This window comes from Lontra canadensis, unplaced genomic scaffold (assembly GCF_010015895.1).
Source record: "Lontra canadensis isolate GAN:19392208 unplaced genomic scaffold, GSC_riverotter_1.0 scaffold10, whole genome shotgun sequence".
NCBI classification, from domain to species: Eukaryota; Metazoa; Chordata; class Mammalia; order Carnivora; family Mustelidae; genus Lontra; species Lontra canadensis.
The window spans coordinates 25,523,458-25,595,546 of record NW_022631004.1 but is presented as its reverse complement, the minus strand read 5'-3'; the positions used below and the strand labels follow the sequence as shown (position 1 = coordinate 25,595,546).

The window sequence follows — 72,089 nt, the reverse complement described above, 5'->3', positions numbered from 1 at the left end:
AAGGTTAATAGGTAGTGAAAGGTTTTATGGCGAGGCATGTGAGTGAAGTCCAGTTGCCAATCTTCCCCCGGCTGATGACCTCGGAGCTGATGGTTAGGCCCTGGTGTGCGGATTCCTCCTTGTGAATTCACAGCCGAACAGGTTTTACAGGCCCTGTGGACAACTTCGATTACCTTAGATAAGGAAGGATGATAGAACAATGGCTGAAGAAATTGGTGGAGAGCCTTTGGGCCAATATGGAGGGATCGGTGGATGTCAGTAATTAAGGTGTGCCAGATTGCCAGGTAGGGCAATCCTGTCCTGAATGTAGATCCACCCCTTATCTCCAATCTTTCCTCCCCTTGCCTGGAGGGCTTGTGTTTCCTTTGTAGAGTAGGAAGGCTGGTGAGGGGTGTTAAGAAAGAGGATAGGAGACGCAGGGGTATTTAGGGCCATTTGTCTGGCCACTGAGCCTGCCCTGTCGTTACCTAGGGAGACCAGATCCTTGGCCATTTGGTGGCCTGGACAGTGAACAACTGCTACCTCAGCGGGCAGACTAAGGACCTCAAGCAACTTGGTGATGAGGGGTCCATTAGCTCTAGGGGTGCCCTTGGTCATTAGGAACTCCCGTTCTTGCCAAAGAGCAGAGTGTGTGTGAGTTATGAGATAGGCATATTTTGAGTCAGTGTAAATAGTGACTCGTTGTCCCTTCGACAAGTGTAATGCCCTGGTGAGGGCTACGAGTTCAGCCTTCTGGGAAGTGGTTCCGATTGGGAGGGGAGCCGTCTCTAATACCGCATCCGTGGTGACCACAGCGTAAGCAGCATCTTTGGCCATCTGAGGCCAGGAGGGAACTGCCGTCCACGAAGAGTACGCGGTCAGTGTTGGATAGTGGTTGATCAGAGAGACTGGGATAGAGAGGAGTGAGGTCCTCTATAAGTTGTAGGCAGGAATGAACGGGTTCCGGGGTGGGCGAGGGTATAGGCAATAAAGTTGCAGGGTTTAAGTGGGAGGAGGTAGAGAGAGAGATATGCGGGTTTTCTAGGAATAGCAGATGGAATAGCTGGAGACGAGAAGGAGTCAGATGGGCCAGGGATCGGTGGCTAAGGAGGTCTGTGAGTCGGTGGGGAGAGTAGACCATGATGGGCTGCCCTAAGGTCAGTTTGAGGGCCTCCTTTTAAGAGAAGCAGCTGCTGCTAGGGCCCTGAGGCAGGGCTGCCATCCCTGGGCGGTGACATCCAGTTGCTTGGACAGGTAGGCTATAGCCCTATGCATAGGCCCCACCAGTTGTGTTAGGAGGCCGATGGCCGAGCCAGAGCGCTCATCAGTGTAGGGATGGTATGGTTTAGAGAGATTGGGTAGGGCTAAGACTGGCCTGGTGGTAAGGCGGTCCCTTAGTTTAGAGAATGAGTGGCGGATCGAAATGGGATCAGTTAGGGGACCCTGGGGGTTCTCCTTAGCCACCTGGTACAGAGGACGGGCCAGGATAGAGAAATTTGGAACCCAATGTCTGAAGAACCCAACCAATCCAAGAAAAGAGAGTATTTCATCCGCTGTTTGGGGAGGTTGGAGTTCTTGGAGGAGTCGTATGCAGTCCCCAGTAAGAGACTTAGAAGTGGGAGTCAGAAGTATGCCCAGATAGGTAACTGAAGGGACACACAATTGGGCCTTAGAGGGGGTGACTCGATATCCCTTGGCCACCAGGAAGTTAAGTAGGGCGGAGGTGTCGTCCTGGGAGGCCGAGAGGGAGGGGCTACAGAGGAGGAGGTCATCCACATATTGTAGTAGAGTACTGGCCTTAAGGACGCACTGCTGTTTAAGTCTGTAGTTAAGGCCTGGCCGAGAATGTGGGGGCTGTCCCTGAACCCCTGGGGTAGGACAGTCCAAGTTAGTTGTCCAGAAGCGTGCATGTCGGGATCCTCCCAGGTGAAGGCAAAAAGAAAATAGGAATCAGGGTGCAAGGGGACGGTGAAAAAGGCGTCCTTTAGGTCCAGTACTGTAAAGTGAGAGGTGTTTGGGGGAACGTGAGACAATAGGGTGTAGGGGTTAGGAACGACTGGATGAAGGGGGACCACGGTCTCGTTGATAAGCCTAAGGTCTTGTACCAGTCGATAAGCCTCTGAGGGCTTGCGTACTGGGAGGATAGGGGTGTTACAGGGGGAACTGATGGGGATCAGGAGTCCCTGACGTTTAAACCGTTCTATGATAGGTTTCAGGCCCCGGCGGTGGGCTAAGGAAATAGGAAACTGAGCTCGAGAGGGAAACTTGGAGTTATCCTTAAGCTGTGCTTTAACCGGGGTAAGGTGGGAAGCGATGATGGGCTCCGAGGTGTCCCACACCCAAGGATCTACAGTGGGTAGGTCATCTGGAGTGGGGGTCGAGGGAGTGGAAAGGTGTAGGATGAGACGGGTTGAGGTGGAGGGAAGGGAGGAAGGGGAGAGGCAGATAGTTGCCCTCAGTTTCTGGAGAATGTCCCTCCCCAGTAGAGGGACCAGGCAGGAAGGAATCGCTAGGAATGAGTGGGAGAAGGGGAAACCATCCAGGCTACAGGTGAGGGGAAGGGTCACCCTAGGATTGGAGGAGGTCCCATCGATCCCCATAACAGTAATTGGTGAGGTTCGAGTAAGTCCCAAGTAGGAAGGCAGAACAGAGTAGGTAGCCCCCGTGTCCAGCAGAAAGGAGATGGACTTACCCGCTACCTGGAGCATAACCCTAGGCTCGGCCTGGGTGAGAGAGGTGGCTGAGTCTGGGCTTCATCAGTTGTCCTGCAATCCAAGCAGTTGAAAGGCCGGACTTACTGTCTCGGGGGGTCCCCCACATTGAGGCGCTGAAGATACCCCAAGGTTAAGGCAGTTGGATTTCCAGTGGCCCATCAAATGGCGTTGAGGGCAAGGCCGAGTTGGCGGCTTTGGATTGGGGCACTGGCGAGCCCAATGTCCCTTGGCCCCGCATTTGAAACAGGCCCCCGGGGGGATGCGATGGGTTGCCCCTCTCTGTTGGCTCCCGGAGACGGCTGGCCTCAGGCTGCTACCAAGGCTTGGGTCTGCAACTGAACCTTTTGCTGGAGTCTGGTTTGTCGTTTAAGCTCAGCCGCCTCCTCACGGGAATTAAAGACCTTAAATGCCATTTTCACCAAGTCAGAAATGGGGGTCTGAGGGCCCTCCTCAGCCTTTTTTAACTTTCTCCATATATCCGACGCCGATTGAGAGATAAAATGAGTAGCCAGTACCGTGGCCCCTGCAGGAGAGGCGGGGTCCAAGCGAGTGTACTGGGTTAAAGCCTCAGTCAATCGGTTAAGAAACATGGCGGGGTTTTTGTCAGGGGCCTGGACAATCTCCCTAATCTTGTCATAATTAACGGCCTTATTAGAGGCTGCCAGCATGCCGGCTATGAGACGTTGGACCATATGGTCGCGGCGCGGGCAGCCATCTTGGCCATTCTGATAATCCCAACCTGGTTCTACAGCTGGAACCGCCTGGGCTCCAACTGGCATGGCAGCATCAGTGAGATGGACCTGATCTGCGTGCTCCCGGGCAGCAGCCTGGATGCATTCCCTCTCCTCTGTGGTGAGGGTGGTGGTCTGGACCACATGTAAATCATGCCAGGTGAGGTCATAGGCTTTGGCCAGATATTGGAATTCTTTGATAGAGTTATCAGGATTGGCCGAAAAGGAGCCCAAACGTTTCTCAATTTGGGAAAGGTCTTGTAGAGAGAAGGGCGCATGGACTCGAACAACTCCCTCAGCTCCAGCAACCTCCCTTAGGGGGGCAGACTAAATCAGGGGAGGGTTTTCGAGCCCTAGTGCAGGTGGAGATGGGAGGGGAGGATGGAGGGGACGTGAGGGGAGGTGGGGCGCATCAGGAGCGAACTCAGGTTTTGGGGGTTGAGGGGATGAGACGGGGTCGGGGTGGAAGGGACCGAAACGGGGGTGGTTGGAGCAGGGGGGCTAGGGGGTGTAGGGAGAGAGGGACCTTGGGGTAGGGGATAGTGGTAAGGAGGAGGAGGAGGAGGAACCGGGGGCCCTCTTGTCGGTGGGTGGGTGAAGCTCTCCGGAGGTTCAGAGAGGGGAGAGAGGGAGGAGAGGTCCAGGTCTTTGGGAACAGTGGGTGGCAGGGTAGGGGGAGGGGTAGACGAGGGTGCCGGTTCAGAAATCCTGAACATAAGGGACCTTGGCCCATCTGCCTTGGTGTCTGCTGGGGTTATTTAGGTCCACGAGAATCCGATAATTAAACGTGCCTTCCAGAGTCCATTGGGACTGATTTAAGATTGGCCAACAGGCCTAAAACACCCCCGGGATGTTTTAGGGTCGAATTTGGATTGGGAGGTCCCCATGATTCGCTGCCGGGCAACCCGAGGGCTGGAAGAAGGCGTCCCCTCGTCCACCACTGGGTTGCGGAAAAACTGTGTCGACTGCCGTAGAGGTTAGGATGTCTCCCAGCCTCTCAGAGTCACGGAGGTCACCTGGTGACCGGCGGGGTCCGCCCTAAAGCGGCCGCGATTAGGGCAGGGCTTTCCGGAAGGAGGCGCGGAATCGGGGAAAACTCACCACGGCTTCAGAATTGGCGTTCGGAAAGGTGTGTCTGGGTCTGGCTAGGGAAGGGAGAGAGCCTCCCCACTGGAGTGGGGGCTCAATCTCCTTCCCGGGTTTCGGCACCAAATGTAAAGTTTTTTTCCGGCGAGGTAAACACAACACCAGGCAAAGTGGGTGCAAGGCAAGATTTATTAAAGGCATCTCCGGCGCAGTTTCAGGGCTCAGGTCTTGTGGTGGGAACTTTCACCATCTTAAGTAGCCCTTTCTGCCAGCCGAACATCTACTAGGGTAAATTGTAATTCAGTTGGTCACCTTGCATCACTGTGGAGTTTCCTGTGTGTGTTACAATCTCATTGGCCACCTGTGCATGGCCAGGCCTGACCGCATGGCCTTTGCCCTTAAAAGCTAGACTGTGAAACAGAGAAGGGTCGCCCTTCGCTTTGTATCAGTCTCGCTCCTTTAATCACGAACACATTATTGGGGCATAACAACAAACATCCCCCCTTCTAAGGATTCTCAGTAGCATGCTGCTTTACCTACTTCATATCCAATATTTTATATGGATTTCCCCCTTGCTTCCCCTATCTACATAACACTACAACATTCATGATCAAAATGCAGTTTCATTTTACCAACTATGACAGATTTTCCAAGGAATCTGTTCTGTGGAGGAAAGGGTAAATGGAGTTTGTGATAAATGAAGAAATAAGGACCAGAGTGATGCATATTTGTGAATTTCTCATACCCTTATCAGGTTTGGGTTCTCTTTGTTGCAGATTTCTCCATTGTGGTTGGAGTGCTGTTTCCTATGGCTGTCATATCGGTGGTGGTTGCTATAGTAATCTGGCACCAAAGTACCAGAAGAAAGCAGAAGGAAGTCCAGAGGTAGCCTTCTATCTTGCTTTGGGAACTTTTTGACCTCTAATTTATTTAAATTCAAGGATAGGGCCCACATTCTCAAATTTAAGTGTTTTACTTCAAATACTCAAAAATAAGTACAGATATATTTTTCTTGGACCAGAGGCTGGGTATCAGTTTTACTGAGAAATCCTTCACAGCAATACATGTATTGTTTTTATGTTAATCTCAGTATTTATAAATAATAAATAAATAATAAATAATAAAAATTATAAACTCTCAATAAAGGTTTTATACCCATTATAAGAATACACTATGTAGCATTTATTGGTCACTATCCTTATGACAAGGGCTATGCTGAGTTTTTTTACATTCATTATCTCTAATCTTCACAAGAATGCTGTGAGGTAGTAACTATTATTTCCATTTTATACATTTATTATTAATAAATGTATATTTATTAATTGTATATTAATCCTTAGAACAGTCTTATAAAATCAAGCACTTCACACTTTTTCCTAAGTGAAAACAAAGGCTCAGAGAGGTTAACAAATATGTTCCAAGTCTTATACCTAAGCTGATGGAATCTTGATTTGCACCTACATTTGTTAGTCTTTCAAACATGGTCTTGACAATACAGTATCTTTCTAACCGTTTATAAAGACTGCCTTATTCATATATAATGAGTTTCCTAAATATTGAATGAATAAAATAAATCATTAATTTAATGACATAATAGTTTAGATAAACACTGATTCAACACCATCATTATTAGGAATAATAATTAATAATAATAATAATAATGCTCTGAAGAGAATCTAGAAGAAAATTAGTGGTGGTGATTATGAATTCCAGGACAAGGAGGCCTTAAGAATGTCCTAGAGAGCAGAAGAAAGCCCAGTCAATGTCCAAAGATGACTCAATGGGCAAAGAAAATTGGCAAACTTCTTTTGAGTGTCCTCACCATGGTGAAGAAACTGTTAAGTCCATTTAAATGGTATGCTTTCACACACAGGCCACTGTCTACTACTCACAACAGGCCTCGCAGACAGAAGAGGAACCCACAGACAGTGAAGGATGTTCAGCCCCAAGAGGTGAACCATAGTTTGTCTTGTGCTTGCCTCGTGCACCAGTTTGTGATCTTGTCCTGACCACCTACCTATCTGTCATTCCTACTCAGCATTGTTTTACAAATCCAGTCCTCTAGTTAGTATGTAGCAAGAATTTGGGGCTCTCTAACTACCCATTTGGAAAATTCTCCTTTGCCTTTTTTTTTAGGTGAAAAAGAGTCTTCCTAAAATTCAGAGGCTGCTTTGTTGAGGTTCACAAATGCAGAGAAAATAAAGAGAACAGGAGAGCAGACTCCAGATGTCTTTCTCTCTTTCTCTTTCTCTCTCTCTCTCCCTCCCCAGCCCCTCCACCATCTCTTTCCCCCTCTCTGTCCCCCTCCCTCCCTCCTGTCTCTTCTCTGTTCTCTCTCTCTTTCTTTCTGACTCTAAGTGGATTTCTTTTTCCTTTTGCAAATGTCCCAATAAAGATAATAATGTGTTTATTTGTATGACAAAACATTTGATATGTATAACCCTCAAAGCCCTGGCTATGTCCTGGAAGTTTAGAAATTTTAGCAGAGGTTGGTTATTGGTAATGTCATTGGCAATGGCAATGGTTTTTTTGATGGAAATGTACCTGTCTCTGACAGCTCTGGATATAGCAGAATGCAAGAGCTGGACCACTATGATTTCCCATCCCATCTCTTGGTATGATCTCAGTTCTGATCTCCCATGTCTTGAAAGGACTGGTTATTTGGAAGTTAAACTTAGGGAACTTATCATTTCGTTTAAAAATTTTGTCTGTCTGTCTGTTTGTTTATTAGATGAGTCAGATGAAGCTCCACGCACCTGATCTGCCAGTAGAGGGCAATGAGCCTCCAGCTTCTTTTGTGAGTTAACACTTTCTCTTAAGTATTCCTTCCAATTAGAAGGTCAGAGTTAAAAAAAAAAAAAAAAAAAAAAAAACTATCACTTCCAAACTAATCTCAAGGAAATACTATTAAGAGAAATGACCCATGATGCCCAGTTATTTCCTTAGAAGAATGTTAAAATTTTTGTGAGTATTAATATAAAATATAGATTTTCCCACAAAACTTTTTGAAATGCAAAATGTGAGAAGGTTATAGTCCTATGTTTAACCCCTTAATCTGAATTACTGGGTCCACAATGCTGGTAACTTTTTTTTTTTTTTTTGCTATTTTATTTTTTTTATAATTTTTTAATTTTTTTATAAACATATAATGTATTATTACCCCCAGGGGTACAGGTCTGTGAATCGCCAGGTTTACACATTTCACAGCTCTTGCCATAGCACATACCCTCCCCAGTGTGCTGGTAACTTGTTATAAGAAGAGAACCAATCTGCTCCCTAGAGTGGCATCTTCATTATCCATCTGTTGGCACTGGCTTATTTCTGAATGGCCTTACTTCTTGAATTTCTGGGGGGGGAAAAAAAAAAAATATATATATATATATATATGTATATACCTAAATGAAAACACTTGAACTTACCGATTTAAACTATTTTCATGGGTAGGAGCATGAGTTCTCCCTTTCTGAAAATGATTTAAGCCTTTCCATTAAGCACATCTATTTTCAAGGCCCCATCTTTGAATTAACTTTATTTTACCTTTTCATTAGCTAATTACAAAGCCAGATTTTCCACCACCACCGATTCCTACATCTGTGTCAACTTCTTTCTTTGTAAGTACCAGGAAGTCACTGATGATTTTTTTAATGTCTTTTGGGCCCCATGTGGGTAGTGTCTCTAAATCTACAGATTCTTTCTCAGGAGACACACTCTCTAGGTCAACCTGAGCTACTGTAGCACACAAGTATATCTGAGAAAGCAAGGCCTACTTTCTATCTATAAATTAGTATGAATATTAGTTTTTTATTATTAAAAATAGTTCTACCGTTATCTCATCATCAAAAAATGATAAATAGTTTTGCTCTAGGAAGTAAACAGTCTCCTTTCTAGATACTTATTTTGGAGAATATAATAATAAAATTTTATATTCTCCAAAGTAAGTATCTAGAAAGGAGACTTTATTATATAAGGCTTATATTAGCCACAGTTTTGTATAGAAGTTGGGGTACAAAAACAGACCATATGTAGGCAAACCTGGAATAAAAGTTAGGCACTTAAAAAGTAAAAGGTAAAATTCATTCACTCAAGTAATTACTGAACATGTTCCTACTTGGTACTCTGTTGTCGATAAATGAGAAAGAACTAAAATTAAAGTCATTTTTTCAAGAATGTTTACATTTTTAGGGTGAAAACAAGTCATATGTGTATAGAGCGCTTAATCTTTCACATATTTTTTTGTGCCAAAGCAAGTGATAACTAATGAAAAGAATGTGGTAAAGGGGAAAATGAATGGACTCATAGTAGTTAAAGTAAGAGAAAGATCCACTGGCTAAGTGGTTGAAATCGGAACTAGAGTGATGGGGAGGTAAGAGATGACTTAAATAAGGAAATAAATATGCCTAGGATTGGGAAAGAATAACATTTCTAATGACTTACTATTATTTTTGTCTCTCATATAGCATAATGCCACGAAGGTACTTCCCTCTACTGTTTTTAAAGACAAAATAATGTCAACACCTAAGGTAAGAGATCCACAGGAAAATGTAATCTTGTCACACTCCTACTGTCAAGGAGAGAAGTTCTAATTGTGTCTTCCTAGAAAATGTTCACTAAGAAGAGTATCTATATGATCATAGGATGAGAGCTAAGACATGTCTACCTTCCTAGTGTGGTCAAAACCAAGAGGAAGAAGACGGAAAGGTTTTAGCTAGATAGAGGACATGTCCCATCGGATGATCGCCCAGTGTCTCACCACTCTTCTCTTGATCCCTCACCTTCTCCATATTACGTCCATTAGTCAGATGGATATTTGGATCCTAATGTAATTTTTCTCCCGTTCTTTCTCTGCCTTCCCATGTTTGCACTCCTTCACTGTGGTGTATCCAATAATCTGTAAAATAGGAAGTGCGACTACAAAGAATTCATTTTAATTTCCTAATAGTTCCAAGTTATAGAATATCTAACTTTTTAGAATTACGTAGATGGCTTAAGAACTTTGTCTCTTTCAGGGTTCCAATCCAAATGTCTGAAACAGCAGCTAAGCAAGGATGGGTGGGGTAATGATCAACTTGGAAGACTGGATAATCTGGGTGGAAGAGAAAGATACTTTCTCCTTATTATTAGCTCTTGATTACTTAAGGATGTTAACATTTCTTGATACATGTTGTGCTTTGAGGCGACTCAACAAAAATTTTCAAGAGAGAGAATCTGCATGAATTCACCATTTCTATCTTCCATACTCATGGGAGAGGAGAGGACTCTAAACAAACAGCTGTACATCTAAAATCTCTAATTAGGTGCCTTTCTTAACCACTCCCCCTTTTCTTATTGTGATGTTGACTAATATTTCCTCAGGTATTTTGAACATCTTGATTTGAGGGTAAGAAATAATTTACCCTCTAATTAAAGCAAACAAATGAAAAAGTCCCCAGGAAATCACAGGAAACTGGGAGGGATGGAAGAAAATTTTACGTTCATCATTAGATGACAAGCAGCATCTTGACTGTTTTAACCATAAACCTGTCAAATTAGAACTGTAAGAACAAAATTATATAAATAACCTCTGATTTAGGAGTGCCTGGGTGGCTCAGTGGGTTAAAGCCTCTGCCTTCAGCTCAGGTCATGATCCCAGGGTCCTGGGATCGAGCCCTGCATCGGACTCTCTACTCGGCAGGGAGCCTGCTTTGCTTCCTCTCTCTCTGCCTGCCTCTCTGCCTACTTGTAACCTCTGTCTATCAAATAAATAAATAAAATATTTTAAATAAAAAAAAAACCTCTGATTTAAATAACATCTTTTTCCTACATTATCTTTTGCAATCTTTATTAGCTGAGTCATTTGAAGTTTGCTACAAGTGAATAAAACTTTATTAATTAAAATTTTTACACAGAAATTTGTATAATTCAGTTACTGGCAAGCTTAAAGCAAACTTCACTTTCTAAGTAGAGAAAGTTCTAATTGCATAAACGGATAGCATAAACCAGATGTTGACAACTGGTAGCTTGCAGGACATATCTGGACTACAGATTGATTTTATTTGGCCGGGGTGATTTTGGTCATAAAGTATTTTTAAATGTTTTGAATTTAAATGTTTGTTGATTGCCAATATTTAAAAATTGGGAGATCTTGCATAAACATCCAGATTTCCAGCTTTGTAAAAGTAATCAAATGATCTGGCAGCCCTGGACTCACATCGCCCATAACAACCATTAGCTTAGTTGACTGATGTTGGAATAAACATTGTTGGTTGCCTTCCAAATAACCTTCTTCCTCCTTGTTTTCAGAACCCCAGTTTTATTCAGTTGTAGATATTTTAGAAAAGGCGATCCTGATTCCATATCCAGGATAAATCTCTATCATTTTAAGTCAATCGTAATAATCTTATTTTCCTTACTACCCCCAACCCCACCTTTCTTCTTTCTTTCTTCCTTCCTTCTTTCCCTTCTTTCCTTTTCTTTTTCTTTTCTTTCTTCTTTTTTTTTTTTGCCAATGAGACAAGAGAAGAGATATGTTGAGAAATTTTCACAAAAGATATCCTGCCCCTTCTTCTGGATGTTGGGATCTGAATAGCCTCTCTGGTAGTGTTGCAACCATGTTGTGATTATGAGGTCAAGGCTGATATACTGAATAAAATAGATCAAAGAGATAAAAAGAATAAAACCTGATCTCTTAATGATGTCATTGAATTGATAGATTAATAACTGTGGGAGTTACCCTAAACTTTGCTGGGATTTCCTATTATTTGGTCAATAAAATTTCCTTATTGTTCAAGCCATTTCGAGTTGGATTTCCTTATTTGCTACAGAAATCATCTCAACTAATAAAGTTGCTGCTTCCGTGATTAGGGCACGTGATTTCCTTGTGTGCAGTTATAGGGCCACTTCATCAGCACCATGATTTCCGTTTGTTTTTTATACTTGGCCTGCTTTACCCATTTACACCATGGACCTGGCCCACACCCCTTCCTTTCCTTGGGGAAACTCTTTTTTTTTTTTTTTCAGATTTTATTTATTTAGTTGACAAACAGAGATCACAAGTAGGCAGAGAGGCAGGCAGAGAGAGGAAGGGAAACAGACTCCCTGCTGAATAGAGAGCCTGATCCAGGACTCGATCCCAGGATCCTGGGATCATGACCTGAGCCGAAGGCAGAGGGTTTAACCCACTGAGCCACCTAGGCAACCCTCCTTGGGGAAACTTTATCCACAAGGAGTTCTTTTCCCCTTGCAGTGTGAATTTCTGTATAAACTCAATCCCTAGCACACCCAGGGTCCATCAGCCAAATCTCTCCTGTTATAGCAGTCTTTCTTTCCATGTGGGAGTTTACTCAAGAACACATTAAAAACTCTAGCTTTATCTATGAGGTTAGGTTTTGGACGACCTTGCACTAACCCAGAAATAAATCCCTATTTCCCATGAGGCCACAATTTTTCTTATCACAAACCTATAGATCTTTCCTATGTTGTCTTCTTCCTTTGTTTCATGGTTTTTGTTTTAATTCCTGTCCCTGTCAAATTTTTAATATTGGTACAATGGAAATCTTTAACCTATGAATCTTCAACTAGCCACATGACCCGAGCTAGAAATATAACATAGGCTATTAAGAAGAATGTTTCTGTAAATTTTGAAATGATGGCACTAGGTGTCTGATGTGGAGGCTGCACAGCTCCTTATAAGGACAGACAACTGGAGGACAATGATGGGGAAATGATTCTCTTATCCTAAGACTTTGAACCCAAACCCTACAGAGTTTTCTACTGAGTTGAACTGTAGAACAATTTAGACAATTTAAAGCAAAGACTTTGATTTCACAGTCCTGTTTCCAAATTAGATCTGCAACTTACCCACTTTGTAGGAATTCCACAATATGATACTTAACTACCTCAGATATGCCACCAAGCCTGCTCTTAAAATTAGTTATTTTTACTTTCTCTGCTTTAGAATAATAGATTAACTTATGGTCTTATTCAGGTACTCTATGAGTGGTATGCCATACAGTTTCTGTACATACTCCTTAACACCTCACCAAGTTACTGCTTTTTATGACATTTGAAAAGGCTTTTAACTTTGCATGAAATGACAAAGTTGTGTGAAGTCTGACTGGAAAAGAAAGCAAGTTTTAGCTGTAATCAGAAATTGTGGAAAGAGTGGGGCTATATGATTTACGTGAGTAATAATGACACCGATATGGTAAGGAATCTAGGGTGGCCTCTGGGTGACGGCCGCAGAGACCTGAGCCTCTCAGCCCGACAATACTCAAGGGACTATTTCTGCCAACAACCACTGAAAGACCTGGGAAGCAGCTTCCAACCCACTTGGGCTTTGATTGCTACTTCATGAGAGAAACTGAAGCAGAAGACTCAGCTAAGATTTGCCCAGATTCTACAAAAACAGAGAAACTATGAGAAACTAAATATATGTTTTTTTAAGCTGCTATGGTTTGGGGAAATTTGTTATGCAGCAATAGATAATGGCTACAAAGGAGTAGAGTTCAAATGTTTTGAATATTCCAGATAGGTTTAGGTAGAATTAACTACTATCTTTAACAGGAATTCCATCATTTCAAAACCTTTTTCCTTTTTCTCTCTTTATATTCTTTCTGTATCCTTTCTTTTTTAAAAAGTATCAGTTATCTGCTTGAGATTTCTGATATCCAGTCTTCTCATATATCGTGTTTTCTCTCACATCCATTTGCCTGTTTCCTTGGTCTTTTTGAAGAATTCCTGAAGTGTATCTTTTAGACTTATTTTATCTTTTATACTTCAAATGCTCCTTTTTGCTAATTTTAAGGAATTTTATAACTATTTCTCATATTTGCTTAATAAGAATCTCTTCTTTCTTATCTCACTTCTGTTTTATAAAGGCCAGCTAATGAGCTATTTTTGCCTTTGTTTCCAGAATTTTACTTTTAAAATTCAATTAGCAAAGCAACTTCTGTCTAAACTTCACCAGTGCTTCTCAAAGTAACTATTTTTCAAAAGTGCATCCTTCCTCAGCCGCTTGAACGTTATGCTTCCCATTTTTCACAGAAACAATTATTTTCATAGGTGATGCGTTGCTATCTTCTAGTTAACTCACCCTTGTGTTTTAAAAGTTGTATCCTGGGGCACCTGGGTGGCTCAGTGGGTTGAGCCTCTGCCTTCAGTTCAGGTCATGATCTCAGGGTCCTGGGATCAAGTCCCACATCGGACTTTCTGCTCAATGGGGAACCTGCTTACCACCCCCCACCTGTCTCTGCCTACTTGTGATCTCTCTCTATCAAATAAATAAATAAAATCTTTAAAAAAAGCTGTATCCTGACCTGTGATATTCTTACATTTTATATCTTTGATGAAAGAATCTATCTCTTCAGCTAAAGAGCTTCAGTACAACTAAAATTCTGAGTGTAATTTGCAAATAGCTTGTGCCATGGGTAAACCTTTAAGCATCTGACCCTTGATATGCATATTCTTCTCTGCCCAAGATTCTCTTTTCTTTTAAGCTAAAACTGTCTACCAAGGCCACATCAGGAGTGGAACACCTTGTTGGTGATACTGAGATCTACCTCATCAGGCCTTCCTGATTCATTATGCGAAGGTCTCCACCAACAAAACCTGCAACCGCCTTGGCATATCTGCTTTTGAATTTGCCTTGTCTTTTCTGTTGCTTCCAGAAAAAGATCTTCCCTTGCCAATGACAACTTTAGACACTGCTTAGCAACTAGCCCCAGGCCGTCTGCTTTGTGGCTCATCAGTAGTACAATATTACTATTATTATCATGCTAAGTAAGTAAGACTGTAATAGGAGCTAAATCCCCAAGCAGAAGACAATTATGGTATGTTATTTATTGTGAAGGCATCTTCTTGATGAAATTTAACTCTTTTCTTTCTCATACCTAATGTTGAAATCCAAACTTTTTTTTATAAATTAAAAAAAAAAGCTATTATGGTGAGATCACTTGACTTGAAACGTACCTCCTAACAGGTTTTAAAGTATAAATGCAACATTGTTACCTATAAACACAATGTTGTATAGCAGATCTCCAAAGTTTGTTTATCTTGCATAATTGAAATTTTATGTCCATTGATTAGCAACACTGCACTTCTCCTTCCTAGCTCCTGGAAACCACAGTTCTAATTCTGTGCTTTGCTTCTGTGAGTTTGCTTACTTCAGATACTTCATATAGATGGATTCATGCAATATTTGTCCTTCTGTGACTGGCTTATTTCATTTAGCAAAATGTCTTGCAAGTTCACACAAGTTGTTATGTATGACAGGATATTCCTCCTTCTTTAAGATTGAGTAACACTACATTATATGGATATACATCACATTTTTAAAAATCCATCATCCAAGGGTGCCTGGATGGTTCAGTCAGTTTAAGCATCTGACCCTTGATTTCAGTTCAGGTCACCATCCAAATGTCTTGAGATCAGCCCCACATGTGGCTCCGCACTGAGAGGAGAGCCTGCTTGAAGATTCTTTCCCTCTGTCCCCAACCCCCATGGTGCACACACACTCTCTCTCTCTCTCTCCAAAATAAATAAATCTCATAAAAAAAAAATCTTTCAAATGAAAATGACATTTACATTGTTTCTACATTTTTGGTATTGTGAATAGTCCTGCAATGTATATGGGATTACAGATAATTCTTCCAGACTCTGATTTCAATTATTTTGGATAAATATCCAGAAGTGGAATTGCTGGGTCAGATGGTAATTCAATTTTTAATTTTTGAAGAATTTCCATGCCATTTTCCATAGTGACTGTATCACGTTAAATTCCCACCAACAGAGCACAAGTGTTCCCTTTCTCAACACCGTCCCTAAACTCTTGTCATCTCTGATCTTTTTTTATAATAACCATCCTAACAGGTGTGAAGTGATATTTCATTATGGTTTTGATTTGTGTTTCCCTGATGACTAGTGAAGTTGAGCACTTTTTCATATACCAATAGGTATAGACGTTTAAATGTCTTCTTTGGAAAATATGTCTATTGAGATCCTTTACTTATTTTTAAAATCTGCTTGGGACTTCTGGGTGGCTCAGTCAGTTAAGCATCTGCCTTTGGCTCAAATTATGATCCCAGCGTCCTGGGATCGAGTCCCAGGCTAAGCTCCTTGCTCTGCGGATTCCTTGCCTCTCCCTCTGCCTGCAACTACCCCCTGCCTGTGCGTGCATTCTGTCTCTGAAAAATAAATAAATAAATATCTTTTTAAAAAATCTGGTTATTAAAAAAAATCTGGTTATTTACCAGATGGGATCGAGAGGGAGACAGATCATAAGAGACTCTTACATCTCACAAAACAAACTGAGGGTTGCTGGGGGGTGGGGATAAAATGGCTGGGTTATGGACACTGGGAAGGGTATGTGCTATGGTGAGTGCTGTGAAGTGTGTAAGCCTGATGATTCACAGACCTGTACCCTGGGGCAAATAATACATTATATCTTAATTAAAAAAAAACTAATGATGTATTTTATGGTGATCAACATAACACAATAAAAATTTAAAAAAAAGAAAAAAATCTGGTTATTTGTGAGTGTGGTGTGTTTGTGGGGGAAATATGCATAACAAAAAAACTTACATCTTAACCATTTTCAAGTTTAAAGTTCAGTGGCATTAAGTATGATCATAATGCTATACAACCATCATTACTATCCATTTTCAGAACTTGTTTATCACCCTAACCAGAAATTTTGTCCCCATTAAATATCTTTTCATTATGTCTTGCCCCAGCACCTGACAACCTCTATTTAACCTTCTGTCCATATACACTTGCTTATTCTCGGTACTTGATGTAAATGAGATCATACAATATTTTTTCTGTTATGTAATTGGCTTATTTCATATAACATACTGTTTCTAAGGTTCATCCATGTTGTAGAATGGATCAGAATTTCACTCTTTTTAGGGTTGAATAGCCTATTACCATTTTACTATATTTATTTTCTGTTTGAAACAGTTGCAGATAATACCTGGGGCTCTATATACTCATTCACATTAAGATCGCTTTTGTCCTTGCTCATTCTCCAGACAAATAATGCTTTTGACCCTTTGTTTCACTGTACTTCTTTGATGGTAAACATATTTTTAAGTTGATAATTTTATCTACTTTATTCCTAGCATTTTAGAACCTTGTTTTAAATTAGTTATTTCTATCTTCATCTTAGCAAAGAACCGTATCTGAAGTTGCTTTCTTAGCCTTATCAACCCTCTGCATCAGTTCAGTGTTGAAATCCATGGTGTTCAATCCTGCTGGGGGAAGTAACAAGGAAGTTCAGGAATATAGCTAAGTGAAAAATGTAGTGGTGACACTCTGACTGTAGATAACGGTCTCCTGATGTCCTAGTAACTCTTGAGGGAAAATGGTCTCAGCCTCTGAATTGCAAAAATTATTGTATTTTTCATAGCAAAGACTCCTGAATTACAGGCCAACTGTTGGGACTCAGCACATAGCATTTTTCCCCTGTAAGTCAATGTGTGTCACCAATTTGGCTTTCTAAACTCTGTGAAATAGCTCACAGAGATTTGTGTGTCTCTTGGGACATGTAGCTATAATTGGAATGAAGTCTACAGAAGTCAATTCTAGGCAGAGACTCCTTTAGCTCCACTTGCTAATAGTGGAACTGAACAGATCCAGTGGAGAGCTGAAGTATCAGATGGGAAACCTGGGAAATCAAGAGAAAACTCAATAGAAATGTACAGGAGAGAATAAGAAATTTTTTCTAAAATAATATTACATGAGGGAAGTAGAAAACATAAAAGGATAAAAGCAGAGACAGACCCCTAACTCTACCAATAGCTGGTTTTTAGACTTAGCAAGTAATCAACTCTTTGGAGATCTTTAAATTTCCTCATCCATGCAATGGAATTAACAATTCTTGACTTGCCGGTTTCCAAAGAGGGTTTTCTAGGAAACACGTAAAGGCAGTACGAAAATATAAAACAAAAACAACAACAAAAAGAGATACCCATTGTTTAAAAGGATGACTCTGTCCTTGGGTTTGTCAGAGGTGAGGCCCTCTCTGTGTGGGCCACTGCTTCACACAGCTTTGAGTAGGAACCTGAGAAAAATTACTCATTATTTGTATATATTTCATTGATGAGACTGCATTTTTCTTGTGTTTTTCTTGAATTTTTTATTCTTCCTCTGAAATGCGTCAGGGAGCAAGAATTCCAAAACCCTTCAAGGGTCCTTCTAGCTGGACTAAGAATCAAATTGACATGAGACAGATTAACATGAGAAAATCAAATTTAATAGCAGATGTACATGGAATCCAACACAGGAAATTGCAAAGACAGTCAGGCAAAATGAGGTATAAATTTCAGTCTGAAACAAGGAGAAAAGGATGTGAGACAGCAGAGAAAAGAATGCACTTCACAGGGTGTTAAGAAAAAGAGCAGATGTTTGGTAGCTAGATGTTTGCTCTGCCATACAAATGGGCCACTCAAATAAATTTACCTCTGCTAATAACTCTTATTCTGGGAAAGAGCCCCCACCCCCAATTAAAATTTTTCTATGTAGTTAAGGGAAAAGCATAACTTTCTCTTGAGCCTTATAAGGATTGTCAGTTGCCTTCAGCACAGAATAAACTTCATGCTAAGGTGGCCTATTTTGGGGTGGTCTTCCCTCAGCCTCTACAAGTGGTTTCAGAACTTGGCTCCATATTTCTATGAGATTTCTCCTGTTACATTAAGTCTGAATCTCAAGCAGAACTTCTGGGTTGAATCAAACACTGTCTTCGATCTGAGGCTGCCCTGTGCAATGATCCTGAATTGATGATTTGGGGAAATCAATACGCACTGAATCCACAAACCTATTAGAAACTATGAAATTACAGCCAATTGGCCATTTGATGATTTTTTAAAATGAGAATATCATAGGATAATAATAAAAGTTTACATTTGTAGCACACGATATGATTTATACAAGTGTGTGTGTGTATGTGTGTATGCATGACTTCACTTTCACTTAGCCCTTATAACAAATCCATGTGAAGAATCATCATCCTCATTTCACAGATGAGAAACCAAGACAAAAATGAAAAGAAGTGATTTTTCTCTACCTCACACGTCTGTAAGTGTTGTAATAGGGACTCAAACCCAACTATTCTGAATCCAAGTTTTTAATTCCTTCTACAAAACCATGCTGCTTGCAGAAAAACTATTTTGCACAAAAAGGCACATTAAATGTCACAGTAAGTATAGAAATTCCATTTTATTTTCAACTACAATATATTTTTGTTTGTTTTTAGTTTACTGTTTATTTTTATCATAATTTATTTGAGTATAGTTGACAATTTCTTTTATACAGTATTTCCAATGGAAACTTATCTAATGTTATAGTCAGAAAAATAGGCCCCCTGACTGCCCACTCCTTCTGAAAATCACTTTGGATTTTTATCCCCATTCTTGTGACTAGTCATTGCCATAGAGCCTAGAAAATGAAAGTCCTCAAAAAGTCTTTGTTTAACAAAGTTCTTCCATCAAAATTCTGGATTTATTCATTGTACTGTCTACACTTACCTAGTTGCTTTCTTTTGTTCTTTAATTCAAACATATACAAACCCCTCATTTACTGTGTTGCCACTGAGAATGGAAAGATTAAACTCCCTGCTCTCCAAGGACTCACAGCTTTTAAAGACTAAAATCAATAAATACCAATATAAAGTAATTGCCAAAATAGAGATGTGTTGCTAAAACACCAGCACAAGGGAGCAGAGGAAATTCTTGTCAAGGGAGGGTATGAGAAGTTTCTCAAAGAGGTGCCATTCGAATCTTAAACTATAGGTGGTTTATCAAGACTATAAAAGAGGGGCACCTGGTTGGCTCAGTGGGTTAAGCCTCTGTCTTCAGCTCAGGTCATGATCTCAGTGTCCTGGGAGGTTAAGCCTCTGTCTTCAGCTCAGGTCATGATCTCAGTGTCCTGGGATCGAGACCAGCATCCAGCTCTGTGCTCAGCAGGGAGCCTGCTTCCCCCTCTCTCTCTGCCTGCCTCTCTGCCTACTTCTGACCTCTCTCTCTGTCAAATAAGTAAATACAATCTTAAAAAAAAAAAAAAGAAAGAAAAAAAAGAAAAAGGGGACAAAGGCATTGTAGGGAGACATGAGGTTCAACAACAGCATGTATGAAGTCATGATTCTTAGGTTTATTGAGGCTAGACTGAAGTAAAGCATTTTTTTTAATGAGCCTTTTTATATGTTTATATGTACCACCTTTCATTAAACATGCACACACATGTATGCATATACAAATTGAAGAGATTTAGAAACATATTACAAAAGAAAAAGAAACAGTAAAGACCAGTAAACAGAAAAGCAAGAAAGTTCTAGAAGTTGTAAAGCCATGGGTTAGATGAGGCCAGTGAGATATAAAACTATGGTAAGTATGAGCTCCAAGCTTCGTTCCAAACTACAAACAACCAAAAAAGTAAACAAATGAGAAGTAAACAGGATTGATTCTAGATTTATAGTGTCCATAAAATAAGCACACATTTACTGTCTAAAAGGATAATAAAACCACGTAAACAGAGCAAAGCCAACCAGCCAAATAAAAGTCAGTGGCTCAGAAGGAGTACAGTTCTTCTGCTTCTGAAATCTTGAAAGTTTTCATGCCGGTATTGCTCTTAGATTAAATCTGGGAATATGTCTCTGCCTTTCTCCTGGGCTCTCACGCTGCTACTCCCAAGGTATCTCACATACCTAGACCCTTGGCTTCTTGGCCTAATCCATGCTCTGGTCATACCCAGTAAGAAACAAACCCCAGCAGGGAACAATGCATATGTTCAAATCAGGGCATCTGCCCCACTTTTTTTTCCCCCTAACTTTATCACGTGTCACGGTAATGGAGTAGTTATTTTTAAGTGAGCTGTGCATCATGAATTGAGAAACCAAGTAATAGCCCCTTCTCAAGCTAAGACCTTATATCAACACTGAACAAATAAAATAGGTATTTTCATCTGTTTTAACATTACCTAAAGGATTTTTTAAATGTACATCACAACATTTAAATTTCCTGCTGAGGAAATTTAAATGTGAAAGCAACAAAGCTTTTACACTAACTGCCATTGCTTACATTTTATATCACTGCAGAGCCATTAGTTATAAATGTTTCTATCTCAATTGATTATTTGAGAATCTGAATCTATTTTTTTTCCCAATAGAATCACTTCTAAGCTCACTGAATTGATCTTTTATGGTACATATAAATTATCACAATATTTGCTCTCTTACCCCTATAATGATTTTATTTGTAGTCAGTTCTGCTTGGAGAGAAATAATTAACAACAAAGTTATGTAGAACAATTTTTTTTTCATTTCCTAAAACTCAATAATGAGAGTTTTTTTCATATATAATTTTTATTGAATTATAATTGGCATGTTATATTACTTTTAGGTCTACAACATAGTGACTCAAAATTTTTATACCACCTGTCACAATCCAAAGTGATTATTGTTGATTATATTCCCTATGCTGCCATCAATCCCCACGACTTATTTATTTGATAAGTGGGAGTTTGTCCCTTTTAATCCCCTTTACCTCATTATTTCACCCCTCCCCAACCTCCTCTTCCCTGTGGCAACTGCCAGTTTGTTCTCTGTGTCTATGAATCTGTTTGTGTTTTGTTTTGTTTGTTCATTTGTTGTGTGTTTTAGATTCTAGACATAAGTGAAACATTCAGTATTTGTCTTTGTCTGACTTACATCTCTTGGCATACACCCTTCAGGTCACCCACGTTGACACAAATGTTAGACGGCATGCTTCTTTCTTTGAATGGCTGAGCAACATTGATGTATACCACATCTGTATCTATCCATCTACAGGTGAACAGCTAGGTTGCTTCCATATCTTGACAGCGGTAAAGAATGCTGTAATGAATATAGGGATACACATATCTTTTCAAATTTGTGTTTTCATTTCTCAGATAAATATCTTAAAGTGGAATTGCTAGGTTGTAGGATAGTTCTCTTTCTCCCTCTCTCTCTCTCTCTCTCTTTTCCAATTTATTTTATTTTATTTCTTTTCAGTGAATGAAATCAGCATTCATGGTTTATGCACCACACCCAGCGCTCCATGCAATACATGCCCTCCATACTACCCACCACCAGGCTCAACCAACCCCACACCCCCGTCCCCTCCAAAACCCTCAGTTTGTTAGTTCTCTCTTTAACTTTTTGAAGAAGCTTCCTACTGTTTCCACAGTGGCTGCACTGGTTTGCATTCCCAAAACCAGTGCACTCTTCTCCACATCCTTGCAGACCCTTGTTATTTCTTGTCTTTTTGATAATAACCATTGTGACAGCTGTAAGGTTTTATCTCATTGTCATTTTGATTTGCATTTCCCTGGAGGTCAGTGATTTTTTTTTTTTTTTGATAAAACGACAGGACCCATCCATATGTTGTCTACAAGAGACCCATTTCAAACCTAAAGATACACCCAGACTGAAAGTGATGGAGAAGAAAGGGATGGAGAAGCATCTTTCATGCCAATGGGCCTCAAAAGAAGATCGGGGTAGTGATTCTCATATCAGATAAATTAGATTTTAAACTAAAGACTGTAGTCAGAGATACAGAAGGACACTACATAATTCTTAAAGGGACTATCCACCAAGATGATCTAACAATTGTAAATATCTATGCCCCCAATATGGGAGCAGCTAATTACATAAGAAAACTATTAATCAAGATAAAGAGTCATATTGATATGAATACATTAATAGTAGGAGATCTTAACACGCCTCTCTCAGTAATAGACAGATCATCCAAGCAGAAAATCAATAAAAAAACAAGAGCATTGAATGACACATTGGACCAGATGGACCTCATAGATATATACAGAACATTCCACCCTAAAACAACAGAATACTCATTCTTCTCAAGTTCACATGGAACCTTCTCAAGAATAGACCACATACTGGGTCACAAATCAGGGCTCAACCGATACCAAAAGGTTGAGATTATTTCCTCCATATTCTCAGATCACAATGCTTTGAAACTGGAGCTCAATCACAAGGAAAAGTTCAGAAGGAACTCAAACACCTGGAAGCTAAAGACCACCTTGCTTAAGAATGCTTGAATCAACCAGGAGATCAAAGAAGAAAAACAGTTCATGGAAACCAATGAGAATGAAGACACTTTGGGATACAGCAAAGGCGGTCCTAAGGGGGAAATACATAGCCATCCAAGCCTCCCTCAAAAAAATTGAAAAATCCAGAATACACCAGCTGTCTCTACACCTTAAAGAATTGGAGAATCAACAACAAATTAAGCCAACTCCACACACAAGAAGGGAAACAATCAAGATTAGAGCAGAGATTAATGAGATAGAAACTAGAGATACAGTAGAACATATCAATGAAACTAGAAGCTGGTTTTTTGAAAGAATCAATAAGACCGATAAACCATTGGCCAACACTAATCCAAAAGAAAAGAGAGAAAGCTCAAATTAATAAAATTATGAATGAAAAGGGAGTGATCACAACTAACACCAAGGAAATAGAAACAATCATCAGAAGTTATTATCAACAGTTATATGCCAATAAGTTAAGCAACCTAGATGAAATAGATGCATTCCTGGAAAACTATAAACTCCCAAAATTGAACCAGGAAGAAATTGACAACCTGAATAGACCAATATCTAGTAACGAGATTGAAGCAGTGACCAAAAACCTCTCAAAAAACAAGAGCCCAGGACCTGACGGATTCCCTGGGGGAATTCTACCAAACTTTCAAAGAAGAAATAACACCTATTCTCCTGAAGCTGTTTCAAAAAATTGAAGCAGAAAGAAAACTTCCAGATTCTTTTTATGAAGCCAGCATTACCCTGATCCCCAGATCAGGGGATCTGATGTTTAACATCTTCTCATGAGTCTGTTGGTCATCTGTATGTTTTGTTCGAATAAGTGTCCATTCAGGTCCTCTGCCCACTTTTTAATGGAGCAGTTTGTTTTTCATTGACTTGTATGAATTCTTTAATTTTGGATATTAACTCCTTATCATTATATCATTGGCAAATATCTTCTATTCAGTGGGTGGCTTTAAAAAATACTCCTGTGTGCTCCTGGTTAAAAACCAAATGTTTAATGGAATATTTTAGCTACTCTTTGCAACCTATATCTTATGACTATTATTAATCTTGATCTTGATTTTTCATGCAAATTAGTGTCAGGAATAGTAAAAAGCAATTGGACTAAAAACTTTAAAAATATGTTTTTCAGTAATCTCAACTTCTTATCCAAAGTATTATAATTAAATTCTGAACATAGGATATTTCATTGGTGCTCTTGATAAAACCTTTGGGCTTTAACTGGAATAGAAGGAAAGCAAAGTTAAGTATTAGAAACTAAAGTTAAAGACAATATTGAAAAATCAGCTTGTAAATAATCAATTACAAGCAATATTTAGACTTGAGACTATCTTTTTCTCTCTTAATTGTCTATATATAACAAAAAATGTATAAAGATATCAATTATACACAAGAAAATGCATGCAATTAGAGGGGAAGACAAAGCATTTGGGATAGTCTGCTTAGCTGCAATGCATTCCTGTCATTCCCTTGTTTCTTTGTGGTCCATTCCCATGGTCAGAGAATACATAACTCTTTTTTTTTTATTATTTTAAATATAGTTTGTATTCTCTATAGTGGTTTTAGGTTCATAGAGAATTTGAGTACAGAAGGTACAGAGATTTCCCAAATATGGCCTCCCTTCACATGCCTAGTCTCCCCACTATCAATATCCCCCACCAGAAGTGGTACATTTGTATACTTCATGAACATACATTTTTGCACCATTATAACTCAAAGTTCAAAGTTTGTCTTAGGGTTCACTCTTAGTGTTACCCATTCTCTAGGTTGGACAAATGTGTAGTGGCATGTGCCCTCCATTATATACCATAGAGTGTATTTCACTACCTAAAAATCCTCTTTGCACCATGGATTCAGTCCTCACCTCCCCAACCCCAGCAATCGTTGATCCCTTTATTGTCTCCAAAGTTAGCCCCTTCCCAGAATGTCATGTAGTTGGAATCCTATAGTATATAACCTTTCTCATATAAGCTTTTTTTTCACTTGGTAATATGCATTTAAGGATCTTCCATATCTTTTCATGCTTGATCGTACATTTCTTTTTAGCATTAAATAAAATTCTATTTTCTATGTTTACTAGTTTATCTCTCCCCTCACTAAAGTACATCTTGTTTGCTTTGAAGTTTTGACAATTATGAATAAAACTGACATAAACACCCATGTTCCGGTTTTGGTGTGAACATAAGTTTTCACTCCTTTGGGTAAGTATCAAGGAGTACAATTGCTGGATCGTATGCTAAGAGTATGATATGTCGAATTTCCTTTCAAAGTGACTGTACCATCTTGCTTTCCCAGCATTTTGCCAGCAGTGAATGAGAGTTCCTGTTGTTCCACATCCTTGCCAACATTTGGTGCTGTCAGCATTCTGGCTATTCCTATAGGTGTAGTAGTATCTCACTATTTTAATTTGAAGTTCCTACTGATAAAGGATGTTAAACACTTTCTATACTGTTATTTGCCAGATGTAGCCTTTTGAACTGATCCAGGCACTTCTTTATTTTGTTGCAACTGGAGATAATACCACTGTAGAACTTCCATTTGGGTCCTCTAAATTCAGAAGGTGAATTTCCCATTGACTCAAATGACTTCAGATAACCCCCTGTCAGCAACTTTGTGCAACAATGTATTGCAACTAAAAGCACATGAAGGGTTTGGTTTACACCTCTGCTTTCTCCTTAAAACAGGAAATGGAAAAGCCAAGAGGAAGAAATGAAGCTAGACTGATACAAATAGGTTTTATACTAAAAAGAGGTTTTGAAGGACCCATTCAATGGAATCATCTAATTCCAAGTAAATTTAATGAAAAAAGAATACATGTATATCTTGCTTACATTAAAACAAAATCCAGTGATTTCAAACAAATTGTTGATGTGGCACAGCTGTCTTTTTCCTTAGTCCCGGAAGAACTTCAGAAAATGGGCAGGATCCCCTGGAGAATGTGCAAGTGGGGGCACGTTCTCTTTCACACTTCAGTGTGGGGCTGTTGTTTGGAACAAATAAGAGGCAATTTGGTTAGTCTGTAAGAGGGCGAAAGAGATGTGGAATGTGTTATTTTACTTCTCTGGCTCCTTGTCTCTCGAACACAGTGTTGTCAGCATAACTACAGGAAGTGGGACTAGTCCTGGTGGCCTCAGGAATAAAATCAGGACAAGAAAGAACCCCTGTACAGTGTAAAGCCAGGGAATTGAGACTAATCTCTGGCTGTGGCTATTTCATGCTCTCCACTTGAAACCCACAAAGGAAGTAGCATCTAAGAAGTTTATCTTTCTAATATAGCTTTTCTGGGGACAAAAGGTGAAGATCTGACCCGAGAGCTGTCTGTGGGTGGGGACTAACTGACTGGTTTTCTGGTATCTTCCATTTCCCACCTGGTGGAAGATTCATCAACTTCCTACCCCCTAACTTTTTCCAGCTGACAACATAGCGCTGCCCTTCTCCATACGCATTAATAGTGTAAACAATTGTGTCATGTAAAAATGAGACCAAAAACAACACATTAGGGAACACAAATATTTCCAAACAAAACCAATATACTGGATTACAGTTTCCAACCTAGGCAGAAATATTAGAAAAGAGGGGCTAAACATAATAATATTAATAGTTACAAATAAACTAATGGTATAAGGGAAGATATTCCAAATATGAAACCAGAAAAAGGAAATGTTTAAAAATAGGAACCAAGAAAATATACTAAGTATAAAAAAATGTGATAATTGAAATACAGAATAAAATATGATGAATAGTATTAAGGAACAAAAAATTTTTTAAAGATTTTATTTATTTATTTGACAAAGAGAAAGAGATAGCACAAGCATGGGGAGTGACAGGCAGAGGGTGAGGGAGAAGCAACCACTCCACTGAACAGGGAGCCCTATGCAGGGCTTGATCCCAGGACCCAGCTGAGCCAACCAGGCACCCCATGAGGAATGAATTGAAAAACAAATCCATAAATTACAAAGATCAAATAGAGAAAACTTTCCAGAAAGATTCTGAAATATCCAGTTTATATCCTTCAAAATGTATGTTAAATGTTACATTAAAGATAAAATTGAATGTAAAAAGACATACCACATAAACACTCTTTATTTAAAAAGTTAATATGGCTGTATAAATATCAGAGAAAAGTTGATTTTTTACAGTGGGATATACAGCTGGAAATAAAGAGGGATATTCATCCTGAAGACATAATCATCTCAAATGTTATACACCTAGTAATACAATTTGAAACAGAGACTGGTATACATTAAGGGAGACATAGGTAAATACACAGTCATTAATAGAATAACCAAGGAAAAGGTTAACAGTATAGTTACAGAAGATTTAACAACACTATCAACAAGACAGCTGGTGTGGCCTAATTAATAAAGAATACTATGTTCATAACCACAGAAAAGATATAATTTTTAAGAGTACTTGGATCTTTCACCAAGGTGGATAATATGCTGATCAATGTGTTTCATATATTTCAAAAGGTTGAAATATTACAAAATATTTCCCAGCACACAGGAGAAACATATTAAAATTGCATTAAAATGTGATCTCTTGGGGCAACTGCATGGCTCAGTTAAGCATCTGCCTTTAGCTTAGGGCATGATCTCAGGATCCTGGAATCTAACCCTGCATCTAGCTCCGTGCTCAGCAGGGAATCTGCTTCTCCCACTCCCTCTGCCTGCCTCTTCTGCTCGCGCTCTCACTCTCTTTCTTAAATAAATAAATAAAATCTTTAAAAAATTTAATATCTTGGAAAGCTTGAAATATTTGGACATTAAGGAACAAAATTCAAAATCTCATGAATTAATGAAAGCAGCCTTGAAATTTAGAGATATTTTTAACTGAAGGATAAATAAATATAAGAGATAAAAATTTGTTGGACAGGACTAGGAAATATACAGCTTCCCAATGCTTATGTTAGAAGTTTGAAATCAATGATGTATTTGAATAATGAAAAATTAATGATTTAAATAAAAAAATTAAATTTAAATTTGTAAATCTAAGGAAAAATGAAGTGACATATAGAAAACCCATAAAGGAATTAACAAAGCCATAATTTGATTATTTGAAAGGAAAAATTAAAATGATAAAAGTTTACCAAAATACATCAAGTATAAAAAGAAACTAGAAATTGCCAATATTAGGAATGAGAGAAATGACATCACAGCAGATCATTTGACTATTAAAAGGATAACAGTGAAGTAGTAGGAAAACATTTCAAAAAAATTCAACAGCCTTCCCAGAGTCCTGAGATGGAGCCCAGCATGGAGCTCCCTGCTGAGCAAGGGTACCTGCTTCTCCCTCTGCCTACTGCTCCCCCTGCTTGTGCTTTCTCTCTGTGTCAAATAAATAAATACAATCTTAAAAAAAAATCAATAACTTAGATAAAATAGAAAAAAAAAAAACTTTAAAAGTAATTTAATCAGGAAAATGGAATGGATGTACTTTCCCCAATTCCCCTCATGAAATACAACTAAAAACTCTATATGGAATATATATAATAAATACAATAGAAGTCTGAATGGTGGAAAGAAAACACAACTTCTAGGACCTTTAGGTGTCAATGAAGCCTGAGACTGAGTAGAGAATGTAGATTTCTGCCTGCGCTAGGAGGTAATGAGGCAATGTCCCCCTTCTGCTGTCTGGGTGGTATCAGAAGAAGCCAGCTAAAACAGAAAGCTTAAGTAATATGTCCTTTCAAAATAAGTCAAGCAGAGAAAGTCAATTATATGACTTCACTCAATTGTGCAACGTGAGGAATAACAGGGAGGACATAAGGAGAAGGAAAGGAAAAGTGAATTGGGGCAAATTGGAGAATAAGGTGAACCATGAGAGACTGTGGACTCTGAAAAACAATCTGAGGGTTTTCGAGGGGAGGAGAGTCGGGGGTTATGTGAGCCTGGTGGTGGGTATTATGGAGGGTGCCTTTTGCATGGACCACTGAGTCTGGTGCATAAACAAGGAATCTTGGAACACTGCATCAAAAACTAATGATGTATTTTATGGTAACTAACATAACACAATTAAAAAAAAAAAAAAAGAAGAAGAAAACAAACAAACAAAAAATATCCCAAAGCCCAAGTTTTAGTAAGAAATCACCTATCATACCAAGAATGAGGGATATCTTGAGCTGAGTAAACAAAACAAAACCCCCCAAGCCAAAAAACAAACAAAAACAAACCACAATATTGATGACAGCATTGAGATGACAGGGATTATAGACTTATCTGACAAATGTTTTAAAACAGTCATTATAAAGATGCATAAACAGGGGCACCTGGGTGGCTCAGTGGGTTAGGGGCCTCTGCCTTTGACTCAGGTCCTGGTCCCGGGGTCCCGGGATGGGGACCCGTGTTCAGGCTCTCTGCTGGGTGGGTGAGCCTGCTTCCTCCTCTCTCTCTCTGCCTGCCTCTCTGCCTACTTGAGATCTCTGTCTGTCAAATAAATAAATAACATCTTAAAAAAATGCATAAACAAGTAATTATTAACAAGCTTGAAACAAACAAACAAACAAACAAAAATAGATTCTTAGCAATAGAAGCAAGTCCCAGTAAAGAAATAGAAGACACAAAGAAGTAACAAATAGCAATTTTAGAACTGAAAAATATGTAACTGAAATTAAAAAAGAAAAAACAAACCTAAAAGATGAAGAGCAGAAGCTCTTTGGAAGAGCGGAATGAAGAAAACAGAGGAAAGAGCTCATACATTTGAAGACAGATCATTGAAATTATTCAGGCAAAATAATCCTGAGAAAATACACTAACACGTAGAAACTCAGCCCCTGTGGGAGTAGAACAAAAAGAGAAAAATAATAACATCCATTTCATTGGCATTCCAGAAAGTGAGGAGAGAGAGGGAAGATATGAAAAACTAACAAATAAAGAGAAAATAAAAAAAAATTATTACAATATCATTCAAAGCCAGATTTTAAAAATATATTTAATGTTGTCAAAAACTAATGATGTATTTTATGGTGACTAACATAACATAATAAAATTTTTAAAAAATAGAAAATAATAATGTTGCTGAAACAACTGCATAAACATTTAGAAAAAGCAAGAAATATTGAAAAAAGTAACTAAAATACTTAAAATAGGGTAATTTACAACAGTGCCAAGAAATTAGCAATGAATCCAAAAGATATGGGAAATATCTACAGAAAAACAGTATATCTTTTAGATATAATAAAATAATTACTAAACAAATTAAGAGATAGATGAAACCTTAGGTAGTAAAACAATATTTTAAACATATCAGTTATCTAAAAATTGATCTGTAAAGTTTCAATAAAATCCCCAGAGTTCTTTTTTAATTTCAAAATGATTCTAGAATATGTGTGGAAATATGCAGCACAATAAGAGTGATACAAAATTGTATATACTCTTTCGATCAAGAGGGAGGCCTATTTCCTTTTCTCTTGTATTTTGGTGGCCTGGCCAATGGACTGATGTTAAGCAGTTTGTAGGCCTAGCCTTTAAGAGAACTCACAGCTTTTGGGCTGGCCCCCTGGAGTTCTGAGCCACCATGATAGAAGTCTGTGCACGCTAAGTCTCCCATGCTGTGAAGAAGGAGAAACTAATGAGAGAGAGAGATTGGCAGACAGACAGATGTCACTCGATTACTTCTGGTCAGCCCCTAACCATTTGAGTTAGTTCAGCAGAAACTCCAGAGACATCAAGGGATAGAGGCCAACTGTACCCTGTCTAAATTCCTAACCTACAGAGTGCTGAGAAATAATAATAATAATAATAGTTATTATTATTATTATTATTGCTGTTTTAAACCATTAAGGTTTTAGGGTAGTTTGTTATATAACAATATGTACATAGAACCATATGAAAATACAGTAAGATTATTACAAAAAGAAAAGGTAAGTAATGATGAACACAGAATTCAAGACAAAGCTCAATTTAGTTTGGGCAGCAAGGCAGATGTGCCCAATAGTTGGATACTGGTGAGATACAGGTTATTATTAAAGGTTGTAGATTTTGTTTTGGGTGGTAGTTTTTCAGGTACTGACAAATTATTAAAAATGAATAACTAACTAAAACTTAACCTTCATTTATTTTAATTGTGTTATGTGTGGGCTAATAAGAATGTGTTATAAACCAATTATTGTAATTATTCCAGTTTTCATCCCATGATATCCAATTAAAAAAAAAACACTATCTATGGAAATAGTATAGTAGATTTTATAAAATTTCAAGTCTCAAATATTATTATGAGCTGCTAGAATTTTTAGTCTTTTTTTTTTCCTTACTCTTTCTCTTATCTTTTATTACCTTGCTTCAGGCTTAAAAGTGCTTTTCCAAGAAAAATAAAATAGGGCGCCTGGGTGGCTCAGTGGGTTAAGCCGCTGCCTTCGGCTCAGGTCATGATCTCAGGGTCCTGGGATCGAGTCCCACATCGGGCTCTCTGCTCAGCAGGGAGCCTGCTTCCCTTTCTCTCTCTCTGCCTGCCTCTCCATCTACTTGTGATCTCTCTCTGTCAAATAAATAAATAAAATCTTAAAAATAAAATAAAATAAAATACACATTTAACTTCCTTATACTGCAGTTGCAAAATGATTTATAGGAATTTCAACAGATGGAAAATGTTGACAGAATTTAATATAACTCTTTCTTGTAGTTATTATTTGTTTTATAGATATGTTAATCTTAAGGACAGGTTAAATCATTAAGTTCCTTCCAGGAATAAATCCAGATGAAGTACACAAATTTGCAGTGACATGTACTTATAATAATTTACTGTAGTGAAAACCTTTATCATAACAGACTAAATTGTGTAGTGGTTCCTAGAAGTGTTTTTCTTTTTAAAGAATGCAGATTTCATAACAGCATATTTTTCAAATGCAGCTTTTATTGTATAAAGAAGACTGCAGCAGTAACAGTTTAAAAAAATTTTAAGAAAGCTCCCAAGAAACCAACTGTTTTAAATTGTTGATATTTTTATGTATTTTTAAATACATACTTTAAAATTTTATAGCAGTATAATATGCATAAGCATATATCTCACACAATACCATCCCCAATACACATACCAAAGGCATATATCCCATACAATACCATCTCCATTAAGAAATGTAACCCTAACATTACTCTGAAAGACTCAGTCATATGTCCTTACAAATTTCTTCTTTCCAAAAGGAAACCATGATATGATATCTAAAAGCATAACTGAGTTTTGCATGTTTGGGAATGCATTTCAGTAGAATCATAGAGCCTGACTTTTTTTCAAAATATGTTGGTGATACTTTTGCATGAATCTGCATGTAGCAGATGGTACACTTTCATTGCTGTCTAGTATTTCACTGAGTGGACATATCAAACTGCAGCTTTCCACTGGCAGGCAGTTAGTATCAAGGTAGATCATCTTTGTACAATCTGGGACTAAGTCGATCAGAAGCTAGTTTTCAATCTCTGTAAAGCCCGAAGTATTTTTTGTTTGCTTCTCCTAACACAGTGCATTCTTACACAGGTCCCAACTAATACTTGGGAGTTTCCCCTCCTTCTTGGGGGACACTTAATTCCAATTTTTACCTTTAGTACTTGTGAAACTACTGAGAACACTGCTCGGCTTCTTAAAGTCAGTTGAAACCTAAGAATTGCCAAGTGCCTGGAGGAGAATGTTGAGGGAAATGCCAAGCTCCCCTCTGTGTCCTCCCTTTCTCTCTGGGATGCTGGACCTCTACTCTAGTTCTTGTTGCTTCAGCTATTCTCAAATCCCTTTAATAGATCATATTTAAATAGACAGATATGATGAAAAGAGAACAGCATCTATTATATACATATATTTGTATGTGTGCATGCTATTTGTGTATATATTAAGTGTATATACTATAATATATATATATTATTTCCATGTGTGTATATACATATAATACCCAACTCTATATTCTCCCCTTTTGCGTTGTTCCACTTAATGTTCAGAGTAATTTTCTCCACAATTCTACTAGTCAATCTCCCATCCCCTGAAAACTTGTACAAAGCCTAGAGCATAAACAATTCTAAATATTTGTTGAATAAACGGGCAAACTCTCCTGAACCCTCTCTCACTCCTTTTACTGAAATACCAAGAAACCTTTGTTCACTGCACTTACCCTCCATCTTCAATCTCTTAACCATCTATAGTAACTGAAATCTCACTCTCCATGAAATGACCTTGTTACCTTCCACTTATTTCAAGGATATGTTTCATATACTCCATGTATTTCATACATAAGTGGGAAAACTGCTAGTTCACCAAAGACGGTTTTAAAACTATTGCTTTTTTCACTTCTATTTCTTTTTACTTCATTGCTGCTCAGCTATCACCTTCTAGTCTTACTTATCTTTGATATCTAATGACTTTTGACCTAACAAACACGTTAAAGCTGCATAGCACAGTTCTTCCTCAAACCCATTTTCCTTTTGTCTGGGTCTTATAGCTAGATTCCTGTCCCAGCCTCCCTTACTGCTACATGGGACCATGTGACTGAATTTGGCCAATGGAGTTCTAAGGATGTGTGTGATGTTATCATTTCCAGTTTGGCCCCATAAATTCTCCACTGTTTCTCTTCCTCCCTCTTCCAGCAGGATGTTGGTTTCCATAGTAACACTGCAACTTAATATAGAAAATGGCAGACCCCCCTTCATCTTGTGTCTCTGAACGGCTGTGTGGAGCAGAGCCCCTTGTTGCTGACTGGATTTCAAATAAACTACAATATGTTTGTAACCTCTGAGATTTGAAATTGACATGTTACTACCCTTTGTTTTGTGTTTGTTTTTTTTCCCTCTCTAGCTTATTAAGATATCACTAGTGGAGGACTGGTCTGCTACATGCTCATCCACCAAAGCTGGAAGCATTCCTTGGCTGGTACCTAATTCCTATCCTCTCATATTTTTAGAACAGGCTTCTTCTTTGAGACAGTTGAAGCCATCATAGATTTCTCCCACAATAAAATATTTGAATTTTTTTATTTCTCATACCAAACCCTCTTCTACCTCAGTGACTTAGGGAATATATTGCAGATCCTGAAGATCATTTGAAGTAAGTCATTTAAACTCTTTGAGTCATCTGTAAAATGGGAATTACAATCTTTGAACTGACTACTTAGATCTATTATGATAGCCAAATAAAGTTCTATATATATATAACAATCTTTACTTTTTAAGGGATTATTGCAATTTTTATCCATGATGCTATACTATTTTCATTTCTAGTTAGTTGTTTCTTGTGTTGTTAATTTCAGCCATTTGGACAGGTGTCTTGTTATTTCATCATGGTTTTGATTTGTATTTCTTTGGTGATGAGCAACATTGAGCATCTTTTCATGCGTCTGTCAGCCATCTGGATCTCTTCTCTGGAAAAATGTCTATTCATGTCTTTTGTCCATTTCTTAACTAGATTATTTGTTTTTTGAGTGTGAGTTTGTTAAGTTCTTTTTTTTTCAATTTGGTTTTTTTTGAAAGATTTTATTTATTTATTTTTTTAATCATTTTTTTAATTTATTTTCAGCATAACAGTATTCTTTGTTTTTGTACCACACCCAGTGCTCCATGCAATCCATGCCCTCTCTAATACCCACCACCTGGTTCCCCCAACCTCCCACCCCCCAACTTCTTCAAACCCTTCACATTGTTTTTCAGAGTCCATAGTCTCTCATTGTTCACCTCCCCTTCCAATTTCCCCCAACTCCCTTCTCCTAACTCCCTATGTCTCCATGCTATTTGTTATGCTCCACAAATAAGTGAAACCATATGATAATTGACTCTCTCTGCTTGACTTATTTCACTCAGCATAATCTTTTCCAGTCCCATCCATGTTGCTACAAAAGTTGGGTATTCATCCTTTCTGATGGAGGCATAATACTCTATAGTGTATATGGACCACATCTTCCTTATCCATTCGTTCATCATCACTAGCCATCTGGGAGATTCAAATTAAAACCACATTGAGATATCACCTTACACCAGTTAGAGTTTGTTAAGTTCTTTATAGACTGTGAATCCTAATCCTCCATCAGATATGTCATTTGCAAATATCTTCTCCCATTGTATAAGCTGCCTTTTAGTTTTGTTGATTGTTTCCTTTCCTGTACAGAATCTTTTTATCTTAAAGAAGCCCTAATAGTTCATTTTTGCATTTGTTTCCCTTTCCTCCAGTGATGTGTCTAGTAAGAATTTGCTATGGCCAAGATCAAAGAGGTTTCAGCCTCTGTTCTCCTCTAGGATTTTGATAGTTTCCTGTCTCACATTTAGGTCTTTGATCCATTTTGAGTTTATTTTTGTATACAGTATAAGAAAGTGGTCCAGTTTCATTCTTCTGCATGTTGTCCAGTTTTCCCAACACCATTTTTTGAAGGGACTGTGTTTTTTCCCGTTGGGTATTCTTTCCTGCTTTGTTGAAGATTAGTTGACCATATTGTTGCGCACCCATTTCTGGGCTTTGTATTCTGTTCCATTGATCTATGTGTCTGTTTTTGTGGCATTACCATATTGTCTTGATGACTACAGCTTTATAATGTATCTTGAAGTCCGGAATTGTGATACCACCCACTTTGCTTTTCTTTTTGGGGGATTGCTTTCATTATTTGGGGTCTTTTGTGGTTCCACAAAAATTTTAGGACATTTTTGTTCCAACTCTGCAAAAAATGCTGTTGGTATTTTGATAGGGATTGCATAAAATGTGTAGGTTGTGTTGGGTAGTATAAACATTTCAAAATATTTGCTCTTCCAATACATGAACATAGAATTTTTTCCCATTTCTCTGCATCCCCTTCAATTTCTTTCATAACTGTTCTATAGTTTTCAGAGTATGGATCTTTTACCTCTCTGTTAGGTTTACTCCTAGGTATCTTATGGCTTTTGGTGCAATTGTAAATGGGATTGATTCCTTGATTTCTCTTTCTGCTGCTTCATTATTGGTGAATAGAAGTGTAACAGATTTCCTTACACTAGTTCTATATCCTGAAGCTTTGCTAAATTCGTGTATGAGTACTTAGTAATTTTTTGGTGGAGTCTTTTGGGATTTCTACATAGAGTATCATGTCATCTGAGAATAGAGAAAGGTTGACTTTTTCCTTGTCAATTTGAATGTTTTCTATTTCTTCTCTTTGCCTGATTGCTGAGGCTAGGACTTCCATGCTACATTAAAAAAACAGTGGTGATAATGAACATCCCTATCTTGTTTCTCACCATAGGGGAAATGTTCTCAGTTCTTCCCTACTGAGAATGAATGGTACTAGCTGTGGGTCTTTCATACATGGCACTTATGAGGTTGAAATATGTTCCATCTATCCCTACTTTATTGAGGGTTTTTATCAAGAATGGACGCTGTAGGCGTTCCTGGGTGTCTCAGCGGGTTAAGCCTCCGTCTTTGGCTCAGGTCATGATCCCAGGATCCTGGGATCGAGTCCTGCATCGGGCTCTCTGCTCAGCAGGGAGTCTGCTTCCTCCTCTCTCTCTTTGCCTGCCTCTCTGCCTACTTGTGATCTCTCTCTGTCAAATAAATAAATAAATTCTTAAAAAAAAAAAAAGAATGGATGCTGTATTTTGTCAAGTAATTTTTCTGTATCTATTGAGGGGACTATAAGGTTCTTATCCTTTCTTTTATTAATGTTGTGTATCATGTTGATTGCTTTGTGAATGTTGAACCACCCCTGCATCCCAGGAATAAATCCCATTTGATAATGATAAATAATTCCTTTAATGTACTGTTGTATTTTATTTGCTAGCATCTTCTTGAGACTTTTTGCATCCATGTTCACCAGAGATAATGACTTCTAATTCTTTTTAGTGTGGTTTTGTCTGGTTTTGGAATAGGTAATGCAGGCCTCATAGAGTGAGTTTTGTAGTTTTCCTTCCACTTATAGTTTTTGGAACAGTTTTAGAAGAATAGGTATTAGCTCTTCTTTAAATGTCTGATAGAATTTCCCTGGGAAGCCATCTCGTCCTGGACTTCAGTTTGTTGAGAGATTTTTGATTACTGATTCAATTTCTTTGCTGATTATAGGTCTGTTCAAATATTCTATTTCTTCTTGTTTCAGTTTTGGTAGTTTGCATGTTTTTAGGAATTTATCCATTTCTTCCAGGTTGCCCAGTTTGTTGACATAATTTTTCATAATATTCTCTTATAATTGTATTTCTGTGGTGTATATGGTGATTGCTCCCCTTTCATTCGTAATTTTAATTATTTGGGTCCTTTCTCTTTTCTTTTTGGTAAGGCTGGCTAGGGGGTTATCAATTTTATTAAGTCTTTCAAAGAACAAACTCCTCGTTTTGTTGATCTGTTCTATTGGTTCTTTTTTGTTTGTTTCTATATGATTTATTTCTGCTCTAATCTTTATTATTTCTCTTCTTGTGCAGGCTTTGGGCTTTATTTCCTATTACTTTTCTAGGTACTTATGGTGTAAGGTTAAGTTGTGTATTTGAAACTTTTCTTGCTTCTTCAGTAGGCCTGTATTGCAATATACTTTCCTCTTAGGACCATATTTGCTGTAGCCCAAAGATTTTGGACTGTTGTGTTTTCATTTTCATTTGTTTCTATATAAATATTTATGCCCCAAACTTGGGAGTACCCAAATATATAAATCAATTAATAACAAGCATAAAAAGCACATTGATAATAATACAATAATAGTAGGGGACTTTAACACCACTTACAGCAATGCTCAGATCATCTAAGCAGAAAATCAACAAAGAAACAATGGTTTTGAATGACAAACTAGACTGGATGGACTTAACAGATATATTCAGAAGATTTCATCTTATAGTAGTAGAATAAACATTCTTTTCAATATCTCTACTCTCCCCCAGATTAGGGAAGTTTTCCAGTATAATTTGCTCAAATAATCCTTCTGCTCCTTTTTCTTTATCTTCTTCTGGGATTTCTTTCATACAAATGTTATTATGCTTTATTGAGTTGCTGATTTCCCCAAGTCTACATTTTGTGATCCAATACCTTTCTTGACTTCGTTTTTTCAGCTTCATTATTTTCCATAATTTTGTCTTCTATACCACTGATTTGTTCTTTTGCTTCATCCATCCTCATTGTCTTTGCATCCATTTGGTTTTGCATCTTGGTTATAGCATTTTTAATTTCAGCCCAACTAGTTTTTTGTTCTTTTATCACTTCAGTAAGGGATTCTCTAGTGTCTTCTATGCTTTTCTCAAGCATAGTTAGTACACTTATAATTATTTTTTAAAATTCTGGTTCAAACATCTTACTTGTATTTGTAGTGATTAAATTCCTGGCCATAACTTCTTCCTATTCTTTATTTTGGGAGAATTCCCCCATCTTATCATTTTGTCTGGGTCACTGTTTTTGGGTGTGTGGGATTGTTAGGAAAGCCTGTTTTATTCCTGCTCCTGAGAGTAATGACTATGTTATGAAGAGGTCCAAAACAAAACAAAGCAAAACAAACAAACAAAAAAGAAGCTAGATCCTAGGTGTGTTTTGGCCTACTATTAAAAGAAGATAGACCCGGGGGGGGGGAGAATAAATTTTAAAAAACTAAAAAAAAATTCTTTCAAAAAGTATGCTAGATTCTAGGTGTGTGTTGGTCTGTTCATTAAAAGAAGTTAGATTAAAAAAAGAGGAGGGGGAGCTAGATCCTATTTCCCCTAGAGTTGAAGCTTTGTGGCACTCTATGATCAGTAGACAGTGTGTGAGGAATTTGTGCTAGCCTCCTCGGGGAGGGACCTGCTGCTCTGATTCTCAGATGAATTTGCCCTAATGAAGATGCACCTGCAGGGCATGGGGTGGGGAGAGCACGTAGGACTTCATGCAAACAGATCTGGCCTCCACTGTGTGATGCTGTTTTGCTCCCTAAGTCAATCAGTGCTGATGCGTGTAGAGAATGGCATCCATCGCCCCCCTTTCTCATCCTTAGAGCAGGGACCTCATTCAGGAAGGTCTTCAGAAAGACCTCTCAGAAGAGCAAACAATTAGCTCTCTTGTATCCCAGACTTCTGCCACATTCCTGCCTTCACCTTGCCTCTTTCTGAGCTGTCTACCTGCCAGGAGGCATACCATTTCTGTGTTTTATCTCCAGCACAAGTGGCTGGGTTTCAAAACTCCAATATTAGAGACCTACATGGTCTGGACCTATGTTGATCATTTGGGGGAGGGTCTTCTTGCACTGTTACCAGTGGCTTCTCGTCTCAGAAATCAGTTGTACAACCATGAAGCAATTCAGAATTTATGATAAAGTGCAGCTAAAAGCTGACATGAAAGTCTGCTGCCCTCAGGTGGTGTCTTTGTTCCTATGTCAGGGCACAGGGAAGCATGCTGGTGCTACTGGTTCTTTTGCCCATGGAAAGCCTGTGCCACCACTCCCAAATGTACTCCAAGGAGCTTCCCTGTGACCCAGGGGATCCTCAGACCACACTGCCCACTCCTGGGTCTCCACCCTCTTTCCCCGCTGGTGTACCACTGATTCAGCCAGGCACAACCCTGGCCATTGTGCAGACCTCCAAAACTTCAGACTCTGTGCTTTGTTTATAAAACTTACAGTATTTAGGGGTGCCTGGGTGTCTAATCCAGTTAGGCATCTGACTCTTGATTTTGAATCAGGTCATGATCTTAGGATCATGGGAACAAGCCCTGCCTTGGGCTCCATGATCTGTAGGGAGGTTACTTGGGATTCTCACCCTCTCCCTCTGCCCTCCCCCATTCATGCTCTCCTTCACTCTAAAATAAACCAATAAAACTTAAAAACAAAAACAAAAAACTTGCGGTAATTGGTTCCTCTCCTTTTCCCAGTCAATGGTTTTGTAAAAGTTTCTCTTATGCAATTCCTTCCATGTGTTTTCTCTCTCTCTCTCTCTCTCTCTCTCTCTCTTTGATAGTTCTCTGGCTGTGTTCAAGGGATGAGGCAAGCTTTGGCTCCCCTTACTCCACCATCTTAACTCCTCCTTCCTATTTGATTTCATCTAATATTATCTAGTTCTCTCTACTCACCAAATGATGGGCTTCTAAAATCTACTCCAACACAATGCACAAACTTCAGTTGTCATGTGTAGTATTTATATAAATTGTATCTGTTCATAGATTTACCTTAATTAGATTTTGTTGCAGGAATTCCTCAATAGTAAGGATAGTATCAGGGTCATCTTGGAATGCCCAGAAATGTAGTATTGACTTAGTATAAACTCAAAGTTAAGATAACTCACCTTGAAATACTGTTGGATAATTAATAAGCAAAATGAAATTCCACTTAATAGAGTGAAAGTAGAATTTTCAACTGCAACAATAGTTGCCAAAAGGTAATAAAACAGCTCCCGAATACTGAAAGACATTACTTATCACTCTGAAACTATTTCTAGCTAAACTACCACTAAAGAATAAGGTAAAATACTATCAGCAAAAATTAAAGAAAAAACATGAAAGTGCTTATCTAAGAAAAGTTTAATGAAGTGTTTATCAAAGAACACGGTTAACCCAGAACAACACAGGTTTAAATTGTACAGTTCCACTTATAACTAGATTTTTTTTTTTTTTGGAGAAAAATATAGTATAAGACTGTAGATCTATTTTCTCTTCCTTATGATTTTCTTAACACTTTCTTTTCTTTGTCTTACTTTATTTTAAGTATACAGTACATACTACATCTGATATACAAAATACCATGTGTATATGTATATCGTATTTATATGTATAAGTGTTAATTGACTTTGTTATTGGTAGGTTTCTGGTCAACAGTAGACTAAAGTCAAAAGTTTTACCCAGATTTTCAACTGCACAGAGGGTCAGCACCCTAATCACCACATTATTCAAGGGTCAACTATATGCTTCACTAGGAATTTCTAGTTTTTAAAAAATTCATTGGGAATTTCTGGTTTTTTTTTTTTTTTTTTAAAGAACTGATGTTAAAAGAACCTGTGAGCAAGGAAGGTGGTATATATGTAGTGATTTCAATTAGCCTCATCTGTATAAAACACACAACTAATGATAATGACTAACTTGGGCATGAGAATCATGATAGAAAGAAATATTTGACAGCAACATGTAAGGTGGCAAGGAGTGGGTTATGGTAAGAGTTAAACTGTGCCAAAGTCTTTATTATTTGATACTAGAGATATTTATTAATATTATATTCTGTTAAATTTTAATGGCAGCCCCTATAGAATGTTGACTTTCTGGATCAGCAAAATAAGTATAAAATTACAAAGAAAACTTAAATGATTTAAAAGAATCTAAGAGGACAGAAAACAGGCTAGACATAGAGAAGTAACTATAAAATGTACAATTATGTCCCAGTAAGTCCCCAAATATATTGGGAAAAGTAGCCTCAGCAGTTAAAGAGCATAGATTTCTAGATTGGGAGAACTATAAAGTGAAATGTAATTTGGTGATAACTCTCTGAGAAGTATTATGTCAATGTATATGAAGAATCTCACATCAATTTACCTTTTTAAACTAAGTAATACCATTTCTAGCACTTAGTAATTTATCCATAAGAGGTAATTAGAAGTGGCAATTGAAGAAATATACATATACTGAGACATGCATAAAACACAAAAATGCTTCATGCTGTGCAAAAAAATAGGTTCTCAAAACCCTCTATACAGTAAGAACTAGTTTATGAATTTTAATTTTCCTTTATTTCTTTTATTAGTAAATAAGAAAGATATAAAAATGTCATAATGTTAAAGGAAGTTCTTTCCTGCTAATGGGCTGTTGGGTAATTAACTTTTCTTCTTCAATATCCTCTTGATATTTATGACCATGAAAATGCATTATTTTTGTAATCAGAAAAATACTGTAATTTTTTTGCAGTAGTGTTCTTCAAATGTACTTCATATACAGAATAATTTGGTTGAGGCTCATACTGCCAAGAGAATTTACATTACACATTTCTTCTATAGTCTTACATGTGTATGTGTCATGCATGTGTGTGTATTATCTTGTACAAACTTTATAAAAAGCTTGAGGTAGGTGTTGTTATTACCGGTTTTTACAGATAAGGAGACTGAAGGTCAGAGAGATTATAATATGCAAGTTTTTAAGACTTTACCTAAGAGTTGTTTTGTAGATTCTGTGTTCTTTGTGCCAATTTCTCAAAATATATATGGACTACCAATGTATTTTTTTAATTTATAGATCAATTTTTATAAGATTACTGAATGGCAGTTGTGGTAGTTCATTTTGGTGAGTAGGCAAATATGTACACAGGGATCTCAGTCTCAGTTGATGTTTTCCCACCACTATAGGAACACCAGGTCCAAGCAGCTGTCCAGATATAAATTCTTTAACAAGCTGTAACCACAGATATAAACACCTCTCTTAAATAAGGAACATTCTCATGATCTTGACACTGCAATTTCCCAACATCATTAAGAAACATTCCCTAATTTCACAAAGAATGCTTGATGTTTTTCTTGTTTTTTTTGTTGGTGGTGGTGGTGTTTTTTTTTTTGTTTTTTTTTTTTGTTTTTTTTTCCTTCCAGTTTGTAAAGAGAACTAGGGGAAGATAAAACTGGACTTCTGGAGAGACGAGTTTCATGCTGTGTGGGACTTCTCAGCTATCTGCAGTAGGCAACATGTCTTTGGCACTACTTTCTGTCCTCTGGCTCATCATTCAAACTCAAGGTAAGCACTAAAATACCGACATTTTATACAAAAGTCAAATTATTTAATGCGTTTTTAAAGTAACCTTGAGAAAGTAGCATTCTTATATTACCTAAGGATCACTACAGTTTGCATTTTGATATATTTTACTCAATTTACATAAACTCCATGCTCATAGTCAAGGTGTTGTGATTGGTATAATAATTTAGTTAGGATATACCTGAAACTTTACTTCTCATTCAATAATGCTACTAGATCTATAATTGTATTTTCTAAAACACACAGACCAAATAACCCCAGAGGATTAACTTCCAGACCAGAAATCGAGAATTTCCTTGCCATCTCCAATGTTATCTTGAATAACATTGATTATTTTCTACTCCATAAGGAGAAAATCATCTATCAAGACACAGTTTGACCGAAAACTGTGCCAGGATGGATGACAAGGGACACATTTAACTAAAATTAGCATTAAATTAGACATAAATATAGTATTAAGCAAAATTAAGACTTAATTGACCAACTGAAGAGTTAAAGACTAAAATCTCCTAAAATTTATTCTAATCTCAACCCCAGCAACTCTTTCCATTAATTGGATTTATATTCTCCACTGATTAAAAGAAAAACTTACAGTAATATATTTATAAATTTCCTGTTCTCCTGTGTAATGAGTCCTTCTTGGGATAATATCATAGCAGAACTCTGGGGGCTGAGGAGGAGGTAAATTTTGGTTGATAATTTTCCTTCAGGTTCTCCACGTCAGCCAGGTATTAAACTGTTTGGTGTTCCCAAAGTCACCCTGTCTTTCAGTGGGAAATTGGCTCTAAGCACAGACATTTATCTTTGAAAATGGGAGCATTTAAAAATAAAACTGACCTTACATAAGTGATTGAACAATTAAAAGAAAAAGTAGATAAGCTGCACCTGCCATCTTCCTAGACTGGTGCTACATAATTTTACATATTTTATGTTATTCAATTTTTATAGTAACCTCCATTTTAGGTAAGTAAACTGATAGGAAAGCAAAATAACTTTTATAAGGTCATTTAGGTAGGACTTAAGACCATATCTTTTGGCTCTGATATCAGTTCTTTTCCTACTATACACAGGTAAAATACAAAATGGTCTATGTAATATCATACCAAGTATATCAAGAAAGACATTTAGCCTACTTGCTATCTAATTTTCCTACTTGCTATTCAATGCTTTGAAATTGCTCCAGCAGGGGATAACAAAACTTTGTTCATATGAAATCTGAAGTCTTGAGGCAAAGGCTAATGAAAGAAAGAACATAATGGTTTATTGTTACACTTAGAAATAAAATAGTGGTTAGTAGAGTCTTCCCTAATAATGAGGTATTACCTGCTTATGATAATTTTATTTTTGGAAGGGTTAGTCAGGGGTTACACCACAAAGACAAAAAGACATAGAGAGGAAAAACAGATCTCTGAGAACACTGAGAGAAAAATCTACAATTTTGAAGGGGACTACAGTGGAAGAGGGAAATGGACTACAGGGCAGACTCCTGGCTTCTATAATCTTCCATGCACTGAGAAATCATCTGAAGAATTATTTCATCATCTCCCTGTCTTTCCAGAATAAGTAGATAGAGCAAAAGAAAATGTCTTTGTTATCATAGCTGATAGGAAAAGGAAGAAGGAGAACCTTGCTTTTCTTTTCTTTTCTTTTCAAGATTTTATTTATTTATTTGACAGACAGAGATCACAAGTAGGCAGAGAGGCAAGCAGAGAGAGAGGGGAAAGCAGGCTCCCTGCTAAGCAGAGAGAGTCGTATGTGGGGCCCAATCCCAAGACTCTGGGATCATGAACTGAGTGAAGGCAGAGGCCTTAACCCATTGAGCCACCCAGGCACCCTAGGACCTTGCTTTTTTTAATACTTACTTTCTGGAGGAGAATTCAGTCTTCCATGCCATTTCAACAAAGCCAACCAACCAACCCAAACCAAAACAAAACCCAAGACCTTTAAATGTGTTATATTAATATTATCTCTTTTTCTCTAGCAATAGCCATAAATCAAACATCTGAATTAGAGCTCTATGAAGTAGTTCATCCTAAAAAACTACACATTTTACACAAAAGGGAAATACGGAACAACCAAACAGAGAATGGCAAAGAGGTAAGTAATGTGAATGATAGTGGGATTTCACAATGATAGAGCCAATAAAGAGTCTTTTTACTAATAGAGGTAATGCCTAACGGTTTAATTTTGAAGCCCATATCCATAGCTCCTCTTTGTCCAGGAAAGAATACAGGATTCTCGGAAACACACTTAAACAGTAGCAAGAGAGTTAACTGTTTCAATTGATCAGAAAGAATAAAGCTGCTTAGACATTTCTCCAAGTTTGGAGGCTAAGGGGAGAGCATAGGAAAGGAAGCATTTCTAGAATGTTTCTAGAAAGAAATGTTTCTTGCTAAGTTCACCAAACCATACCCTCACTTCCTGTCCCACTTCCTGTCCTTTTCCTTGGGCATTTTGTCTATAACAGAGAATTCAATATTATATCATTAATTAGCAAGATTTATAAAATTTATTAAAGATACTAACTCTCTGTTACATTGTTGTCAATATTTATAATTTTTACCTTACTTCTTAGTAGTTCTTAGTTTATTTTCTTTAGTATATTTTGTTTGGTTTTAAAGTAATAAAAATATATGCCTTATTATTATATCCTTAGTGGTCCTTTAGGAAACACAGGACAGTATATTGTATAGTTAGGCAAGTAATAAGCCCCTATCTTACACAGTAAAGTTAGTTTAATCTGTGAGTCTTTTTGCTGCATTATTGTATTTTTTGGAAATCCATCTTAATGTATGATTTGTGTTTTATTTTATATATTTTAACTATACGTGAGAACTGTTTTATACTATAGGCACTTGTAATTATTCTTCTATATATATGACAGTATCATTATATTATAATTATTTCAGATGGACTCAGAAATATGAATTGATACCAGTATATTATTAAATATTTTTAGGAAAGATATGAACCTGAACTTCAGTATCAGATAACATTAAATGGAGAAGAAGTTGTTCTTCACCTGCAAAAAAGCAAGTAAGTTGTACTTCCTGAAAGTCTAATTGCTAGATTATATTAACAAAATATAGAAAAATAAATCTTCTTGAGACTCTATTTAGTGTGATTTGAGATAGAAGACATGAAACGTTGAGTTTTAGATGTTATTAGATTGCAGTAATGTTAGCTAAGATGGTTGTTGCTTTCTAAGGAAATTATATGCAAAATATAAACAAAGAGCAACACAGATAATTTTTCTTCCTTAATACTTCTCCTAATTTATTGAAAATCTTTTCTACCCATATGAACTCAAATTTTTGACATAGCTTCCCACTATTTTTCTAAGAACATTTGTAAGGGTCATTCAGGGCATAGAGCCTTGAGATAGATCCCTGGGGATGTGGCTCCACCAAATTCTACATCTCTTAGTACACTTCTCCCTGATACAATGGTCTTTTATGCATGTTTGTAACCTAGCACCCTTCAGAGACCCTCTGGAGGCTGGGGTTTTGATGCAAAGAATCCCAGAATAACCCTTTTGAGAATAGAGAATTTGCAGCTGAAAAGTATCTGGAAGCATTTATTCCCTTGAATCTAATGGGCATAATTAATGCTTTGATTTGCTTCAGCAACAGAGTTTCAGTGTTGGAAAGGGTCAATGAGTCAGAATGTCTGTTGTTTCTCACTGTCTCAGGAACATTATCCCTTATTACCACCCTAAGTGTACCTTGCAATTTTCTGAAATTTGCAGACACATCCTGAGGCCAGACTACTCTGAAACATATTACACACCCAGAGGAGAGGAAATCACTACAGACCCTCAGAACATGGTAGGTTCTGAATGCTTTCTAGGATTCTTTCTGGGATCTGGCACTTATGTTGCAAGATGCATAGTTGTGAGGACAATTAAAAAAGAAATCAAAGGACTTGGAAAGAAAGCGCTCGTCTCTGACCAATGAGACAACAGATGAAAAGATGAAAAAAAAATCATAGTCATCTTTTTTTTAAGGTAAAGATAGGAGGCGGCTTCCAAGTATTGCATTTGTAGAAGCAACCACAAGTTCACTTCCCTCTAAATGATCTTGTCAAAAGTTAGAAATACTCTGCCCAGTAGCTTCTTGAAACATCATATAGCTATTTACTATTTTTGAATAAACATGCATATATCCTGAGGTCAGAAATGGAATATTAATCACTTAATTAATATAATTTTATATCTCATCAAACCACCATGCCATAGATAATGTCAAGGCCTAGGTGTCAGACATAGAAAATCAATGCCAAGGTAAGAACAGGAAGAGAATACAAAAAGATAATCATGGAATGTTTACCAAGCTAAGTGAATTTCTCATAGTCCTTCTCCTTAGGCACTCCCAAACATGTATATCTCTATCTCTATAAAAAGACAAAACTTCTGTCACAGAATGGCTCTTTGTTCCCTTCCCATCTAAAATTTTTCATTTCATGGATTTCTAGATTTTGCTAACATTTAAATTAACTCGTGCTGTTGTGTGAATGGTTGATGATATCTTAATTTGGTACTTTTTCCAAGCCCTCTACAAGAAAATCTTTACGATGATGAGGTTTTTTCCAAATCAAGAAAAACGTAGATGGAATTTCAGACCCTAAAACAAGTCAGTTTATTTTGAACAAGAGTTTATTCAATGGCTTGAATAAATTTATTCAATTTATTGGATCATACATAAGTATACGTAAGTGACCCCCTACTTCGTTTATATAAAGCACCAACCATGTCCAAATCTCTAGTTGTGAACAAAGTTTCTGTGGTTTTGATGCTGGTAAAGGGATTGCACTAACATACCAATTAAAACGACAAGTTGGACCAGCCCCATGAGGGGCTTAGTAGTGGTAGTGTGACTCCTTGAGAATTCTGGAATCTAGAAAAATGATTACCTCATATTATTGATATGTGATGCACAATGTCTTAGGGACTCTACTTTTACCATGAGCCCTCTTAAGTTCACACTCCTTGGACTTTTCTTTCGTGCAATCAGTGCCAGAAAGTCAATTCAACTATCAAAGATGGAATTTCCAGGGTCAATAGAGAAGAAGTTGTAAAATCTCTAAAGTTCTCACTATTTTCGTTTCTGGGAACTGGTCTGGCTGTTACCACTATTTGAAGAATCTTCCTACATACTCAAAATAACAGCTTTCACCACAGCTGTGATATGTTTATTCTTGTAGTTAAAAAATATATTTCTTTTTTCCATCTTTAGGAACATTGCTTCTATAAAGGACACATACTAAATGAAAAGGGTTCTGTTGCCAGCATCAGTACTTGTAATGGGTTGAGGTGAGTCACCTGCAAAAATGTTAAACATTAAGTACTGTTCTTTACACAGAACTGAGTCTTCCTGGACGTCATGTCTTCTTATGACCTTGGTAAAATCTTCTGCATAGATAAAATGCTGTCAAAATGAAGATTAATGTATCACCCTTGCAAGCATTTTATAATTGTGTTTAACATAATTTTTAACAGTGTATGTGTTCACAGACACATGCATGTATGTGATATTTCTGTTTACAAAAATAATTCTTGCCAATTAGGGAAAATTTGGAAAGTAAGAAGAAGTGCAAATAAGAAAATAACAACCACAGAATTGTGCTTAGGAGTGACTACTATCACTAACATTTTGTCATATTTGCAGCCCTTTTGCATATAGATATATATTTTTACATGGTTGCAATATGAAATAAAATATATATAGTTCTTCTAGATAGTTCATGCCACAGTATATCATAAGCTTATTCTTATATCATGAAATGCCTTCACAGATATAATTTTTAATGGCTAGCTATACTGTATTTGTAATCCTCCATCATATGAATTCACTTTGTATTTCTGAACTTATTTTCTTACTAAAAAGAAGAATTCTTTTTTTAATTAACATATAGCGTATTATTTGCTTCAGGGGTACAGGTCTGTGATTCGTCAGTCTTACACAATTCACAGCTGTCACCATAGCACATACCCTCCCCAATGTCCATCAAACAGCCACCTCATCCCTCCACCTCTTTCCCCTCCAGCAACCCTCAGTTTGTTTCCTGAGATTAAGAGTCTCTTATGGTTTGTCTCCCTCTCTGGTTTCATCTCATTTCATTTTTCCCTTCCTTTCCCTATGACGCTTTTGTCCTTTTTCTCAAGTTCTTCATATCAGTGAGATCATATGATTGTTGTCTTTCTCTGATTGACTTATTTCGCTTAGAATAACAGCCTCTAGTTCCATCTACATCGTTGAAAATGGCAAGCTTTCATTTTTAAAAAGAATTCTTTAAGCTACTACTAGTTCCAACCTGTTCCTCTGGCTGATTTGCTAATGATTCTTTTTCTCCCATAGGGTTCTCAGCATCTAAACACTTCTTTACTCTGTCCTCCACAATATTCCTAGGACCTGCCAAGAAATGTTTGCTAAACATATAAATAAACTATGGACAAATATTACTGAATTTATGATATAAATTCTAAATTCTTTGGGATAGCTTCATCTTAACAATTCTTGTTCAGAATTTTCTAGTAAATAATATAAACTTTATTTTACTATTGACAAGTACTGATTATAACTTAAATTAGCAAAAGTTAGATGGAAGACCTATGAATGAAAACTGCATGCATGAGTTTAGGATTTAGGGAGAGGTATGCTCTGTTCTGGTCGGTATTGTGACTCTGTGTGGCAGATAATCTTGAAATATGAGTCTCTGTATATCACAGGGGATATTTTACACATCATGACCAAAGATACATGATAAAGCCTCTGAAAAGCACAGACCAAGAAGAGCATGCTGTCCTCACGTATAACCAGGAGGAGCCAGACCTGGCTAATTATACTTGTGGTGTAAGAAGTGTTGGCAGGAAACAAGGCCATATTCGAACCTCCAGGTCACTCAATAGCCCAGAAGTAAGTGTAGATTTCCCATGTCATCATTTCTTCCGATTATCTCTGCAATGACATATGGTATACCATTGTGTTCAACAGTTACTCATATAGGCAAAACCTATGATTTATTTATTTATTCTTTAACTTAATTTCCCTCTGGGAAAAAAATCTCATTGGAATTTTTTCAATTTTTTTAAGATAAAAATGATTATTAATGATGTCATTTTACTCTTTGAAAAGGAAAAAAACTATCTTCAGGCTGAGAAATACATTGATCTCTTGTTGGTGCTGGATAATGCCTTTGTGAGTATGAAATATGTATGCTTCTTGGGTGGTTAAGTTGACTTTTAAGTTTTCTTATCAAATGGCTGAAAATGCAGACTCTGGCCACCTGTCATGTCTTTTCTACATGCCTTGCTGTTCTTATTCACTCACTGACCCTTTAATGTCCATCTGCTGCCAACATATTCAGATATTGGAAATATACTTAATATCAGATAGCTATAATAAATCAACTATAATGATAAAAAATGGGTTATTAAAATATTTTTAAAGTTCTCACTATTACAAAGTAGATGCAAAACTATATATATTTTACAAATTATATTTGTATCTACAAAAACACTATAATCTGTGATCCAAATTAGCAAATATTGATTTATAATCAAATTTTAATAATATTGAATTGGTTAGAAATATTGAAATTATTAATTTGATTTCTTTAACTTAAAAATGAAAAACACTGAATATATAAGAATGCCTACTTCTTTTCTTACCAAAAAATTCTTACCTTTAAAAAGATTTTGTTGAAACAGTGTTATATAAGTCAGACATGAATGAATAAACATTTATTTATGTTGAAATATGTAATTTTTCTTAAAATGTTAAATCCTGTACCATGTCAACTTTTTTAAAAATTATGTTTGTATTTTGTATTTTACAGTATAACATGTATAAGGGGAATCTAACTTTGATAAGAAGCTTTGTGTTTGATGTGATGAACCTACTCAATGTGGTAAGATATTTGTCCCGTAAACATGTATTTCTACATAGAAGCTTGGGGCTTCCCTATGGTTTCACCAAGTAAGGAGCTGGGAGAGTCACAAGGGATTAATGTCAGCAATTTTGGTAAATTTAGCAGGCCAGGTTCAATATCAAGGAAAAATCACATGTTACTTCTAGGATTTCTATTTTTTTTTAAGATTTTATTTATTTATTTGACAGACAGAGATCACAAGTAGGCAGAGAAAGAGAGGAGGAAGCAGGCTCCCCACTGAGCAGAGAGCCCGATGCGGGGCTCGATCCCAGGACTCTGGGATCATGATATGAGCCGAAGGCAGAGGCTTTAACCCACTGAGCCACCCAGGTGCCCCTAGGATTTCTATTTTTAAAACATGATACACCTATCCATCACTTATGTCAACAAAAGATCTAAGACAATAAAGAAACCTCAAACATTTTCATGAAGAAAAATGCTCTTCCGACAGATTTATAATACCATAGATGTTCAAGTGGCATTGGTAGGTATGGAAATCTGGTCAGATGGTGATAAGATCAAGATAGTACCCAACATCGGTGATACCTTTAACAACTTTCTGAACTGGCATCGTTCTAACCTGGGGAAAATGAAGAGACACGACCATGCACAGTTACTCAGGTGAGCTAATGCTGGCCAGGGTCGGGTGGATGTAGGCGAGAGAGGAGAGTTATCCCAAAGGGTTCTTGGCAGAGATTTCTGCTCAATTGTATCTCCCTAATCAGTTGTCAGAGCGCCTGCAGTTCTACCATTAGGAATTCACCTATAAGAATGTGAAGACCCATGTCATGTTTACTAAAATGGACTCCTGGTTGTGGTGATCATCTGTGATCATATAATGCTGTGGAAGAGCAGAAGCTTTTCTGGAGCTTAGCAAATATAAAAAGGGTGGAGCAACACGGGAAATCTAAAACATAACTGAAAAAATCTAATGGTTCCAAAGACTCAGATTGTGACAGTATACCTGTAATTTTCATGCAGTGGAATTGGCTTCAGCAATCGACGTGTAGGAATGGCAGCCTCGAATTCCTTGTGTTCCTCAGCTTCGGTTGCTGTCATTGAGGTTTGTAAACTCATAATAAGACTCTCTGTGGTCCTTTGTCCTCTGTGAAGACCAGAATGATGCCTTGTACAGAGTTATCACAAAGAACATTTGCTGAGTCAGTAAATAAAAGTAGAAATGAACCTACTGGTAAATAGTTGCACTGAAGATAGCTTGGATTATGAAACAGAATATCTCCTTACATTGGCCCTCCCAGAAGTCTTCATTCTTTATTTGGTATTAGGGAATAAGAACAGGAAGACTGGAACAGAAAGGGAACCCAGATGCCCTCTGTGGCCTGAGCCAACTTCAAATTAATGATCTTCAGTATTAACGGTGAGAGAGGTTAAAGAGGTCAGAGAAGGTGCATTTTGGTGTCATACAACCAAGTACTACCAATGTCAAGAATTATGACAATAGGTTTTGGAGGCCTTTGAATATGTAGTATGGTACTTCCTACAAAGAATATAATTACCTTAATTTACTCATCATTTACCAAGAACTCCTCATTAGCTCAGAAAATATTTATTGAGCACCGATTCAATGGTCAAATGCACAGGAGCCAGCCATTTCAAATGTTAATTCGACATTTTACAATAGCCAATGCTGGGAAAAGTAGCTAAATGACATTATTTTTCACCTGTGGAAATTTATTAAACTAGGAAATAAATGAACATAAGTAATAAATGTTCCTCTTTTTTCCAGGCTAGCAAAAAGAATAATGTGGCTCTTGTAGGAGTGATGTCTCATGAGTTGGGTCATGTCCTTGGTATGCCTGATGTTCCATATTATACCAAGTGTCCCTCAGGGAGTTGTGTGATGAATGAATATCTGAGGTGAGACCTTGTCACCCTTGAGAAAAAATATATATTTCTTAAAACTTAAAGAATTCAGATGCAGTCTATATAGTGAATGGGTATTTTTTTTTTAACAAGAGCTGTGAATCCCTTTAATTCACCCTATAGCCTCTTGATGCATAGGTTTTACCAGCTCATCAGGGCTCATTGTTTAAGATTTCCAAATATGCCAAGTTAGAGATTATGAGAATGTTAACCATGTTATTTTAACTTAAAATAATTTTAACATTAAGCAACATAGTTTTAAACAATAACCAAGATACAAAAACAACCTAAGTGTCCATCAATAAATGAATGGGTTAAGAAAATGCTACACACACACACACACACACACACACACACGAATATTACTCAGCCATAAAGAAGAATGAAATAGTGCCATTCATGTCAACATGGATGGTCCTAGAAGGTATTATGCTAAGTGAAATAAATCAAACAGAAAAAGAAATATCACATTATTTTACTTATAAAGGCAATCTAAAAGATAAAACTAATGAACAAATAAATGAACAAGCTAACAAACAGACAAAAACAGAAATATGCTCATAAATACAGAGAACTAACTGGTGGTTGACAGTGGGGTAGGAGGATGGGCAGAACAGATGAAGGGGATTAAGAAGTACAAACTTCTATTAAATAATAATATGTTTTCTAAAAATATGTATCTAATTAAGATGATGACAACTTTCTTATATATTTCCATCACTAATCACTCAATCCATTTTTATGTTAATATTAATTCACTTCTAATGCCAGTCACTTTGCAAGGACTTGGGATAGAAAAATAAAAAAGAATACTTTGCTCTTAAAGTGCTCATGAATAGGAAGAAACACATCCTAAGTCTGCAATTATTTCCTTTCACTAATTTATAATTATTATCTCTTACCTCTCAGCCCTCGATGGTAATCACAAATGGTAAGGCTCATTCATCGTTCCTGCCATGTAGGACAGTACTGAATCCACACAGGAATTTAAATTCTTCCAGTTCTACAAGCTCAGTATCTAGGGAAACAATTTTCCAACTAGTGTAGTATTTATGCTCCTTTGCACTCCACATATAACATAGTACAGTCCTAAATGGATAATGAATTTGGAATTTCCACCGAACCAGGTGATATAGTTAGCCAAGTCAGATTCTCATGTTACTCTATCACTAGATATCATGATTTTTCTTCTGTTTACAGTTCAAAATTCCCAAAGGATTTCAGTATATCCTGCCGTTCACATTTTGAGAAATACATTTTATCTCAAAAACCAAAGTGCCTCCTGCAAGCACCAACTCCTAAAAATATAATAACAAACTCAGTGTGCGGGAACAAACTTCTGGAAGCAGGAGAAGACTGTGATTGTGGTTCTCCTAAGGTATGAAAATATCCACAGTTTAAAAGTTTATTAAAGAGTTACAGCCTCATGGGAATTATGGTGTTCTCTTTTTCTTTTCCTTCTTCAAGGAATGGTTTTTGGAAATTCTTTTTAAAGACAAACATAACATCATAGCAAAAAAAAGGGGGGGGGGCTTAGACTTGTGGTTTTCTTCATTTAAAAAAAAGATTTTATTTATTTGTTATTTGTTTCTTCATTTATTTATTTATTTAGAGTGCAAACTAGGGAAGACACAGAGGGGAGGAAGTGGGTAAGGGAGAGAATCCTAAGCAGACCCCATACTGATCACAGAGCCCTATGCGGGGCTTTATCTCACAACCCTGAGATCATGACCTAAGCTGAAACCAAGAGTTGGAAGCTTAACAGATTGAACCACCCAGGTGCCCCACACTTGTGTTTTTAATACTTATTTTAGACATATTTTGAAAGACATTTCAAAAGCCAGGATACACTTATGACGTGATTGTCTAAAGTTCAATGGAAAGAAGTAAATCATTAACTATAACATGTCATTTATGATCCTTCCTAGACATATTGGTCAGAAATTCTTAAATCACCTAAAGTCACAGCTGATCATTTGTTGAGCAGAAACAATTACAGATTTAGAAGCAAGTTCTTTCCATAGAGAGAGCTGGCCTTCCCTTACCAAGCCAGTGTATAAACTAAGCCATAAATGAAACAGAGAAAGAGAGAAAGAAAAATCTCATAAACCTATGGAAAATAGGCTATTAATATAAAACATCTAAGAAAATTCCTATAATTCTGCTAATCTTTATAAAAATCTGATCCTTGCAAGGTATCAATGTACTGTAAAAAATGTCTCTGACAAATATTTGTTAGCAATCCCACACCAGTTTGTAAGAGAACATTCTGAGTTCCCAGCAATTTTCTTTTACTTTTAAGACTGAAAAAATGAGCTACTATTTGAAGAGATTTTTTATGTCAATCTGCAAAATGAATTTTTATGTACACCATATCTCCTTTATTACTCACAAAACTTCATAATGGGTTTTGTTATTATCCCAATTTAGAGAAGTGAGACTCACAAAAGTTAAGTAACTAGTTCCAAAGATCCAAAGCCAATAATGAATGAAGCCTGTCGCAACCCAAGATTAATTCATTACTTTAAGAGGCTTCATGACAAGAGGGAGGGCATATAATCTCTTTATGCTTCAGTTACTTATTCAGACATTTTAAGCTGTTGAACTACATTAGAAGATTTCATGGTGTAACAATCGTTTGTAAAGAGTATTGCAAAGATTCTTATATGTATAATGAAATAAGAAATAATGGAAATGATCTAGTACTTTATAATAAATTAGATATAAGTGTATCTCATTCCTACTTGCTTGCGTTCCCATATAGTTTCTTGGGTGGAAGACAACTACGGTTCACACTCCGGGGTACTTCTGATTTCATCAGGCCCAGGGCCTGTAGACAGTGCACACTGACAAAGAGAGACAGAGAGAATGGAACCCTGTCTATGTCATGGGTAGGGTCTAAAATTCCCTAAGTACATCAGCCAGCCCCCATATTGCTTCCATTTTGTGCTGATTTTCTTCTTAAGGAGTTGAATAAAACTAGAGTTCAGGCTTATGAACAGCTGAATTTTAAATAGATGTTTTCACACCTAAAAAGTAGTATATAAACTTTATATAGTATCTTTTAATGAATAATCCAAGTTTCCATGATCTCATATGCTATTTACTATTTTTATATACCCATTTAATTCTTTTTCCAGATCTTAAAAACCACCATTCTACCAGTCGACCTAGATATTATCACATGAGCATCACACACTATTTTAGTGATTTTGACTATGCAATGCATTTTAATATCTGCAGTGGCAAGCGTGTTCGTTTTTTGATGTGGAATTTGCATCATCATTCCTCAGTGTTCATTCTCCCACATAGCTCTTGGTATTTTTTTTATCAGTTTGCTCACAAATACAATTGAGATTCTGACTGAAGTATATTAAATTCATATTTATGAATTTAATTCATAATTTAATTAATTAAATTAATTAAAATTAATTTAATTAATTTAATATGAAAATCCTGGATTTTCATATATGATTTTGTTTTATTGTTTTATCTTTTTTTAAAGATTTCATTTATCTATTTGAGAGAGAGAGAGAGAGAGAAAGAGTGAGAGAGAGAGGGAGCAACAGAGATAGAACACAATTGGGGTAAGGGGCAGAGGGAGAAGCAGACTCCCTACTGAGCAGGGAGTCTGATGTGGGGCTTGATCCCAGGACCCAGGATCATGACCCGAGCCAAAGGCAGATGCTTAACAGACTGAGCCACCCAGGCACCCCAAAAAATTTGATTGTTTTAAAAACTAGTTGCCTTTTGAGTTTCTCAGGAAAGTTAAATATAAAGTTCTTCATATAGTTATTGCAAATGATGAAGCTTATTCTGAAGTATTTCTATTTTTCTTTTTGCTATTAGCAATCTTAGTGACTCATCCATTGTTTTTAGAGTAGATTCTCTATTTTTTCCTGATGTCAAATATTTTATTACATATGAAGGATGAAAATGTGATTTATACTTTCCAATTATTTTACTTTCATACCTTTTCTTTCTCTCATAACATTTGTCAGAGTTTTCATAAAAATATAGACTATAAATAATCCATGTCTTACTGTTTATTTTATTAGATATATTTTTCTATTTATCACACAGATTTTCTTTCTTTATAGATTATCTTTATTTTCTAATCTTTGCCATCTATCACAATAATAGTAGTTGTTTTCTACCCTCAGTCTCTTAATGTGATGGATATTACTTTATTCTGTTCTGTGGAGACACCCTGGTATTTTTGGTGGAAAAAAAATCCTGTATAGTTGTAATGGAGAGTTATTATATTAATAAACTGTTGTTTTGTTAATATTTTATTCAAGCTTTTGCATCTATATTAAAAATGAAAATTGTGTATGTATATTATGTGTATATGCATGTGTGTATGTATGTATGTGCATATGTGTGTGTGCATATGTGTGTATGTATGCATATGTGTGCAGGTGTGTGTGTGTCATTACCAGCTCTCATTATACGAATTATACAGGCTTAGCAAAATGAATTGAGAATTTTAAATTTTTTTCCCTACCTTCAAATAGTTTGAATAGTATAGAAATATTCTCCCTTGAAGTTTTAAATTAATTTACATGTAATATCATCTAGGCCAAACTTATTTGTGGTTATTCTTGGGTAATTCTATTTTTGTCCTTTTAAGAGGTAGTTTTCATTGCACTTAACATTGTTTTCTATTATTAAGCTTCCTTGGTCATTTCCTCTGGAATCTATGTAGTGGCATAACTTAGTTGAAAAAGTAAAATTTCTTTGTCATCTTGTACTAAAATTGTATGCACCTTGTCTATAGAAAAAATCCTGACCCCTTTCCCATTGTGTGTGTGTTTTACAGGAATGTTCCAATCTTTGCTGTGAGGCTGTGACGTGTACATTAAAACCTGAAGCTGGTTGTAAAGGAAACACTCTGAACAATATCACGTAATACCTTCTTTTTCTCTTTTTTTGTTCTCAAATATTTTCTCACTTTTATTTCAGGTTGGAGAATGATATGCTACCGAGTTCTGCAATACACTAAAACACTATTCACTTCACATTTTTATTTATTGATTTTTTGAAATTTTTAACTTATTTTTAAATTTTTTTTACTTCACATTTTTAAAATAATTCAATTTTAGAAAGGAAAAAAATAGCCACCATACGAAACAAAAACAACTCAGGGTTGTGTGTATGCTAATATACTAATGAGAAAAGTAACTACATGGTCATCTGTGAGATGTGAGATTAAGACTGCTTAAATCTATACTGCTGAAAACTATACATTTCTCTTAGGTTGTGATGAGTTTAATATAAACTGAGATGAGAGAAAGAAAATTTCCTTTAAAAAAACCCTCTGTTGATGAGCACATTTTACTCTTGATTAAGAATTGATAATTGTGATTTACAAGGTAGTCAGAAAAATAATAACATTTAAGAACATATACTGTATGATTTGGCTGTTTTACTTCTTTTAAAGTATTTCAATAAGTAGTAATCCACATATTGCTTTTGTATTTTATAGAATCTTACATCAGTTGGGCTAGGGAACCCAAGTGCTCTGACTGAATATAGTATTTGTTCCAGCGAAATTAGTCTCTGAACAAAAAATTATGAATGGGGAAAAACTCAGGATAAAATATATGGAAAGTGTTATTACTCCCCACCCACTTTCCTGAATCTTTTTTGGAATTGAACCTGCAGAGACATTATAAAGGGACTAATTCATCAACTATCACTTCCTTAAGAAAGAACCAGCCAGGTCCTAAGACCAAAGCAGCACTCATTCCTTCAGCAAGCCCCACTTGATATAGCCTGCTGAACCCCACATGTGGTCCAGTCTGCAGGGAGTTCTGGGAATTATGCCCATCTTCTTATTTGGTCAGAGAGACAAAAACAGCATCTCAAAAGATATCCATTCAACCTCTCAGGGACTTGGAATAATAGGTGGGTATGTCCCATTACTGGGCAAGACTGGCAATCTAGTATCATGGAAAGGAGATTGGTCTTGGACTCAGGAAACTTTGGTTCTTTTCTTAGTTCTGCCTGAATCTCACTATGGGACTTTAACCCAAGTTATTTAATTAGTGTTCTCACCTATAAAATGGAGTTAGTGATGTTGTCACTCAGTAGGTTTCTTAGTATTATTTAAATTTTATAAATATTATCAATGTTACATAATATTTTATAATTTGTAATAACCATGGCTTCCATTTTTTTTCTTTTAATCAGACAATGAATCAAAAAATCCACTAGGACAAGAATCAAGAAATCTAAGCATACCAGGAATCTTGTACTTAGACATATTTTGGTTTTCACTTGGCATGCATTATACTTCTTACATTTTTATCAGTCCAGCCGACGGGTAAATGTACTCAGTGAAATTGCCTGTTTTCTAGTGAAGGTTGTTACCTAGCTCTGTTCTTTGGAGAACGAAAGAAATTAACCCTTTGACCAAAACCCCTCACATTATGCAAGCTCAAGTCAGAACTGTAAAATTGTAAGTGGCTTCTGTTTTTACCCCACCCTCATTTTACTAGTATAGCTCATGACAAAATAAGACCCCTTGATAAGCAAAGCCTTTGATGGAAGAAGGTAGAACAGAATTCATGTGTCATGTACTGAGCCTCAGTATTCCACTCACCTTGCTCTTAGAAGTGTGGTAGTTGTCTGCATCATGTCAAGATTAATTAAACATAAACATTTTTCATTTTGTCATGTATAGCCTTCTCACCATCCCATAGTGTTAATTTTGAGAAGTCTTCATGCTCACAATTTAGCTTAACATTGAGGCATGCTTCATTTATCTGTTGACTTAATGTACCCCATAATGTCAATGAGTAAAACTACAGCTTTTTGAGCCTCTTGTGTGTGGTCATTTTCAAAAATGAATATTTTGGGGCTTCATTTTAGGTTTTCATTAGGTGTTAAAGTTGCACATGATAATTTTACTATTTTCCCCGTGGTCCTCCAACCGTATTGCCACAGATAACCAGGCATCACAATAGGGAGATGAAAAAAGAAGGTCCCATCATCTTTTAATGCCTAAAATGAAATTTCCTGAGGCCAGTCACATAAGAAGATGAGGATTTTTCCTGAGGTTTCTTTCTTTAAATACTTTTCAACAATTACTTAAAAAAATGACTCAAAATCCCATTGGTGCTTATACTGGGAGAACAGGAACTGAGACATACTTCTAAAGATTGGGCTCTGAAAAGAACAATCTTCCAGAAAACCCTGCTTATGGTTGTCGCCTGTCTCCCCCTTCACTGCCTCATTATAATTGCTGGGTTTGGCAATACCAGGGCTGAAATTGAAGCTGAAGCTGCATGTCCAGTGTCACTCATGCTACAGCCCACAGGCATGAACTGTCAATATTTTCACTGTCCACTGGTCGCATATAGACTTTCAGCTAATTCCTCCAAGACAAAAAGTTTCTTTGGGCATATTTCCCTCCCCTACTTCATGCTCAGGTAAAGCTTTCTTAGAGTAAAACTGCCTGAGCTGCAAAAATTATAGACAGTGAGCATGTGAGTGTCAATTGTTAGATTTTCAGGAATATGAGCTGGTTATGAAACACAACCATTACTCAAAATCAACCTGTATAAATTTGTAATTAAACCTTATAGAGTTCTCAGAATCTTCTCAGAGTTCTTCAGACAAACAGAATATATATATATATATATATATATATATAGAGAGAGAGAGAGAGAGAGAGAGAGAGAACGCACAATATTTATGTATTTAACCATGGATATGTATATATGTATTTTATTATATACATTATTTATTATATATCATATATGTATATACATATTTATAGAGATTTTGAGATTTATTATGATAAGCAATTTGCTCACCTGATTATGAGTGCTGAGAAGTCCTGGAATCTGCCATCTGCAAGCTGGAAAACCAGAAGAGCTGGCAGTGTAATTTAGTTCAAGGGCAGGAGAGAATGAAGATGAAATGTCCCAGCTCAAGCAGACACACAGAAAATAAAAGGAGTGACTTCCTCTTTTTTCTGCCCTTTGTTCTCCTCAGTGCCTCAAAAGATGGATGTCATGCACCCACATGGAGAAGGGTGATCTGCTTTAGTGAGCCACAGACTCAAATATTGGGCTCATCCAGAAATACCCATACAGACACACCAGAAATAATGCTCGATCTGGGCACCTCCCAATGCAGGCAAGTTGGCACGTATGATTAACCATCACAAAAGCAAAGGGCATACTCAAAACTTATGACTTTCTGTTACACTACACTTTAACCGATGCTCTTCGGACTGTCTAATTCTGCCATAGCTGTGTGCTGGCAGGGCTACACCCCTACACGGGGCACACAGCAACGGTACCCCCTACCACATGTTCAGTAATGTCACACTGGTAGCTTGAAATGGACCATGGTGGGAAAATTATATTACAGAAATAAGCAAATGCTATTAATCATTCATCGATTTGCTTATTGCCTATACTCAAGAAAGTGATGCTGAAGAAAGTGACGGAAAACAATTTTATAAGGCAGATTAAATTTAAAAAATGAGTTTTGATAGCAATTATGATGTGAATACAATAAAACCCTGAGATACTACTACTTCAGTATTTGAAAACTCTTGCAGTTCAACAAAGAAGTTACTCACCTCTTTGACAAATGAGTGAAATTCCAATATGTAGTTCTGTTGTTTTGATTTCACTCATTTGCATAAACAAAGATATAAACTAATATTCATATCATAAGTACACTCACACATCACATGCAACCATAGTTTGGCCTCAGACATAAATGTTCAAAAGAAATCAGTGAAAGCATTCTGTGAAAACCTAGTGGCTGTATGGAATTTACAATAAACAATATCCATATTTTATTATTTTAAAATTATATGTCATATATCTATCAGTAAAATTTACAATAAAAATATGTATTTATGTGCATACACGCATTTGTTTTTCCAGAGAGTCAATTGTTACAACTTTACCAGCATACTGCTGACTATAGCACATTAAATGTAAAGTTTTTTAAGTCATATACATGCAGCCATTTCTCCAAGGCATATCAGAGTATTCAGAATAAGATGGATTCTATTAACCCAGAACTATGATCATGAACCCATCTCCATGCTCTTCTCCTCTATTCAGTAAATCCAGGTATATAATCTGGTCTTTTTATCTACCTTTCAGTGTTTTTTATTTAGTTTTGTTTTGTTTTACCTAAAAGATCCCTTGTGTCTTTTTGAAATTTGCCTTGATCAGGGTTACTCCAGCCTAGCCAATATGGAATTACATCCATAAACTTCAAAGGAAAGTAGTCAGGATAATGGTTCTTTTCCACCTTCAAAGAATGTTCTACTTCAGTTACTTGAAGCAACATATAGATATATGGTCTGAGCAATGAGGTACAGAGGGTCCTTCCAAATTCTACTTAGTAACATCCAAGCTTCAAACACTGGAGTATCTCATGGCAGGGAGGGGCAGCACCTAACTCCATGGCCTCAGTGTTTAAGTCCCAAACCTTAGTTTAGTGCAAGAGACCTATTACATAATTTTCAATTTCTTAATGATTCTTCATTTATCATGGAAAGATATGCATCTTCCAAAAAGGGACCTAAAGATCTGGGCAACTTTAAAAGCTGTGTGTATCTGGCATAACACCAAAAACCAATTTAAATGAAACCTTTTCCACTGAATTATCAGGTGTCATAGAACTATTCATATGAAAAAGAAAAAAAGCATTGCCATGATAAAGATTTAAATACTCTTTTTGGAAACCTCCAGACGGTTGACATGTTGGTAGACCAAACATCTGAATAGTTTCCTTCTGATGTTTGGCAATATGCATATAGTCTAACAGTAAGATGTGAGTGTTTTTATCACCTAGAAATTCTTTTAAAAGCATAATTCTGTTTCCAACCAAAGCAAAATCAAAACACTACCATATATCTGCTCAGTGTTATCAGTTTTTCAAGGTATTTTTACATCTTTTACCTAGTTTGAGTCTTAATGAAAGCATTAAGAGACAGGCATGACAAGTGTTATCTTACTGATCAAAATGATTTTCTGTGGATGGTGATGAATGAAGAGACTCTGAAGTACAAAGACAGGAGAGCTTAAAGAGAGCTTGAGGACTCAAAATGATGCCACATGGCAGATGAGGAAACAAAGTCCAAAACAAGACAAAAGACCTTTGTGAGGGAAGTTGTACTCGTATAATATATTTTTTGGAGAAGGAAGAGAGAAACAGGACTATGAGCACTTAAAAAGGCAGACTGAAATATTTTCAGTTCTTAAGAAGCCAATGTTTCGGAAAAAATATGGCTTACAAGACAATTTTGTAGGGTCAATTTTTTAAAATTTAATTTAATTTTTTTCAGTGTTCCAAAATTCATTGTTTATGCGCCTCACCCACTGCTCCATGAAATACTTGCCCTCCTTAATTGTAGGGTCAGTTTTAAAAGAGTCAAAACCAAACAAGAGATGCCACTGTTTAAGATTGGCATCTTAAACAATGCTTAGACATAAGCATGCCATTGACATAGTGGAATAGATCCTGAAAACATGTCAAAAAAACATTATGTTTTAAGGGAGGTATTTACAAGTCAACATTCCGAAATTTTGTACTAGAAGGTATCTCTGGATTGGATTTTCTTATGAGAGGTTTCTTTAGAACGAGGATTTGAGGAAAGAGTAGAAGGATGTGCATAAGCCAAGCACCTTAAAACCCAACACTTACCTTACTACCTATCATATAGCTTGGTACCAGCTAGACACAAAAACAGAGAGAGGAAGAGAGAGAGAGAGGAAAGGAAAGGGAGAAAGAAAGGAAGAGAAAAGGAGAGAAGGGGAGGGAGAAGAAGTCATGAGTGAATGGGAAAGAGAGTTGCACACAATGTCTGAGGAGAAGTTATGGTTCAAAAAGAAAGATTGCTTAAAGGGGCATTAATAAGTCTCTCAAACTCTGAAGCAATGTATAGGAAAAATATATATATATAAGAAACATGATTTTGACCTCTACTGAGAATGGGGTAGAATTCTCAAAGAAATAAAGTTAAAGTGGGAGAACAGATTAAGTAATGCAACTCCCTATGGTCTAAATCTGCATTTTGTTTTAGAGAGAGGGGGGATGAATTATGTTATGATACAGGCAAACTTTAAGAGTAAGAACAAAGCACAATAAAACCATGTTCATATTAGCAAATGTAACACCAGTAGTTTTGAAACTTTGCAAAGAAGTGTAATGGTCCATATAAATGAACTAAGTTATACGCCTACAGAAGTGTGCATCCCAGTCTGTAAGAGGGCTCCTGTGGAAGGCCAGCACTTAGCCAGGGAATTAGCCAAGGCAAGCACCAGACGCCATGACCCAACATGCTCTATTTGGTCATACCAGTGTTGACGTTTCAACGGTTCCTGAGAAGTGAGAAAGAACTAGAAATAAAGGAAGTAGAAAGAGATAATGAGCAGTAGGTAGAGAGAACTCTGAGGAACCCCGAGCGAAACTTGTCACCATCAACTCTGGACACAAGAGTATGACAAGAGGCCAGGATTTCTCCTCTCCAGAGGTTTTTCTGTAGAATACCATATTTGGGGTCCATTAATGCCTCAGCATCCAAATATCCCTCACATATAAAGGGAAGTAAAAATGAACAAAGAGCCAACCTTGGGTAATGGCCAAGTGAGGGGATCTTGCCCTACTTCATCTCTTACGGTCTTCTTCAAAGAAGGCCTCATTTTTCCTGTCATGTTCTATCCATGGGAGTGAAGAGGAGAATAGCTTTCCCTCAGCCTTCTCTCATGTCTTGATCTGTTTCCTCTTCTCTGTTGTTTACAGCATCACTGAAGGTACCTCTTTATGCTCTGTAAACATGTTCGACCCCCTTCCATTTATGTGAGGGGATGAGAGATCGCCTTCTGTTTCCACTTCCTTAACATTTAAACGCTAATATTCTTTTTCTCCTCCTCCTTCTTTTTTAGAGAGAGGGAGAGAGAGCAAGCAGAGATGGGGACAGGCAGAGGGAGAGGGAGAGAGAGAATCTTAACCAGGCTTCACACCCAGTGCAGAGATCATGACCTGAGCTGAAATCAAGAGTCAAGACACTTAAGTGACTGAGCCACCCAGGTGCCTCAACATGCTAATACTTTTTTAAAGCAACACAGATAATTGCTTGGACATTTTTAATTGCTCGGACATTTTTAATTGATACACTTCAGACTTCCTTAAAGACCAGTGGGATGCATTGGGGCACCTGGGTGTCTCGGTACCTCTCTCCCCTCCTCTCCCTATACAGGTACCCTCCCAAAATAAATAAATGAAATCTTTAAAAAAAAAAAAAAGACCAGTGGGATGCAACTTCACCCCAGCCCTTGGGGCAAGCGTTTGTCTTGAATGCCTTGAACCATCACCTAGTGATGGCCTAAAACTGACAGACTTCTTCATTTCTGAAAATACATAACTTGGATATTGGTATCTTCATAGACAAATGACGATAATGAAGAACAGATAAACCCATAAGAACAAGAGATCCACCCCCAGCACAAATCAGTCTTGGGAGTTAAGGAAGTGCTATTTCTTCAGGTAGAATTCAGTCCGTGGGGTACAAGAAAGAGTGAGAAACCAGGTAAAGTGAGGTAATAAGATTTCCGTGGACAGACAGGAGGAAGATGAGAGGGAGAACCAGGTTTGAAAGATCAGCTCTGTTGAATCAAGTTAGAGCTGGGCTGTTAGATAGACTTTATACTGACAAGTAACTGAGTCTATCATTCAGAAAACATCCCGAACTTCCCGAATATTCTAGGGGAGGCCCTGGCTCCTGCCGAGTTCTCCCTGATCACTTTGCCTTTGCGGATCCACATGCCAATGCCTGATGTAGTTACTCTTTCCCTACAACAAACGGATCTTAAATAACGAAAACTAAAAGCTTCTTTCTTGGATTTCCCTTAACAGAGCTTACTAAAGTGCTTTCCCCCCAAACTAACTTTACTGTATACTTAATAAGAGCAGGAAATAAATAGCAGTATAAATCCATCATATAGGATTTGTGCGATGCAAACATAAATACGGCCAGCTTCCTAAAGTTCTTCAATAAGCTCCAGCCCAACGAACTGGCACATTTTTGTGCACTTTACCCATTTCCGTTAATTGTCTTATTTATTTCTATGTAGAAGATTCCATTTTATTACCTAGTAATATCTCCCTCAATTTCTGATTCCTGTTCAGCCCTAAAAAATCCCCCCCTGTGGGTGGGGGGGGGAGGCACCTGGGTGGCTCCGTGTGTTAAAGCCTCTGCCTTCAGCTCAGGTCATGATCCCAGGGTCCTGGGATCGAGCCCCACATCGGGCTCTCTGCTCCGAGCCTGCTTCCTCCTCTCTCTCTGCCTGCCTCACTGCCTACTTGTGATCTCTGTCTGTCAAATAAATAAATAAAATCTTAAGAAGAAGAAGAAGAAGACCCACTCTTCGCTTCGTTAAAAAAAAAAAAAAAAAAATCCCCCTCGGGAACCATACAAGGCGCCTCCCCATAAGTTTACAGGAAAGGCACTTATTTCCCTGCTGGGGCCTCTCTTCGGGGAATGCTTCCCACTAGGAAACCAGTTAGCTGGTGACACAAAGCACGAAGCGGATTGCTTCCGCCCAGCGGCCCCACAGCCCACAGAGCGGGGTTGGGGGCTTCTCCAAGGTCAAGCTGATCCCAGACCCTCCTGGAGCAAGGACTTCTTGCCTTCCCGTCTTTGCATCTCAGTCTGCTCTACTTTTCTCCCGCGTATGAGGGGCTGTGGTCCATGAGCTGTTGTCCAGCCAAGTAGAGGATTTCAGGGTGGGAGCAGGTGGGCTTTAATGTAAAGTTTCCAACCTTAGAGAGGAGCTCAGGAGGGGCCGCGTGTGTTTGGCGGACTCAGAGCAGACGCAAACCTCTGCCGACGGAATCTTGAGCCTTGGGCGCCCTCCTGTGGAAGTACCGTGCACAGCGGCGGAGCCCTTTTCTGATTGCGCTCACCTCCGAAATCCTGCGTTCACACCACCCTCAGAGAAACCCAGCTCCACAGAGAGATTATTTGGGGCTGGTGTCTGAACCAAATCAGACCTGCGGCTTCTACCATCGGCCTAATCTGCGTTTCCTTCAGGGCATTTTAACAAAGTTGATCCTTTCAGGCTGAAAGCTGCATTCTTAGCCTTATCCATTCAGCCTGATAGAACCAGCAACTCTCTTGCTAACCACATTTTTTTTTTTTTTTAAGATTTCATGTATTTATTTGACAGAGAGAGACACAGCAAGAGAGGAAACACAAGCAGGGGGGAGTGGGAGAGGGAGGAGCAGGCTTCCAGCTAAGCAGGGAGCCTGATGCAGGGCTTGATCCCTGGACACTGGGATCATGGCCTGAGCCAAAGGCAGCCACTGGACGACTGAGCCACCCAGGCGCCCCTCTGGTTAACGATTGAATCAGTAAGCAGTTGACCTCTGTCTTCATCCCAATGTCTTGGTTCTACTTTTCATTTGAGACTAAATTTGGGGCTTTTCAAGCTTAGAATAATCCTCTTCCTTATTCCTTAAAGATCTGACCAGTTTTCTACCTTACCAGTCTTTTTTTTTTTTTTTTAAGTTAATTTTCATGTGTGGTACCAGGTAAGATCTAATGCTCATTTTCACCATATATAAAGTCTGTTGTTCTAGCACCATTTGTTGGAAAACTGTCCTTCCCATTGAGATATCTGGATGCAATTATAAAGGCAACTGTCAATGAGTATGTATGTGAGTCAATTTCTGGTCTCTGTATCTATGTACCTGATCTGTGACCTTGCTAACCTTACGTATTAGTTCCAGTAGCTTTTTTCTCCTGATTCTATACTGCTTTTCCTTGTTGTATGTTGTCTACAGGGCTGCAAATGCCAATGTTCTTCATCAACTTGTCCCATTATTTGGGCACCAATGGCCCTTCCTAAATTAGTTTGTGCAGCCAGTTCAGTGACTGCCGGTTCTTATTTAGTGTGGGTCTGGCACTTGTGTGCTGTTCCGTGTCCTGATACGTCAGTGTTTCCTGATCCTGCTATGTGATGACTTCGCCATCCCACACCCGATATCCTCTCACCCACAACCAGGATAATAGGATCATCACTCTCCCCTCCCCATCCTCCAAGCCAGTGGTATCATCTATATTTTGCTTAAGGCAATAGCATTAGCGCAGTAATTCAGTGTAGAGACTGGATCTTTCAGCTTTTGCCCTGGAGAGGGTTGTATCTCCATGAGAAGAAAGATCCCATATTCATTGGTAATTGGTCGTTTGAAAGATTTGTACTTTTTGCCTTGTTTTATTATTGTTCATGTATTTGACTAGTTAGGACAGTTATTTCTTATCCTTGTGGAATAAATAGAAATAGAAAGGAAACATTATTTTTGAAGATGTATCTGTGTCTGGAATATGCCGAGATATTTCTCAGAGCTCAGGTACTGGAAGACATTTTTTTGACACGGTACCCCTACAGCTCTGTCTTACAAAGGAACAACCATCAACAAGGATGATAGTCTTAGCTAAAAGGAGGGACCCAAGACTGAGTGCAGAGATACATTGTATGAGAGGCTGAGGGCTAATTTACTTTTTAAAAAATACAAACAACAGTAAAAGCTTCTCTAAGAATGGGAGCGAAGGAAGATAAAAGCTTATGCTGAACTGAGAGGTGAAGTTTCTCATGGTCTCCTGCCGTGATTGGGATGGATATTGTCCAGTGGTTTATTTCCCTTGCATTTATTGCATTATTGGCCAAGTACCAAAACAGCAGGCGCTTGCTATAGGCTCGTATTTTAGAAAGCAAAGAGAGTTCCTTATTTCTCTCCTAACCACACCACAAATGCTGATGAAAATGAGAATACTAGCTCCTGTGTCCCTCTGCAAATACCCAGTGACCACTACCATCCTTCACTAGCCCAGGCCCCACTGGCCTCAAAATCCCCTATTGTTTTCTGGAGGCATCGGCCAGCAGGGGGATTGGCACTCAGCTGGCATCCTCCAGAATTAGAATATGTGCAAAGAAAACTGAACTGGGCGGATATCTGGGAAACTGGGAAGCACTGGCAACGAGGTGTGAGTCACCTGCAAACAGCATGTGGTTCATTACTGTATTTCCCTGGTGCTAACAGTGACATTCTTTCACATTTTGACATTTATAAAGTTGAGATACTATTTGTAGTATACTTGGATATATGTTTTTATGCATACATGTGAACACGCATTTGATGAGGTAGCAGTCCCTTTTTTTTCCCCTTAAAAACTATTATTAAATCGATGTTGTAGCTTACCAGCATGTAACCTGTCAACAGAGGAAATCTGCTCATTACCATGTCAATTCTAACACACTAATGGAACCAACTGAATATTTTAAAGGCCTATTTTAAGGTGATTAGTGTCTTTCTCTTTTGCATTAAGAAAACAGACAGCTTCTCTTTTATTAGGCAATTGTGACACCTGCTGTCAGAAATAAAGAACTTACTCTCCCGTTGCCAACTGAATACCTATTGCTAGAATATGAAAATTTCTGGGAGAAAATGGGCAAATACCGGTTTTTATTTTTGCCTTTATTAAAACTGTAATAATTATTCCTGACCACTAAAATGACAGTTATAAGCAGGTGGCATTTGTGTTGGAACATTGTAAGCAACCCAAGAAGGCCTATCTTTGTCCTTCCCCATTGTTTTCTTAAGGATTTGGTGTTGAGTGATTTAGTGACCACTGGATGGACAAATATTTGCTGACATCTACCCAGTCTTTGACATGTAAGTAAGCACTGTTCTTCAGGTTCTAATTCCCTCTAGGTTTGTTTCTATTTTTTAAAGTACAATTTTATTGAAGTATGATTTATGTAAAATGTATTTACTTTAAGTTTTGACCAATGTCACTAGTACCACAATCAAGATAGCGAACACTTCCATTCGTTTATGTCCCTCTCGGGTCAACCTCCAGCTCACCCCAGATCCCAGGCCATCACTGATCTGCTTTCTACCACTATAAATTATATGTCTGTTTTCAAATGTCAAATAAAGGGAATCATACAGTGTGTATTGTCTATGTTCAATATCTTTCATAAATTCATATATATGGTGTAAATTAACTTCTCAAGATTTGTTCTTAAGCCAGAGTATGAAATTTCTGCAAAATTTGTTCAGAAAACTACAGATCTGCAGAAACACAAAATAGTTACATTCCTCAGAAGTATATATTAAGGTCATAAAATGTGTATTAACCAGAAATGTAAAAGAAATTAGTGCTAGGTAAAGTCCTTGAAACTGCCCTTTTAAGTAAACTCCAGAGATCTCAACTAGTTTCTGAGTTAATTGACTCTCTTTAGAGTAAAATACATATAGAAATAGTCCTATGCATATACACACACATAAAATGAATAAGTAGAACAAACCCATTATTTTTATTCCAAAAAAAAGTGACTGTTTTTTGTTTTTGTTTTGTTTTACTTCCGCTTGGGAAATTAAAATAGGCTTCACAGAATTATAGACCCAAAATATTTTATTGTAAAATGGGTGAAAACTCATTAGGTTGATTTAAATGTTCTTTTGGTGATTTTACTCTTTCAGATTAAGTGCTTTTGCCCAGGGCATGTGGTTGAAGTCAGATTTCTTTATTAGGAACAGAGCATTTTAGAGCTAGCAGAGACTTTCAATATCTAACAACCCTAATGGATTCAGAGCTAATTTTAGAAAAAGATATGTCTGGCACACATATTGATTTTCAGTACTGATGAAGTTTTTGTTTCTTCAGAAATATGTACTTCCAGTTATTTTTCCATTTTCCTATCCACCCAAATGAGATTTCTAAAACCTTGAATTATATTCTTGACAGGAGATAGACGGCCGAGACTCACCTTTATTAGAATCGATGTGGTATCCTGAGAAGTATTAACTTTGTAGAAGATAATCTTGGTTTGGAATCTTTACTCTGCCAGTTACTACCTGTATGGAATTAGAATTCTATACAGGGGTGTAAAATTGGGTTAGTCATTTATGATATCACACACACACACACACACACACACATGCACACATTTACAGATGAGGACACAGATATACACATACTAGAGGAAGTCTAGTTTACATGTTGCTGTCTTTGGAAATTTAATAGAGATGTATAAATTGCTTTAGTAGTGTGTGTGAGCAGTAAACCAGTAAACATTCAACAGATGAAAATGATATTAGTATATAACAATAATAAAAATTGTTTTCTCTTTGTCAATCTTAGATGGAATATCTAAGCAGTGTTTATTTTCCGTACCATCACTATCTCCCACATCAACAGGAGGGTCACTCAGGACACCTCCTGTTTCCTTAGAAAATTTCCTTAACTGCATCTTTTGGAAAACTACATTCTTCTGCATGACTTATACTGACACAATCATTTATACAAGTTCAACAAAAAATGGTGCCCCAGAGTCCATGGAAAGAATGCCTAGGAAATTTATTAGATATTCTAAGACACAAGCTTTTTTTCTAACAAAAAAGATGTATTAGTTGACCCAGTGGACAAAATAAATTGTTCCAACCTGGTTTCATTGTGCTTTCTTTTTTCTTGTCTTTTCTTTTTTTGATTTTTTTCCTATGTGTATGTGCACATGTCTATGTGCATCTGTGCAGTACTCTAACTTCGGCTGTTTGAGAGGGTTTTTCTTCATTTGTCCATTTAAGCTCTTCTTAAGAGCCCCGGTCAGCAAAAGGCAATGTAGGGAACATCTAAGTAGAGTAAATACTTGAAACAAAACATATCTTTAGAAAAGTGATTCCTCCTTCTCTTCCCTATGCATTCTATGTAATAAAATACTGAATTATGGTCATGCCTGCATAATTAGTAGGATATCTATTTTAGAAGAAATAACCTGAAGCAAAGAATTTCATAGCTATATGCTTATGCTGGCTATTTATTTCCTTTGAAATAGTTTGCTTGGCATTACTTTTTCTCCTGGGGGTGGTCCATTGCTCTTAGAAGTAATTAAGAGCAGATATTTTGATAAATCTCAAGACCATGCTTAGTTTAAAATCCTTCATAAGTCTGCTTTTATTGGAATTAACCTAAAGGATTATACTCTAGCCTTGTCATCAAACACACTGATCTTTCTCTTTCCTCTCTAGAGTAAGGTCTATACAGCACATAACATCTGCTCTAGGATTAAAATACATACCCATAGTCCCTAATTTCAATTGCATTGCTTTACCTGGTCATCTCTGATTTTCGTTTAACCAACAAATAGAGTGACTACTATATGTCAGACAGTTTTCCAAGCACTGGAAATAGAACAGTGGTCAAGGGGACAAAATTATTTTTAGCTGATAGGGAAGTAAACAGGGGTCAGAAAAGCAAGACCTTATGAATCAGGATAAGACATTTGGCTTTTCTTTTCAGTTTGTTGAAAAGCCATTAGAAGGTTTTAAGCCATAAAAATAAACTGATATGGCTTATATTTTAAGAAAAGAAAATCATTTGGTTGCTGAATGCAAGTGACATCTTGAGAAGGGTTGGAGGGGCAGGGAGCCTAAATGCCTTTCTTCGCTTCCCATAAAAGAAACACTGCTCTCTTACCAGGATCCAGGATCATGCCATGTTTCCAAACATGGGCTCTTGAAACTGGTTATAGGCATAAATACTGGTTTGCTGCTCACTTGACAGGGTTACATAAGCAACATATGTTACACCAATATTTCAATTTCATCCACAAAATGGGGATTGTAATTTTACCTTTCACCAAGTGTTGATATTAGGATTAAATACTGATACACACAAAGCTGACGCAGTTCCTGGTACACAAAAAACTTCAGCAAACAGCAGCTTCAAAAAAACTTTATTCATAAAATCCATTGACTACTCTCTGCTTTTGTTGTGTGGACTTTGGAATATCTTACCACAGAGACCACAGTCCCTTCCAGCTTGATTAGCCTCTTAAAGTATTGAGCTACTCACTTGTTTTTGCCAGGTCTTGGCTTGATAGATGGTCTGACTCTAAGATTAGTATGTACCAGCCATCATATTCTTGATCAAAGTCAGGGTTTTAAACTTCTGGATTCCATCAGGCCTTTGTGGCTATCTCTGCCCACCTCTTCTTTGTGTGTTTAATATCAGAGACATCTTATACAACCTTTGCTGCTATAGTATGTTTAGCGTCTAAGGGTCACATCCTCATTTCAACCA

At 37.4% G+C, this 72,089-nt stretch overlaps 2 protein-coding genes across 2 annotated transcripts; both read left to right on the top strand.

The window, feature by feature from the left end:
• Window positions 1–4,309: 4,309 nt before the first annotated feature.
• Window positions 4,310–9,549, top strand: LOC116866720 (disintegrin and metalloproteinase domain-containing protein 28-like). Its single transcript, XM_032855904.1, has 7 exons — window positions 4,310–4,400; window positions 5,287–5,395; window positions 6,384–6,462; window positions 7,242–7,307; window positions 8,059–8,121; window positions 8,968–9,030; window positions 9,517–9,549. The coding sequence occupies exons 1-7, from the start codon at window positions 4,310–4,312 to the stop codon at window positions 9,535–9,537; spliced, it is 492 nt and encodes a 163-aa protein (XP_032711795.1). The 3' UTR covers window positions 9,538–9,549.
• A 32,431-nt stretch (window positions 9,550–41,980) lies between these two features.
• Window positions 41,981–56,834, top strand: ADAMDEC1 (ADAM like decysin 1; the record flags this gene model as incomplete). The annotated part of the gene is made up of 13 exons (XM_032855903.1): window positions 41,981–42,130; window positions 44,130–44,245; window positions 45,108–45,184; window positions 45,897–45,975; window positions 47,383–47,459; window positions 48,876–49,062; window positions 49,282–49,344; window positions 49,985–50,056; window positions 50,529–50,698; window positions 51,059–51,140; window positions 51,825–51,955; window positions 53,162–53,339; window positions 56,784–56,834. Coding segments are annotated over exons 1-13 (1,371 nt in total), but the record flags the coding sequence as incomplete, so codon positions are not given.
• Window positions 56,835–72,089: the final 15,255 nt, after the last annotated feature.

Bases quoted from the DNA above. Each gene is read 5' to 3' on its own strand.
- LOC116866720 (XM_032855904.1), top strand. From the start codon at position 4,310: ATGATTCGCTGCCGGGCAACCCGAGGGCTGGAAGAAGGCGTCCCCTCG. The intron at 7,308-8,058 runs GTGAGTTAACAC...CCTTTTCATTAG, and splicing joins ATGAGCCTCCAGCTTCTTTT to CTAATTACAAAGCCAGATTT. The intron at 9,031-9,516 runs GTAAGAGATCCA...TGTCTCTTTCAG, and splicing joins AAATAATGTCAACACCTAAG to GGTTCCAATCCAAATGTCTG.